This window comes from Schistocerca piceifrons, chromosome 5, assembly GCF_021461385.2.
Source record: "Schistocerca piceifrons isolate TAMUIC-IGC-003096 chromosome 5, iqSchPice1.1, whole genome shotgun sequence".
Taxonomy (NCBI): domain Eukaryota; kingdom Metazoa; phylum Arthropoda; class Insecta; order Orthoptera; family Acrididae; genus Schistocerca; species Schistocerca piceifrons.
In genome coordinates this window covers 174,657,503-174,729,591 of record NC_060142.1, presented here as the reverse complement: position 1 = coordinate 174,729,591, position 72,089 = coordinate 174,657,503, and the positions used below count along the sequence as shown (strand labels likewise).

Genomic DNA, 72,089 nt, shown 5'->3' with positions numbered 1-72,089 from the left:
CTCTGCATACTAGTTTCCCTTAGCAAGTATGATCTTACAAATATCACTGCACATATTGTGGAATGTAGCCAAATTTAGCCAATTTAATAATAATAACAATAATAATAATAATAATAATAATAATAATAATAATAATAATAATAGCTTTATTCGACATTGAATGGTACACTGCACATGTACAAAGAAACAGTAATGATCAAAGTTATTTGTACAATACACAAGACACATTCTTCTCAATACATCTTTAATTTACAACAAAATTACAATAAGATGTTTACTGATTTCTATTCACATAATTTCACAAAGCATTTGTTGTTCTTCATATAAGTATGGTACTCTTCTAATGTGTAGAAACGGTGTTTTACTAAAAATTTCTTAAGCTGATGTTTCAGTTTAATTGTAGGAAGAGCCATGACTGCACTAGGCAGTGCATTAGTTAATTTTATACCTGTGTACTGAGGCCCCTTTTCGTAAAGTGCTGTTCTGTGGCTGCCAATGTAAAATCTTTCTTTATTTCTAGTATTGTACTGGTGGAAATCTGAATAAGGGTTTGGGTGCAGTCTTTTCACAAGCAATATGGCTTTTAGAATGTATGTGTTTATAACAGTTAACACCCCTGTTTTTGGAAACAAGTTGTGACAAATCCCTACATTTTGCTCCACAGATTATTCTCACACCGCTTTTTTGGAAGAATGGGTAGCTTATCTATATTAGCTTTGGTTGTTGCCCCCCAAATTTCAATACTGTAGTTCAAGTGAGAGGAGAAAAGAGCATGGTATGCAGTCTTTATGACTACAGTGTCTTTACAGAACTTGCTAATAGCACTGATTGCAAATATATTTTTTGACAACTTAGTTGCTAGGGAGTCAATATGTGTGTCCAACTTGAGGTTGGTTTGGATTGTTACGCCAAGGAATTTTACCAATTCGTTGCCGACGTATAATTTAATTTCAGTATTGAGACTACTTTTGTTAAACTTCATCAAACATGTTTTACTGGTGCTTACATTTAAGTGGTTTTCATTAAAAAACTGAACAATTTCTTTTGTCACATTAATACACTCAGCCTCTAGTTCATTACATGATTCCTTTTGACACACAATGGACGTGTCATCGGCATACAGAACAATTTTGGAATTTATAATACAGTATTTAATATCATTTACATAGATCAAGAACAGAAGGGGGCCCAACACCGAGCCCTGGGGCACGTCATATTTTATGCAAGTGATCTCTGATTTGTAGACACCACTTTCCATTTTAAGCAGAACAAACTGTTTTCTATTGCTCATATAACACTTTGTTAGGTCATAAGCAGCACCTCTAATGCCCATCTTCCATAGGTTATCTAATAGGATGTCAACATTCACACAATCGAAGGCTTTTTTCCATATCTAGGTATACACCTGCCACATGTTCCTTGCTTCCGATACCCCCTAACACCTCTTCAATTAGATCAGCAGCAGCAGTGATAGTTGATTTATCTTTAAGGAATCTATTTTGATTTTCAAACATCAGGTTGCATTTGTTAAGAAAGTTTATAATCCTGTTGTATATAACTTTCTCAACTATTTTGGAAAAGACAGGAAGGATTGAGACTGGTCTGTAGTTTTCTATTTTTTTGTTGTCACCTTTTTTAAAAATGGATGTTACCTGTGCTATTTTTAGTTTGTCTGGAAAGGTGCCTAATTCTATTATATTGTTGATACTACAGATAGAGGTAGAGGGACATTTTGCTACAGGCTTTTAAAACATTAATATTTAGCCCATCATGCCCAACTGAATTAGAGGGTTTTAGAGAGCTAATGATGTCCATTATTTCTGCACAGTTTGTGGGGGATAGATATATACTCTGGTCACATGTATTACCTTTAAAACTGTAGTGCATGTTTTTATGTTTGTCATTTATGGCTTCCCCTATGGATAAAAATATTCATTAAAATATTTACAATTTCCAGCTGGTCTTTTATGAGCATGCCATTGTGATTAATAGTAAAGTCCATACAGTATTTCTCATTACAGGTTCTAAAACTGTTTAGACTGCCCAGATGCCAGCAGTTACATTGTGTGAGTTTTGAAGTTTATTTGCAACATAGTTGCTCCTCATCTGTGTGAGTAAATCCTTATATAGTGCTTGATATATTTTGAAGGCTTCCTTTAGCTCAGGAATCTCTCTATTATTCAGCACTGCACTGTGGAGTATAATTAGTTTCAGTGACATTACTATTTACCCAAATATTTTTGTTTCTATTTTTTGTTTGTTTCATTTTTGTGATTACAACGGAGCATATGGTATCAAAGCAGCAATAGAAGTCAGCAGCAAAGCTATCATATGAAAAGCTATTATTTTCAAACCATTTTTATGTGCTAGCATGCAGTTTAGTCTATTTGTGTTGTCATTATACATTATTCTTTTAGTTACAAACTGTTGCTTTGTGGTGACAGTGGGGACTTCATGGAGCTCCAATTAAAGATGTACTACATGATGATCTGAGATGGCTAGTTTTAAAACAGATGCACCTCATCTTGCCATAAACATTTATCACTAATAAATTCATTCAAATCCAAGAAAATTGCACCAAGTCTAATGCACTGCTCTCTGACACAATTGTTTGTCCTGTCTACATATTTATCACTTACCACATTGGGTTATGAATTTTTCTGTCCATGAAGACCTGTACTGAACAAGACCATATTAATAATGTATGATGTCCAAAAAGATACAAGTTTTTGTTTGTAATAAAACTACAGGTATAAACAAAAATTAGGAAAGGCAACCACTATACTTAAGCTGCATAATGCATAGGCATATAAAATGAAATAGCACAGAGTAATTATTAGATCATGAGTTACCAGATTTTTTTCTAGTGTATGTATGCATTCTCACACATGCAACTACATAGACACCCAAAGACATCATCTCACAAGAATGGTCACAGTAATGTTGACTGTTTTTTAATTGTTACAGAAGTTGCCAGAAACCGGAAGTGTTTGTGTGTGAGTGTGGAAGGGGGTGGAAGGGGGTGGGGCAGGTGGAAGGTGTGTGGCAATGCTGAAGGAGTGTGATGTACGGGTCAAAGAGGAAGAAGTGATATAATGAGATACATGGAGAGGAGAGGGATGGTGACTCGTACTGGAAGCTACATAATCATTCATAAAAAAGTGAGGTGATAGGAAAATGTGGGATAAAATTTAATGTTAGGTTTGAAGAGGAATGGAGGGTGTGAAAATCACAGGAGAGGAAAACTGAGGTCAAGTGCAAAGAAATTTGAAGGGCACCAACAGAGGTTTAGGCCAGAAGATGGAGAGACAGTTCTCAGCTCTATGATTGTAATAAGGTACTGCTGTGGGTAGGAAAGGGAGATAGAGCCAAATGGTATTGAAATTGTTGGTGTTGTGGTTTGCTGCATGTTCAGCCACTGGATGGTTCAGTTTGTGGTTAGATCTAATTAGGGGCTGGTTAGTTATCTTGTCACTTAGGTCACATTCAGTAATTGCAGTACAACTGGTGTATAATCTGTTGTCCTCATATGTACCCCTGTTTTTATAGGTCGGAAATCCTTGTGATTAGCTGCAATAGGTGCTTGAAGGGTGGTATATATGTGTTATTTGCATTTGGGGCATCCACAGGGGAATGACCTATGTGGTGCAGGGCAGGAAGCATTGTTGACATTGGGATGGACTAAGATATGGCATGGGATGTACTGTTGATGGAATATTACTTTATGTGATGAGGGTGAGATTTTTGACAGAATATCTCTCATTTCAGGACATATGTGGAAGTAGTCAGGCTATGGCAAAGGGTGTGATTGAGGTTTCTGATGCTTAGGTAGTATTGGGTGATGATGGGACTGTCAGTCAGTGATGAGTTCACAGTGACAAGAAATTTGTCACAGGAAGAGATAGTGTGTAAGGTCTGTTCCTGTACTATCTGGACAGGATATTTCTCTCTATAAATGCTCTGGTAAGGTTAGCAGTATATTTGTCTAACTCCCGCTTTTGACTGCAGATACAGCCACCATGGGTGCCTTAACTGTAGGAGTGTGTCTTGTTAATGTCAGGTGAATTGCAGCTATAAAAATGAAGTTGTTGGTAGCATATGGAATATTTGATATGAACAGAAGTTTTTACGGCTCTGTCTAAGAGATGGTGAGCAGCATCTGTGGAGGTAACTCGATGAGGTGAGAAGAATTGTCTGACTTTGTGCAGTGCAACAGTCAGTCCATAAACAGCAGTTCGTGCGTGTGTTTTTGTGAAGGAATATATTGTTATTGTCATTACTGTTATCTGTTTCTGTTTTCATGTTTTCATTCATTTTAGGTCCTAATTTTAGTGTTGCAACTTCCTTTTGACTAACTGTATGGTTCTCCATTATGGGGACTATGCTTGCTGGATATGGACATAAGGGAAACAGCCAGAAGCTGCATTGGCAATAGGTGGCAAGCTTCAAGTTATTGTTCTGGACTAACGGTGCATTGGGGCACCTATAGCAAAAACTGTGACAGCTGTGATACCTGGAACCACCTCGTGATGCACATTACTTGACCAGTTTGTTGCCACCTGAAGGTGAATCGTAAACTGACGTCACTTTGTGAATCTCTGGACAGAAGACAAATATGGCTGTTCCTTTAAGCCAGTTAACAGGTTCATCAAACAATTGACAGAGTCCCTTGTCTGTTGGGTCTGTGGCTAATTTTGTTACCAAATACAGATAAGCACATCAAATGGAGGTTTTGGCTACTAGAAGCTCATATATTGAACAGGTTATCAGGCCCCTCAGAGTAATAGCTAACAGGTTGGGAAAGAAGATATGTTTGCCGAGAGGTCTCATATGAGTTACAGCAGAGGCTCTGCAGCATGCTAGTGAGCACTGGCTGCAGCTGAATGTTAGTTTGTTAGATAGTTAGTTACAAGTTCCATATAGCTTTGGACAATTCTTTTATCAAAATTATGTGGAACAAGCCAGCTTGCAGAATATCCATACACGATTAGCTTTACCATAATTATCTTTCAGTCATACTCATCCAACTTAATCTAAAAGTTAGTTTTTTTTTTATTTTTGATTAAAAAAAAAAATTGGCTCATGGAGTAGAAGGAATGGCCCAATAGAAAAGATTTTAGGTTATATTTGAGACTTGCTTTGCTACTAGCCAGAAATTTATGATATGAGACAAATGATAGAACGTTTTTGTTGCTACATATTGAACTCTTTCCCTTGTGAATATATATATAGTGGGGGTGCAGTTAAAATGTCTAACTCCTTGAAGAGAAAGGGTAAGATGCTCTATTTTCAGATGGTGGCCTATTTCTGTGTAGGTGGATATTTGCTCCCTGGACAGTGCTAACAATGTGGAAACTAGCTGAAAACTTTGTGCTTCCACCATTTTAATGTTCTACTACCTGATAAGCACATCAGACACATTCTGTGCTAGTAGTTGATTTTTTCTCAATATCTTACATTTGAATGCAATAGTTTGTATACACAGCATAAGCATCACAGCTCCACGGTAAGTAGTTTGATATTTTAGTCTTATTTATTTGTGATATATCATATTTAATGAAACTTGTGACTAGCTTCTAAATGCAATAACCCATTATATGTTTTGGCAGTTCAGCCTCATTTGGCAAGTGGTACAGCTGTGTCATTTCGAATGTTGCTATGGTGCCTAATTATGATCATATGACAAATGCACCCCTCTATGGATTTTGCTTTTTACTTCTTTTCAGGAAGCAGCTCAGAAGAAAACAAAGTGTTGGGCAGAGGAAAATGTGAGGAAGGCAATGGAAGCCATTAGAAATAAAGTAATGGGATTCTTAAAGGTGTCCAAAGTGTTTCAAGTGCCAAAATCTACATTTTTAGATTGCAGGAAACTTGGAAGAGAACTGGCCTCTGGGCTAAGCAGAAAATGTTCTTTAGGTAGAGCCTTCAGATCAAAACAAGCTAAAATGCAAGAGAGCAATTTTAGAACTGAGAGAATCTTCCAAAAGGGAAAAACATGAAGCACCATAAAGGCCAGCCATAAATGCATAAAGGTGGCTAAAATGACAAAGAAAATTGACATGTCAGTTATCATCTGCTGAGGATTCCAAAATTTCTGTTTTCTTTGTCTCAACAGATAATGAAAACAGTGCAGATGAGGAATGTATCTATTGTTCTGTCCCATAATTTGGAGAAGACTATATAAGATGGTTACGATGTGTGCATTGGTTACATGAACTGTGTGGTGGGACTGAGAAATATGGCTGGAAGACATACAAGTGTGAAAACTGCAAATGGTAGCCACAATGTAGTTGTAAGGGTATCATTATTGTAATCAAACTGGAATGTCTCACCATTACTTTATAATTTTAGTAACAGAATAAAATTCCTATAGGTATATAATCTTGAATTTTCCTTACAAAAGAAGCCTATCTGAAATTAAGAACCACACTGTCTCAAATTGTGCATCCTTTTTGTACACGCTCCAAAATACCAGTACACAAGTTTCTGTGACTTGAATTAGGATGTAATAGGGCACCTTACCTTACCTATAAGGTGACTGCAGGTGAAAACCACATACTATTCATACTGCTCACTTTTTTGTAATCAACAATTTTCTTGTAAGTGGTGTATCAATCCAGATAATTATTTCATAAGACATTATTGTCTAGCAATTATACAAAGAATGATAGGTTCTGAAATTAATTGCTTAAGCAGACAACAACAAACTTCTTCCAGTTCAAGTTTTCATCAGTTTGTACACCTGAAAATTTGGAGCTCTATACCCTGCTTACTGACCCCTGCTGCATGTATTGTTGGTCTGATTCTGCTTGTTGTAGAGAACTGAATATAGTATGTTAGCTCAAAATTTAGGCCGAGTCCACTTTCTGAGAACCACTTATTGATTCTTTGAAAAAATATCATTAAAAACATCTTCTGCTGCTTTCTCTCTCGTGGGATTTATTATGATGCTAATATTATCTACAAAAGGTACCAATTTTGCCTGATGAATGTTAAGTGGAGCTAATTCTCATATATGTGGTGTTAGGGGTGTAGGTAAAGATATTGTGATCATTGATACCTTAATATGTGTCAGCTTCAGTTGCAAGGTGTTTCTGTTCTGCACCTAACAGTCTTCCCACAAACATATCACTTCATTTACTACCTGATGTTTTCTGCACTGTCATAACTGCACCATGAAGTGTACTATAACTGTCAGTATAGACTTTCCTTTTGCCTCCACACATCCACACTTCATTACTTGACATGCTGCACAGGAGAGAATAAACTTTAATTGCTTACTTGTGCCATGCATCCTAATGAACCTAAAAATGTACTACTCATAATAGCTGTAGTGAACAGTCTGAAAAAGAAGTAAATACCGATGTTACATTGTTCAGTATGCTGTCCTCAGTCTTTGCTAGAGATATTGGCACTTATATCCCTAACACCATGCAGTGAGAAAAACTCCCTTGCTCAGTACGCCGAGGGTTTCACTGAGGCCTTCACAGCCAGGCACTATACTCCATATCTAATCTGAAAACAGATCTCCATTGTCATTTCCCCTCACACCTCCAATCCTTGCACCACCCCCGAGAACCAACCACATCAGCAGTACCACCCTGGACTCCCTAGACTGTAACAACTGATTCACATCTTTTGCCAAAGCTCTGATTACCTACCATCACATCCTGAAATGAAGGACACCCTACTCAAGATACTTCTCACTCTTCTTAATGAGGTTTTCTGTTACCCTCCCAAATTCTACAATGTTGTGGTCCATCACTGTGCCACTTTCAATCTCAACCCCTTACCACAAGGATCATATTCCTGTGGAAGACCCAGGTGCAAAACCTGCCCAGTCCACCCACCCAGAAATTCCTATTCCACTCCCCACATGTTTATCCTACCCATCAGGGTCTTGGCCACCTATGAAAGCAGCCATGTCATTTACCAACTCTGCTGTAATCATTGCACAGATTTTTATAGTAATATGACTACCAAACAACTGTCCACTGGGATGAACAGCCATCACCAAACTGTGACCAAGAGCAAAGTAGACCCCCTATGGCACAACATGAAGCTGAACATAGCAGACTTGATTTCAGAAGGTGCTTAACTATCCAAGCCATCTGGATCCTTCCCTCCACCACCAGCTTTTCTGAACTGCACTGATGGCAGTTGGCATTCTCCACTCCTGTAATTATCCTACCCTAACCTATGGCAACATACTGTCTCCACACCCTCCAGCCAAAAGTTTTCATCCACTCTGTCATATCACCTCCTCCCCATTCATCTCTCACCCTGTTTATTTGTGGTCCCCTGTCAACACATCCACCAATCTTTCCCTGCTCCTCTCCATTTTTGTTTCTTTTTATCCCCGACTCCCTGCCCCACAACCTCCTGACACTGGACCTGCTGTCACTCCAGTGCCTGCACACACCACAAGACAATGTTCATCTCTCTCCCCACCCACACACAACTACCCCTTCCCTTTGCCTGGCCCTCAAGATTTCTGCTTGCATCCCATGTTATTGTTCCATTCCAACTCAAGTTGCTGCAGTTGGCAGTCATGTGTGCATAAGGTGTGTTTGCTTGTGTGTATGAACAGTGTGTGTCTCTCTTTTACTGATGAAGGCTATGGCAAAAAGCTTTATGTAAGTGTATTTTAATTTTGCCTGTTTGCAACCTGACATGTCTTCTTTATGGTAAGATGAATCTGTCTTTTCCTACGTTGTTGATATTCCTACCTGGAGTTTACATTGTTTGATCTTAATCTGCTTCTAATATTTTAGCTGCAAACGATGCATCAGTCTTTGGAATTGGACACAAAGATTAATGGTAAAACACTTCTGTGAACATAACACAAACATAGAAAAAAAAAAAACAGAAAACTGGAATAGAGGTCAACACAAACATCATTTCTGCCCTTTTTATTGGTCATGAAAACCACACATTGCATGTTGTACCACCATACAGTGAGACCTTCAGATGTGATGGACCAGATTGCTGTGCACACCAATACCTCTTCTACCCAGTAGCATGTCCTCTTGCATTGATGCATGCCTGTATTCATTGTGGCATACTATCCACACATTCGTCAAGGCACTGTTGGTCCAGATTGTCCCACTCCTCAATGGCGATTCAGCGTAGATCCCTCAGAGTGTTTGGTGGGTCACATCATCCATAAACAGCCCTTTTCAATCTATCTCAGGCATGTTCAATAGGGTTCATGTCTGGAGAACATGCTGGCCACTCTATTTGATCAAAGTCATTATCCTGAAGGAAGTCATTCATAAGATGTGCATGTTGAGGCGCAAATTGTTGTCCATGAAGACGAACGTCTTGCCAATATGCTACCGATATGGTTGCACTATTGGTTGGAGGATGGCATTCACGTATCGTACAGCTGTTACGGCACCTTCCATGACCACCAGCAGCATACATCAGTCCCACATAATGTCACCCCAAAACAGCAGGGACCATCCACCTTGCTGCACTCACTGGACAGTGTGTCTAAGGCATTCAGCCTGACCGGGTTGCCTCCAAACATGTCTCTGATGATTGTCTTGTTGAAGGCATATGCAACACTCATTAGTGAAGAGAACATGATGCCAATCCTGAGCAGTCCATTCAGCATGTTGTTGGGCCCATCTGTACCACGCTGCATGTTGTTGTGGTTGGGAAGATGGACCTCGCCATGCAGCTTATTGTGCACAGTTTGAGTTGTAACATGATATCCTGTGGATGCACATAAAAGTGTTATTCAACATGGTGGCATTGCTGTCTGGGTTCCTCCGAGCCATAATCCATAGGTAGTGGTCATCCACTGCAGTAGTTACCCTACAGCAGCCTGAGCGAGGGATGTCATTGACTGATCCTGTCTCTCTCTGTATCTCCTCTATGTCTGAATAACATGGCTTTGGTTCACTCCGAGATGGCTGGACACGTCCCTTGTTGAGAGCCCTTCCTGGCACAAAGCAACAATGCGAATGCAATCAAACCACGGTATTGACCGTCGAAGCGTGGCTGACAACGCAAGCCTTCTACCTCATGCCTGGTGGGAAGACTGGAACTGATCAGCTGTCAGACACCCTCTGTCTAATAGGTACTGCTCAGGCATGATTGTTTACATCTTTGACCAGCTTTAGTGACATCTCTGAAAAGTCAAAGGGACTATTTGATACAATATCCACAGTCAAGGTCTATCTTCAGGAGTTCTGGGAACCAGGTTGATGCAAAACATTTTGATGTGTGTTTGTGCTGTCAAACTGAAATCTGAGACACATTTTTACTTAAGCATGTCTAACAGTCCCTGTTAAGACATTCATCTGTAGAGTAAAATAAGTTGCCTACCAAAATGTCTTTCAAACTCTGTTTAAACTGTGCTTTATCTGAAACCATGTTTTTAATGGTTGCTAGCAATTTATTGAAAATTTGTGTTCCTGAGTACTGGACCCCCCTTTTTGGACCAAGGCAAGTGATTATAGGTCTTTATGTAGATTGTTCCTGTTCCTAGTATTGACCTATGTATTGACCTGTTGGTTGGAAATAGAGATATATTACTTGGAAGAAATTTCATTAAGGAATAGATATACTGAGAAGCAGTGATTAGAATACACAGTTCCTTGAACAGTTTTCTATGTGATGTTCTTGAATTTATACCACAATTGAGTCTTATTACACAATTCTGTGATCTAAAAACTTTTGCTTGGTTTGAGGAGTTACCCCAAAATATGATCCCAAATGACATAATAGAATGACAGTAAGCAAAATATCCAAGTTTTTTATATTTGTATCTCCTACATTTGACATCATTTGCATTGCAAATACTGAATTGTTTCAGCACTTCAGTGATTCTGTGCTATGCCCTTCCCAACTGTATTTATTATTGACAGTTGATGAATGACAAGATTCAATGTGGATAAAATAAAAAAATATATTTAACACTGTCAACTTCTTCTGTCTGCAAGTCTTTGTTTGTTAGACACATGCTTAAAGGAAATCTCCTACAGGTTCTGAACTGAATATAATGGGTCTTTCCAAAATGTAATGAAGTTTATTAGCTTCATGCCACTTATTAATATCAGTGCAAATTTGATTAGCAACCATTTCTAAACCTGTACTTAACTTACTATTTACTGCAATGTTTGTCTCACCTGCAAACAAAACAAACATAGTATCTGGAAATGTAACAGTCGAGAGGTCATTAACATAATGGTACACAAGAAAAAGCAAAGAAACCAAGATAGAACCATGAGGAACACCACATGTAATTAATTCCCAGTCAAATGTGGACTAACTGTTTACTCCACAGGTTAGTTAGACAAGACTTGAAGCATTTTGCAGCACTGCCAGAGACACCATAACATTTTAATTTACTTAAGGGAATCTACATTTACGTCTACATCTACGCTGTACGAACTACCATGAGGTACATGGTAGAGGTTATGCTCCATTACACCAGTAATTAGGGTTGCTTTCCTTTTCATTTGTGTATGGAGTGCAGACTATAATTCATACAGACAAAGGCTGTTGACAGATCACAGAAAATGTCAGTAACTTATAATTCGTTATCTAATGAATTAAATACATGCTCACTGTATATGTAAATAGTCTTCTTTATATCTGAAACCTTAAGGAACCCAACCTGTGACTTGGACAATATATTATTTCCAATCAGATGCTTAAGAAGACTCTTGAACACAATCTTTTCAAATATTTTTGAAAAATCTGGCAAATGTGAAATTGGTTGATATCTGAATGGTATCTCTTTATCTACCTTCTTGTAAAGAGATTTAACTTCACCATATTTTAGCCAGTCTCAAAATGTTTCCACTGATAATGGATTGATTACACAAATAACTTAAGATCAAACACAGTTCATATGTAGATCATTAAAAAGTCTTCTGCAAAATGTACTGTTATCTGCTTTACATAATATTATTACTGCTCAATTCTGCTGAACAAACACTTTACTTACTTTTGATACATTGCCCCAGAAGGTAATGTTTTAAGACAAAAACAAGCAAAAACATGCAAAATAAGTCAACACTCTTGTCTTTTGGCTAATACAATGAGAGATGGTTCTAAGGGCATAATGTGCTTCATTCAGTGATAAGATATTAGTGTCTACTTTTTGTGCTTGTTTGAAATTACACAACATGAGCCTCTGTGAGATTAAGGTGTAAACTGCCAGTTGTGAGCCATTTATAGGCCTGTTCTACTACAATCTGAGTAGTGTCTGCTAGATTGACTAGTATATTTTGTCATCAGCAAACATTCCAGTTTTTGAATTTCCCTTTAAAGTCGGTGGAAGCTCAGCTAAATAAAAATGTCATGTGACTGGGGCCTCCCATCGGGTAGACCCTGCTCCGGGTGCAAGTCTTTCGATTTGACGCGACTTCAGCGACTTCTGCGTCAATGGGGATGAAATGATGATGATTAGGACAACACAACACCCAGTCCCTGAGTGGAGAAAATCTCCGAGCCAGTAGGGAATCAAAGCCAGGCCCTTAGGATTGACATTCTGTCGTGCTGACAACTCATCTACCAGGGGCGGACAAGGAAGATCAGTTACTGAGCTTAGAAATGAGAATGAGCCCAGTGCTGATCCCTGTGGCAATCCATATCTTATATTCCTCCATTCTGAAGATATTTTCATGCCAGTAACTCTCTGGTTACTGATGAGATTCTATATACTTCTTTCTTCCTGCCACAAGATATTTTAATTCCAGGATGTATCCACTCCTTATCCTTGCTTCTGCACAATCTTGCTCATACCTTTTTGGGGGGAAACCAAGAGGCATTGCTGCAGGAATATATAGATAAAACAATTATATTTTTCTTCAATCTGTCTGTTGTACAAATTTCTCCACAGCAATCTTCCTGTACTTTCTTTCTAAGCTTTCTGGTCAAGTCATTGTTTGTGACTCTGTTATACAATACTTTTCTTCTGTGTCTATAGCTAACTGGTCAGTCTCTGGTTGCAGAGCAGTTTGATCTCCAATGATGTATTAGTTTTAAATTTGGCATGAATTTCCTTCATTGTTGAAATGAATAGTTAATACATTACAGATTTCTTCGTTGGATTAAAAGACCTCTTTGATGTCACAGTTCCTTCACTTTGAGAACACAATAAATAAGAAGAGCAGGCATATGGTTTCACTTTGCTCACACAGAGATTCCTGCATGGGAACTACAGAATTTGTTAATATTAGCTGCAGGTTGATGCGTGGAGAAACAAATTTATTTTCTTGAGGTTGTGGGCAACATTGCATGTATCATATTTAACCTAGTATATATATGACTCTGAATATAAGACAAACCCCTTTTTTAAGGTGCTCCTTGAGAAAAAAATTTGTTAACATATTATGTCTAATCAAAACTACTAACTTATATTGACAGGAGGTGTCTGCTTAAAAAGTAACACCTATTTAAAATTTAGGCAATTATTCATTGTCTACATTCTGACAATGCAAACAGTGATAAAATAGACAAAAGGAAATTGTTTACATTCATTTTTAACTTTAATGTCTTTTTTGTTTATTTTGCCTATTGTCTGTGGTATCGCTATTTTTAATCATCATCATTCTCCTAACAGGACAACTGTGAAACTTAAATCTTCATTGTTATAAATATTTGGGTTATTTTTCTGGGTATGTTATGATTTCTGAGGTTGTGGGTATGGTGAGACCTAAAAAAACCTAGAGTGGATTTCACATCCACAGTGATGTGAGAATGTTAGAATGCCTCTTGCTTCCAAAGATATCATATGCCCACTGCTCTCTCATAGGCTGTGTAGAACCAGCAGCTGACACACCCACTGTCATTCCCATCATACCTCAAGGTGAGCATTGCCAACATTGCTGCATTAAATACATAAATACTCCACTGACCAATTTATCATGCCCTACAGAATTATATGCTGTTGTTGAGTATTTGTCCAATTTTAAAGTCAATTTGAGTCTGTGTACAAATGGATTCAGGCAAACTACAGTTTAAACAAGATAAATGTTTGTAAAAAACAAAAGTGTACAGTATAAATGCCCATGGTCAGCAACACAATAAAATTTGCTGCCTGTTCACCACTCCCCAACTGCAGTCAATTTAATACAATATATTTCTTTTGTTAGACATTAATTCTGGATTAATTTTCTTTCTTGTCTCATCTTAATGTCACCTTATTGTTCTAAAGGACTGTATCCTTTGCTAGTGTACAGTTCAATACTGAAGAATGGTATCATGTTCTGGGAAAACATATGAGGAGTGTTTGAAAAGTCCATGCAAAAATAAAAACTACTTACGTGTTTGGGGTAACCCTTTTTTATTTTTCGACACAGTCTCCTTTTAGACTTATACACTTCATCCAACACTGTTCTAATTTGTTGATCCCTTCCGAATAACAGGAATTGTCCAAGTCCGCAAAATAGCTATCAGTTGCTGCAATCACCTCCTCGTTCGAATAAAATCTTTGTCCTGCCAGCCATTTCTCCAAATTGGGGAACAAATAGTAGTCCGAGGGAGCCAAGTCTGGAGAACAGGGGGTATGTGAAACTAGTTGGAATCCTATTTCCATTAATTGTGCGACCACAACTGCAGAGGTGTGTGCTGCTGCATTGTCTTGATGAAAAAGGCCTTTTTGTGGTCCAATTGCCATCATTTTTCTTGCAGTTTGGTTTTCAAATTATCTAATAATGATGAATAATATTCACTTGTAATAGTTTTACCCTTTTCCAGATAGTCGATGAGGATTATCCCTTGCAAATCTCAAAAGACAGTCACCATAACCTTGCCGGCCAAAGGAATGGTCTTCGCATTTTTTGGTGCAGATTCTCCCTTGGTAACACATTGTTTAGATTGTTGTTTGGTCTCAGGAGTACAGTAGTGTATCCATGTTTCATCCACAGTGACGAAACGATGCTTAAAGTCCTGCGGATTCTTCCTGAACAGCTGCAAATCATCCTTGCAACACTTCACACGATTTCTTTTTTGGTCAAGTGTGAGAAATCGCAGAATCCATCTTGTGGATAGCTTTCTCATGTCCAAATGCTTATGCAAAATATTATGTACCCATTCATTCGAGATGCCCACAGCACTAGCAATCTCACGCACCGTAACTCTTCTGTCATCTATCACCATATCATGGATTTTATCAATGATTTCTGGAGTTGTAACCTCCACAGGTCATCCAGAACGTTCAGCATCACTTGTGCCCATATGGTCACTCCAAAAATTTTTAAACCACTTATAAACTGTTATAATCAAAGGTGCAGAGTCACCGTAATGTTTATCAAGCTTCTCTTTAGTCTCCTGAGGCATTTTACCTTTCATAAATTAATGTTTAATCACCACACAAAATTCTTTTTTGTCCATTTTTTGACAATCGCTCGACTTCCTTGATTCACACGAATGCCAAACACAAAGAAATAGACCAATATGGCTGAAACTTGGTGTGTGTTCTTTCCAAAGATGCTACTAACTAAACATGACCTTGATACATGCCAGTGATACCATCTTTCGGACTCTGCATGGACTTTTCAAATGCCCCTCATACACCAGGCCATAACAGTTTTCAGGAAACAAAAGCCAATTATATAAGAATAATGAAATAGGTGAGCAGCAGAAAATCCTGAAAACCTTTCTCTAAAGATCTAATGATCTTACCACTTCCCTGCATTTATATACTGGAAGTAGTCATGCATGTCAAAAAAAGTATACTTAGAGAAGAAAACCTTTTTCCTCAAAAGAAAATTGTCCATGATTACAGTACCAGGTCAGACAGTGACACACATCTTAATCATTGTAGCACCACATTGTCCCAAAAAGGTGTATATCATACAGGAACAAAACTATACAACAGTTTACCAAGACATATAAAATCTCTTCCTGAAGTACAGAACCTAAAACATTCTGCTACTATTCAGTCTCACAGTATCTTATGTAAGGAAAAATGTAATTCATATCTTTAATTGTAGAAAGAAGTTATAAATATACAGTATTTAATCAAATTTGTAATTATTAACTGTGTGGATCCAATATGTTACAAAAATTTAAATGGCGTATGTTTGATGTTTGTAAAACCAACAGCAAAAAAGATTTTCTGTCCAATATCTTGTGTACAATATAGCTACTGAAAAAGAGATTTACATGGACAGACAAATAAATAAATAAGTGTGTATAAAGTATCCATATGTGTACAAGAACTTTTATTATGAACATGTTCAAATACAATAAAAGTTCGTGAGTCGATAGAATTTAATGCTACTTCCTCTCTAGCCTATTCAAATGAAAACACTGTTTGCAGAACCTTACCATTCAAAATTTTCAAAATATGTTTGTACAAAGCCTCAATAGCCAAAGCTCCATCTGTAAATGTAAGGAAGCCCCTATATTAATTTCTTAAACTATGTAAAAACATTGATCTGAGCAGCAATTAGTTTAATCTATGAATATAAGATGACCCCATATTTTTCGAATTCAAAATCTGAGAAATAACCTTGTCTTACAGTCAGATAAATATGATGGATTTATGACAACGGATTGATAAGCCCAGGAACTTGCTGTGAAATACCAATAAAATTTGGCAAAAGGTATTGATGTTGAGAATTCTTATTGTTTTGTTCAATTTTAATACATGTGCAACACACATTTCTTTGCTCACAGTAACCTTTGAGACTTGACACACTCATTTCTTGGAAATGGATAATGCAGGTATTTTGCAGTCATACAACATTCTGATTAGAATTATTTGAATATTTCTAAGAGACAAACTGAGGTAAAGGGTTTCTGCAGTAGTAGTTAAGGCTGTTTAAGGTGAACCACCTATTGCTTTGCAACCAGTTCTCATGTTCCAGTTTAGAGAGCTAGTACTGGTCACACACATTATCTTGGCCCCTTTGTGACTGGTGGAAGTTGGCTGACTTCAAGCAACTTGGGTATGTTCATGCTCTTTACCAATATTAGCTATGTAACAGTATTGTGTGTCGTAGCGAATGTGAATCTACACACATCAAAAAAAGTTATGCATCACCCTAGTTACCAGAAAACCTGAAGATAGATGTTGACTGTGGATATTGTATCACAGACACAGTCTTTTTGACTGCTCAGAGATGTTATTAAACCCACCAAAAGATATAAACAACTAAGCATGAGCAGTGCTTATTACACGGAGGGGCCCAACAGAAGATCAGTTCCAGTCATTCCATGGCTCGTGTTGCCTGTAGTTGAACCACACCTACAACGTTCAATACCGGGGTTGGACCGCATCTGCATTGTTACTTTGTGCCAGGAAGGACTCTTAAAAAGGGAAGTTCATATCATATCAGACTGGTATGAAATACAGCTAAATCTGAACCATATAACAACAAAATAAAAATTTTTGCAGTCAAATGGCTGTAACATCATTAAAGAAAATATTTATGTGTGTGTTTGTGTAAGGTGACAAACACTGGCAGCACACATGAAAAAATATTCCAGCAATGAACACTTCGGTCAGCTCAATGTTGTCCCTTCAGGGATGCTGCAATGAATGACGTGGCATTGTTAGGATCTGAAGGAGTCGAGTGTTGCTGCGAGCTGAAGGATGGGATGGGAAGGTATGTCACCTCCCCTCCCCCACCACTGGCTCACTGCCCATCAGTGTCTAATACTGGCAACTGCACTTCCAGCTGTCAGAGCTCTTCTCTCGACAGATGGAGTATAGGCAGCAAAATAACCAATGATGGATGAAACAAGGAGTACATCAAAAGCAGACCAGCACTGGCAAAAAAGGCATTCCTGGCCAAGAGAAGTCTACTAGTATCAAACAGAGGCCTTAATATGAGGAAAAAGTTTCTGAGAATGTATGTCTGAGGTACAGTGTTGTAGCAGTGAAACATAAGACTGTGGGAAAACTGGGAAAGAAGAGAATCAAAGAATTTGAGATTTGGTGCTACAGACAAATGTTGAAAATTAGGTGGCCTGATGAAGTAAGAAATAAGTATATTCTGAGTAGAATTGGAGAGGAAAGGAATATGTGGAAAACACTGATAAGGAGAAGGGACAGAATGATAGGGCTTCTGTTAAGAATGAGGGAATGACTTCCGTGGTGCTAGAGGGAGCTGTAGTGGCAAAAAGTGTAGAGTAAGACACAGATTGGAACACATCCAACAAATAATTGAGGATGTATGTAACACATCCAACAAATAATTGAGGATGTATGTTGCAAGTGCTACTCTGAGATGAAGAGGTTGGCACAGGAGAGGAATTCATGGTGGGTAGCATCAAACCAGTCAGAAGATTGATGACACAAAAAAAGAAAAGAAAAAAAAAGTATGTGTAGTGATAAACATCAGGAAATGCCAACTCAAACAGAAGATGCATTCCATGACCAGTCCATCAGTCAAACTGGGGTTTGAGTAACAACAGAACAGACTGAAGTAATATGATTGTTCCTAACCAACCAACTAACGGCAACTATAGAAGTTTCCTGGTGCAACAAATTTCTATAGAAAACATTTGCCTCAGGCTTTGGTGGTACATGTCATATTTACAGATACAATCACAGGTAAAGCAACCACAGCAAGCAATCTTCCATGAAAACGAAAGAAATGCAATATGTATTTCACAACATCAAATTCTGCCTGCAACAGACCAAGACCTGGCTCACCCTGTCGCAAACACCTCACTGACAATCACAACTGATGCCGGTGACATGGCAGTAGGGGCAGATCTCCAGTAGCTTGTCAATGGGGAACAGCAATCACTGCAATTCTTTTCACAAAAGTTTACTCATTCACAACACAAACAGTTCACCTCCAACCACAAGCTTCTAGCTGCAGCATTGCAAAGCAGATATACACTTAAGCACCAAAGAAACTGATATAGGCATGTGTATTCAAATACAGAGATATGTAAGCAGGCAGAATACAACACTGTGGTCAGCTACACCTATACAAGGAAACAAGTGTCTGGCACAGACAGGTTATCAAGATTTAAGAGAGTTTGCATGTGGCGTTATAGTCAGCACAAGAGTAATGGGTCACAGTATCTCCGAGGTAGCTATGAACCCCGTATGACCATTTCACTAGTGTACCATGAATATCAGGAATCTGGTAAAATATTAGATCTCTGACATCACTGCACCTGGAGAAAGATCCTGCAAGAACAGGATGAATGACAACTCAAGATAATCATTCAGTGTGACAGAAGTGCAACCCTTCTGCAGATTGTTGCAGATTTCAACAGTGGACGATCAACCAGTGTCAGTATGTGAATGATTCAATGAAACATCATCAATATGGACTCAAAGAGCTGAAGACCCATTTGTGTATGCTTGATGATTGCATGACCAAAGCTGTACACCTCACCTGGACCTGTCAACACTGGCATGGGACTGTTAATGACTGGAAACATGTTGCCTGGTCTGACGAGACTTGTTTCAAATTGTATCAGGCAGATTGACATGTACGGGTACTGAGACAACCTCATGAATGCAGGGGACTGTTTAAACTGGTGGAGGTTCTGTAATGGCGTGGGGCATGTACAGTGGGAGTGATATGGGACCCCTGATATGTCTCTGACAGGTGACACGTGCACAAGTATCTTGTCTGATCACCTGCTTCCACTCATGTTCATTGCACATTCCGATGGACTTGGGTAATTCCAGCAGGAAAATATGACACCCCATGCATCCAGAACTGCAACAGAGTGGCTCCAGGAACACTCTTCTGAGATTAAACATTTCTGCTGACCATCAAACTCCTCAGACATGAACATTATCAACCACATCTGGGATGCCTTGCAACATGCTGTTCAGAAGAGATCTCTATCCCCTCATACTCTTGAGCATTTATGGACAACCCTGCAGCATTCATGGTGTCAGTTCCCTCCAGCACTACGTCAGACATTAGTCATTTCCATGCCATATCATGTTGTGGCACTTATGTGTGCTCACGGGGGCTCTACATGACATTAGGCAGGTGCTCCAGTTTTTTGGTTCTTCACTGTAGAAGGCAGCTCATTCACAATTTATACTGATAATAAAACACTCACAGAAGCTATACATGCCGCAGGTAAAGACTGCCCTCCGAGTCATTTCCACCACCTTGACTATTTCAGCCAGTTCGCCACCAATATCAAACACATTAGGGTACCAATAACATAGTGGCAGACTATCTATTGACATTAACTATGAAGATCTTTCCTTGGCCCAAAACAAGATCACAAATCCACAAGCTTCTGTAGGACAAATCGACTAGCCTGAAATTTGAATTGCTCTTCCTTCCCAGTTCTGACAAAAGAATCAGGTACAGTATGTCACAAGGTAGAAGCTGTCCATTAGTTCCACGTCTGATGTGGGAACACATCTTTGACAGCCTCCACTGCTTGTTGCAGGTGGGGATATGACCTTCTACCAAGCTTGTCTCTGATTGTTTTGTCTGGCCAGATGTGAAAAGAAATGCCAGACAGTTGCAGGCTTGTGAGATATGCCAGAGCTGCATATGGGCTGCGATGCCAACCCCACACTCAGACAATATAATATTCCCACAGGTAAGCTGCAACATGTACATCTTGAACTAGTCAATCCGTTATCATAGTCTAGTGGCAACTGATAAGTAATTTCCACAATTAACAATGTTATGTGGTGCTACAAAGCAGTACTCCTACCAGATATTATAGCAGAGACCACAGTGAGTACATTTGTACAACTATGGTTTTTGCACTTTGATGTCAGCACACCACCACCACAGACCATGGCTGCCAGTTTGAATCACCCCTATTCTTGGAGCTTTGCAATCTTTGTGGAGTTAAATGTAAATGCTTGACGTCCTACCACTTTCTGAGCAATGGGCTGATAGAGTGGCATCAGCACACCTTAAAAGCAGTACGCATGTTCCATGAAGGTCAGTGGACAGAATAACAATGCTGGGAGCTACTGGTCGTATGTTTGGCTTTTAAGAAGGATCTTTAGGCATCATCAGCTGAGATATTGTTTGGTGAGTTGCTGAACTTCCAGCTGAGTTCATTGAACATTTACTGCGAATGGGCTCAACGGAGTTGACAGACCTTGTCAGGTGAGTGGAACAGCATATCTAGTGCATTAGAATACCACCACCTCCACAGCATCACATGACACAGTGGGGTGATCCCTCTAGTCACTATACTCCTGCCCTAGGAGGTCCTGTAGAGAGAAGATACTAATTTCAACATACTTCTCCACAAAAAACCCACAACATTCTCACTGTGCAGACTCAAACTTAACTGAGTCCTATATAACACACAGAATGTCTAAACTGCGTGATCAACTGCCAAAGCGCAGCAGAAAATGAACATGCTGTGCTGACAGAGTTACTGAGAGCAACAACTCTGGTCCATTCTCCCCACAGCTGTGCTCCACAATCCTATTATGGCTGCATCAACTGACCGTTACCTTGCCACAACTACATCCTTGACTATGAGAAAAAGATATGTCTCCTTCCCCAGTGCTCTGTACATTGTTGGCCACAGAGGAGGCTGTGTGGGGACTTTACCCAGTGGAGATGTAGAATATGTGATAAGCTACATTTTTTGACAGTAGCAACACGTTATTCTTGAGCAAAGTGTGAGGGCAGTTATTTGTGTGTATTGTGTATTGAACTGGGGACCTAGAAATTACAGAGAGGCTTTGTCCCACCATAGCCCTCAGTGGTTCACAACCCCACAACAGGCCACACCTCCACTGCCACACACTGAACCCAGGGTTATTGTGCAGTTCAGGCCCCAGTGGACCCCTCCAGTAACATCTAATACCAGATGAGTGTAACGTCAAATATGTGCATGGTAAAGTAATTATGGTGTACGCATATGTGAAGACAGTGTTTGCCAGCAATGGCCGACATAGTGTAACTGAGGCAGAATAAGGGGAACCAGCCCACATTCACCGAGGTAGATGGAAAACTGCCTTAAAAACCATCCACAGGCTGCCCGGCACACCATACCTTGACACTAATCCGCTGGGTAGATTTGTGCTGGAGAACGGCATGCCTTCCCGCTCAGGAAGCAGCATGTTGGACCATGTGGCTAGTTGGGTGGAAGGGGGCAGTTATACTCCCTCTTGATTTATTTAGTCTGTTGTTCACTTCCATGTTCTGCGAATGTGTCTCCATAATACTCATAGTATTAATAAAGCACATATAACGTTTTTAGTCTGATGTTCAGTTCCATGTTCTGCGAATGTGTCTCCATAGTACTCATGGTATTAATAAGGCATATATAATTGTATCCTGTGGTTTCAGAGTTTCATTCAGTACACTCCCCACATGTAAGACCTACAGTGCTGTTAATTTTAACTAGAAAACAAACTAGGGCTGCAAGAAAGTGGGAAAAGATCTCCAAATGTAGAAAAGCAGGGCAGACCATTTCAGCAATGTTACAGCCCACAAATGCATCATAGATGCTGCTCTGTGTCAGAAATGATGAAAAATGTCATCACAGACAAGGACATAGTCAAGATGAAGTCAGAGAGGAAGAGGGGTGGGGGTCCAATTAGTTAAAAACGGCCTTAAAAAAAAGGCTCATGTTTTTCATTTATTTTGAAAACACATTTATTTACTTTTTAATTTTACGTATGTAATTGGATTTTGGGAGGTGGCGGCAGGAAGGGCATCTGGCCACCCTCTTCAACTAACACTGTCAAATCTGTAATAACATTGTGACTCCTTGTTGGAGTGGTACAAAGGCCCAAAGAAAGAAAGAAATTAGATTTTGGGAGGCCTTAACAGAAATAGTAGTTGGTCTATAAAATTAAGCACAAAAGCTTTCCATAAAAAATATAACATATATTCTCAACAGTGTCTGTTATTGCCACACTAATTGCAGTTCTAATATAATGTATTCCATTTCTGCTAACAAAACAAGCTCAGTCTTCTGATATAAGGTTCTCTATCACAGAGCACAAGAATCTTGGAACAATAAAATTGTCCACACTGTGATTTTGCCACACAAAGTGTGTTCATTTTCAAGGATCTTAACATTGGGTTGAATAACTTGTAAAGTCAAAGGACCCTCAAACTTCTTTTGACAATAGCTACCTTTCCTTACTATAATTTTGTATTTAAATACAGTTTTAGCTTCTTAACATTGATTCATACATTGATTTCAGCTACACTTCTAATGTGTGTGACTTCACAAATGAATTAGTATTTATGCATGATAATATGGTTATACTGTCTTTGATGCTAATAAACTCCTCTATGATGTACAAAACATGTTGTTGTTTATATAACATTTATTTACAAATATGAGGGCTATTCAGAAAGTAGGGAACATTTTGACATTAAAAAAATACTAAGCACAAGAAATAGATTTTATTATATACATCTGAAAGAGCGACTGACATACTACTTTTCCACAGCCACCAGACACACTAAGGCACTTATCATAGTGGTGGACAAGGTTTGAAATACCTTTGTCATAAAATTCTGCCACCTCAGACTTCAGCTAGTGAGTCACACCCACCTGGAGTTCCGTGTTGTCATCAAAGCTCTGTGTTGCAAGCCGGTTCTTCATCTTGGGAAACAAGTGAAAGTCACTTGGTGCAAGATCGGTGCTTTAGTGTAGATGAGGGAAAAGTTCCTATTAGAATGAATTAAGGAGTTCGTTAGCGCAGTTTGCTGGGTAAGGTCGGGCACTGTCGTGCAAAAACAAAATTTTGGATGTCAGCTTTCCTCAATGTTTATTTTGAACTGGTCTTCTAAAGCTGTGCAAAGTTTGACAGTACTGAGCAGAATTTATGGTTGCTCCACGTTCAAGAAAATAAATAAGAAGCACATCTTGCCTATCCCAAAACACTGTCACCATCAACTTTCTTGCTGACAACGTTTGTAAACATTTTCTTGGTTTTTGGGGGGGACCTTGTGTGTCCACTCCATTGACTGTAATTTTGTCTCACAATTGATGTGTTTCACCCAAGTCTCATCACCGGTTATGATTTGATACAGTAATGAATCACCATGTTTGTGGTAGTCCTCCAGAAATGTCAACATTGCCCCCATTCACTGTTCTGTAAGCATTTTGGGCACCCATTGTGCACTAAATTTCTAGTAGTCTAGATTTTGAGTGACAATTTCAGGCATCAAAAGCCTTGAAACTTGTGGAAAAGAAAGCAAAAGCTCTATTATTGTGAAGTGACGGTTTTCTCGAATTGTTTCATTAACTTTAGCTACAAGATCGTCAGTCACAATGCTTGGGCATCCACTCTTCTCTTCATCATGAACATTGGTTTGGCCATTTTTAAACCAAATGTACCATTTCCGGATGGAACATTCACTCATTACATTGTTTCCATACACTTTGCACAGTTCACAATAAGTTTCTATAGGTTTTAGGTTTTTTGCCAACAAAAATCATATCACAGACCGCACCTCAATTGCAGCATACATTTTAAATTCAAATATCAAAAAAACCAGACAAGCAGAGACGTTCCTGCTGTCACGGATGGATGCCAACTGAGCTGACGAACACGCACATACCAAAATATAGGCGATCGGCACGCACCTATCGGCGTCAGGCGGAAACATTCCCCACTTTCTGAATAGCCCTCATATGCTAGAGTTGTGACAGTTGGACTCACTGTACCAGGGATATTACAAATAAGACATATGACAGTAGAATGCCATCCTTGTAGTAAAACTTGAAGACATATACAGGGTGTTTCAAAAATGACCGGTATATTTGAAACGGCAATAAAAACTAAACGAGCAGCGATAGAAATACACCGTTTGTTGCAATATGCTTCGGACAACGGTACATTTTCAGGCAGACAAACTTTCGAAATTACAGTAGTTACAATTTTCAACAACAGATGGCGCTGCGGTCTGGGAAACTCTATAGTACGATATTTTCCACATATCCACCATGCGTAGCAATAATATGGCGTAGTCTCTGACTGAAATTACCCGAAACCTTTGACAACGTGTCTGGCGGAATGGCTTCACATGCAGATGAGATGTACTGCTTCAGCTGTTCAATTGTTTCTGGATTCTGGCGGTACACCTGGTCTTTCAAGTGTCCCCACAGAAAGAAGTCACAGGGGTTCATGTCTGGTGAATAGGGAGGCCAATCCACACCACCTCCTGTATGTTTCGGATAGCCCAAAGCAATCACATGATCATCGAAATATTCATTCAGGAAATTAAAGACGTCGGCCGTGCGATGTGGCCGGGCACCATCTTGCATAAACCACGAGGTGTTCGCAGTGTCGTCTAAGGCAGTTTGTACCACCACAAATTCATGAAGAATGTCCAGATAGCATGATGCAGTAATCGTTTCGGATCTGAAAAATGGGCCAATGATTCCTTTGGAAGAAATGGCGGCCCAGACCAGTACTTTTTGAGGATGCAGGGATGATGGGACTGCAACATGGGGCTTTTCGGTTCCCCATATGCGCCAGTTCTGTTTATTGACGAAGCCGTCCAGGTAAAAATAAGCTTCGTCAGTAAACCAAATGCTGCCCACATGCATATCGCCATCATCAATCCTGTGCACTATATCGTTAGTGAATGTCTCTCGTGCAGCAATGGTAGTGGCACTGAGGGGTTGCCGCGTTTGAATTTTGTATGGACAGAGGTGTAAACTCTGGCGCATGAGACGATACGTGGACGTTGGCGTCATTTGGACCACAGCTGCAACACGGTGACCGGAAACTCAAGGCCGCTGTTGGATCACCTGCTGCACTAGCTGCGCGTTGCCCTCTGTGGTTGCCGTACGCGGTCGCCCTACCTTTCCAGCACGTTCATCCGTCACGTTCCCAGTCCATTGAAATTTTTCAAACAGATCCATTATTGTATCGCTTTTCGGTCCTTTGGTTACATTAAACCTCCGTTGAAAACTTCGTCTTGTTGCAACAACACTGTGTTCTAGGTGGTGGAATTCCAACACCAGAAAAATCCTCTGTTCTAAGGAATAAACCATGTTTCCTACAGCACACTTGCACGTTGTGAACAGCACACGCTTACAGCAGAAAGACGACGTACAGAATGGCGCACCCACAGACTGCGTTGTCTTCTATATCTTTCACATCACTTGCAGCGCCATCTGTTGTTGAAAATTGTAACTACTGTAATTTCGAAAGTCTGTCCGCCTGAAAATGTACTGTTGTCCCAAGCATATTGCAACAAACGGTGTATTTCTATCACTGCTCGTTTAGTTTTTATTGCCGTTTCAAATATACCTGTCATTTTTGAAACACCCTGTATCACTGTTCCACAAATGAGCAATCTTTATTCGGAGACACGTAGTACAAAATGATGATCACCTGCTGCTTTCCTATGTAAATGTCACTGAACCATGCATATTGTCAAAATCATATTCAAAGCAATGTTAAAATTAGATACTGTCTGCCTGAGAAATAAATAACTATTCCCCAACTTAGGATAAGTACTGTTGCAAAAATAACAAGAAAGTCATTATTTATATCACTCTTTCTACAACTCAAAAACATTTTAATTTGAAGATAATTGTACAATTTCTGAAAAAGCTTCAGTTAATATGGTGTCATGGTGCAGTCAGCTCACACAAATTCAAACAGCCTGCTGAAAAACCTTTTAGAAACAAGTTAACTGTAGAGCATGCTGTCATCACATCTAATTCTGTTCTCCACAAACCCTTCCTCATAGTTTCATATTGGAACTGGTGTTTATAAAGCTGTTTTGCTACTTGTGCTACAAATGATAGAATTTTGGGCAAAAATTTTAAAGAAATACAACCATTGCAATTTGGGCAATATTTTTGTTGGTCAATACGATTTTTGGGTGATACAGGTAAATCCAAGTGTATTTTTATGCACTGATTTTAATTTAATGTTACTTGTAATGATGTTTACTGCTCTGCTGCCTTGTGAAATACTGAAACATTGCAACCTCAAAGCCCTACCAATCCCCAAATAATTACTCAAGTACTAACATTAAACTGCTAATTAGTCTCTTGTAGTAATGAATAATTGTTTTTGCTTTACCATACCCTACTGAATGAATCGAAAACAGTTTTCATCTTCTTTCTTGTTACAAAATTATCCATAATTAGAAACTATCACAACAGCACACAGCACAAAATCAGTAAACAGCAGCACTTACATTAAATTCAACTGCAAGTAAGAATGGATTTGGTTAACAAAACAACAACTGAGTTCAAGTAAGGCTAAGAATGTACAGTACAGTATTTAGTGTTGGCTAGTTTAAATCTATTTATGGCCTTGTTGACTACCAATAGTGCACAAGCCTTTTTTGTCATCTGATTGAAAATCAAAATATATTTCAGTTTTACTATGTGGCAATTAAGTCATGCACAATTTCATTCAGGTAAGAGGGGGGAGGGCTCTGGACCCCCCAAAGCTCCCCCCTCCCCATCTTTCTAAGTCATTGTTGGAGAACACAGAGAGAAGGTGTTCAACAGTGGAAGTGGGTAGTCAAACAATGCAAGTGGACTACAACACAATGAAAAGATACAATGAAACAAAACTTGATCACCAGGTACTGAAAACATACACTTTTAATGAAAACAAAGAACAAAAATCTTATGTAGGCTATTGGTTCCAAAAGCCAGGAAGTGTGTCACTTTTATTTGAGTCTATTGATGGTACTACAAATTTCGCCTCCAGAAGTTAAGTTCACCAATCCTGTCTCATAATGTATTTCAAACATTGATGTGCGTGTTGTAATTACTTGAAGAAATAGAGAAGAAAAGTCTTATAAAGCTGCAGACCCACCAGCCTCCTCTCATTGTCCACACCCAGGAGGATTCCCTCTGTTATGGGTCTATGGAATGAATAATTAATCTAATCTAATCTGGATTGAATAAGTTATTCACCAACCATAGAGAAAACAATTAAGTGAATGAATATAAAAATAAATTATATAACTGTTTAGTGGATGTGAAGACTAAATAGTTATTGCTATCATTGTATAATAATAATGACGAGCTGTTTGAAGACAGTTACATCAATCAATCATGGCTATGACATTCTTTGTATATCTACTCAGAGTCTGTAAAAGGACAAGTGAGCTTTAGAAATGGATATGTTACAATGGCCTATTTGCCAGTTTTGAACGAGACTGCACAATATCTTATCAAAAGTATCTGGACATCTGGACTCCTATTAGCAGATGGAGTGTGTTCATGATTCATCTTAATGATGACTGTAATTCTTCTGCGAACACTTTCAATGAGGTATCTGAATGTCTGTGGAGAAATGGCAGCCTATTCTTCCTCAAAAACTGAAACCAGAGACGGTTGGGCTCTGGGATCAGGAGCAAAATCGACATTATAACAAATTCTGAAAGTTGGGATGCTGTCTGAATTGTCAGAACTTCTTAAGTTGGATGGTTCCAAAATGAAACATCGAAAATTTCAACGGGTAGCAGACACAAACTATCAACAGCCTCTTGGGCATACTATATGATGGCAGTTCCAATAAGACTACAACAACTAGGTTGTTTGAAGGCCTGGCCTTATTACTTCAGGCATAATCACATCTCCATCATGTGGCTTTTGTAGTCATCGGTTACTGATATAAGCAGTCATCATCTCCCAACTGTGCCTCTTCTTATGAGCAATACACAATGCTGTAAAATGTGTTCGTATTGTTCTCTACTTAGTGTTTTCCTAACCATGCTAAGGGAACATACCTTAACCACAAAAAACACCCCTATACCATAACACCATCTCCTCCATACTTCATTATTAGCACTTCACATGGTGGGAGGAAAAATTCACCAGGCATTTGCCAAACAAAACCAGTTCCTTTGGATTGCCACAAGATAGAGCATGATTCATCACTTCAAATCTACTGTCCAGTTGTCTAGTGTCCAATTGAGTCATTTTTGTACCACCTTAAGTGTTGGTTAGCACTGACTGTAGAAATGTCTAGCTTATGAGGAGCTGCTCAACCATTGTGCCTATGTACAATCATTGTGCTAGCTGGACTTCTGACAGCAGTTTGGAACTCATGACTGCTTCCTTCTGTTGATTTATGGGATTTTTTACAAGCATCATCCGTTTTACTCAATGGACGTTGTCTGTCAGTACATGAGATATGCCTGACCTTACTTAGCTGTTGTTGTTTCTTCGCAGTTCCACGTCACAGTCACGTCACTTTTGCAGCTTTAGAAGGATTGAAATATCCCTGACGAATTTGTGTCTCGGGTGACATCTGATGACTAGTCCACAGTCCAAGTAAGTGACCTCTCCTGACAGATACACGCTACTGTTACTGCTTCTCTACTAACAACTCGATACATCCAGCATCCTTTTACACTGGCAGGTTTGACTTTCATGACATCTAGTGGGCTATTCTGAATTACATAGGAATGTCCAGATATTTATGATCAGATAATTTAAATTTAAGCCGTTTTGTCTAGGATCCATAAATTTTAAGAAAAATTTTAACTAGGTTTCAACAAATTTTGTATGTCCAAAGAGAATAGGTCTACCTGGATATAGGAACAAAATACATACTGTAATATTACGCATGTAATAGAAATTGAGATGAGCAGGAAATGTAGTCAAGGGAATCGGTATTAGGTCGACTGAGGAAGTTCTTTGCATCTTCGGCAGAACTCAAAAGAGTTGCGCCCTTCAAGGATTGTTGACTACAATCATTGAAGTGTTAGGATTTGTTGCAGGTGCAGCAGCCTGTGCCAAGTCCAGTTTCGAGCTCTGGTAGTGCCAGCATCCCAGCCAGTTCCAGGCATGCCAGCTGGTTTCCAGCGGCGCCAGCCGGTTCCAGCCATACCAGCAGCCCTCGCCAGTTCCAGCGGCCCTTGCTGGTTCCAGCAGCCCTCGCTGGTTCCAGCGGCCCTCGCATCTACTGAAAAGAACGAATCACCTATTTTTAAGTCGCCTGGTAAGTGCCGAAATCGAAAGAAATTCGTAAGTGAGCTCGACGATTTCAGCAAGAATGTGTTACGGCGCAAAATATTCGACATGTATAGCCAAGGTGAATATCCTACGGCACCATGCTCAGAACATTAAGGGAGATGGGATTTAAATGCAGAAAGAGCAATGACGGAAGAAAACTGTTCTTAGAGAGAAGTGACATTGTAACAGCAAGAACGGTGTTCTTGAGAGAAATGCACGAGATAAACAAGCCGGAAAATCACGTATTTATCATCTCGATGAAACACACGTTCACCAGAACCATTCAAGACCAATGTGCTGGAAGACAAGTGACGAAGCTGATAGCCTGAAGGTTCCTGTGGGAAAAGGGAGACGCCTTATTGTGCTTCACGCTGGTTCTGCAGAGACAGGCATCATACTAGAGAGTAAATTAATATTTAAAGCATCGAAGACGAAGGAATCAGATGACTATCACTCTGAAATGACCTATGCTGTCTTCAAGCGGTGGTTTGTGCAACAGCTATTTCCGTACATGGCAGAGAATTCTGTTATTGTCATGGACAACTCAAACGTGCATTCTCTACAAGTGAATAAGGCTCCTACATCAAATACCAGGAAGGTTGAAATTATTTCATGGTTGTCGTCTAATGGAATTCCTCGTACAGCGTCACAGACCAGAGGTAGTTACTCATGCTTGTAAATGCATTCAAGCCTAAATACCGCACTTAATGAGATAGATTAACTGGCAAGACAGCATGGTCACCGAGTAATCAGGTTACCACCATATCACTGCCGCTACAATACTATTGAGCTGGTATGGGCGCAAGTTAAAGGCCATATCTCAGAGAGAAACAGCACCTACCGAATTGCTGACGTGGAAAGACACACATGAAGCAGTGGACAACGTAAGCATATCTGCACTGGCAAACTGCGTCAGTCATTCGGAAACACTCCAAGAAGAAGATCGTAAAAAGGAAATCGACAGAGGCTCAGTGATGGAGCCTTTCATAATTAATCTTCACGATTCGGATTCGTCTTTATCAGACAGCGAGGATGAAGACAATGTTTTGGGATACCTGTGACAGTAGTGCAATGCTGTGGTAAGCATTTAAACATATATCGTAAATCGTAAGCCTATATTATGTAACTTGAGTCTAGGTTTGCCTGGCTGATAAAGTAATTATAAAAAGATTTTGGTTTCTTACACAATTTCGTTGTGGACTTTGTTTAAAGCTTGTCTTCAGTGATTACAATCGTCGATTTTCTTATTCAATTATACGTCCAAATATGTAAAATTTCGTTTGAATTTGTGCTAGTCGGACTGCTGTCTTCATTTTTGAAAAAGTAATTGCTCTTGCTTTCCCGGACCAAAGTCTCAACAAACAGCACGTGGAAACTTGTTTTATATTATATATGACAATAACTGTGCAATAGACACAATATCAACAGCTATAAATTATCTGCTGTAAGTGAGTTGTCTAGAAATAGAAAGTGCCTTTGGTCCTTTTAATAACGATTTTTAATGTATGACAGGCTCTTTTTGTATTTCTGAAATATGATTCTTTCAGCTATGTGCCGAAAAGATGCTCTACATGTAGACTGCTCAGACGTTTGCCTAGGTCACTTAAAAAACTGGCAAGTAAAAATTTCACATTTGCGAATATTTCCCCTGAAATCCAAATAAATAATTTTGACTACAGATGGCAAGCCATCACAGGGTGAACGTATTCTCTGGGTTCGAAAGGGAGACAGAAATACTCCCGTATGTACCGCAATTTTTCCCAGTACTCACACGTATTGTAAAACATTTTATGTGTATTATAAAAATCTTTTGAATAGCAGTAGGTATACATTTTTTCGCGAGGTTTTTTCTGCTTTCCAAATTTTATTTTTCTAGACAGCACAAGAACACTGTATTTTCTGATAACTCAGAAAATACACTCTTCTTGTGCTGTCTGATAACTCAGAAAATACAGTCTTCTTGTGCTGTCTAGAAAAATAAAATTTGGAAAGCAGAAGAAACCTCGCGAAAAAATAGGAAAGATTAATAAATGCGCAGCAGTTTTCTCAGTTACTCAACACGGTATTCTTGTGTTGATCGACAGACACAATAAACAATGCAAGTCTGTCTATTATTTTGCCAATGTTCACAGCTTTTTTTACTTTTACACATTTTATACAACTCCATGTTTTAAAGGCAGACGATTCGATGACAACACCTTTCTCACAAGGACGTATAGGTATTACAGCAGCTGGCAGCTGGCTCCCCCCACCACTAAATGCTAGCTGCACAGAACTCCCCAACCACCCGTCAAGATACTTGCCTGCCACATCTCATAGGCAATAAAAATTGTACAAATGGCTCGCCTTTTAACGAGTTGCTGAAGTAGTCAGGACTCAGTTATTCATTGAATGGTATGAGGCGGCTGCAATGCCATGTCTTAGGAACTGCTTCATTTCCTCTGGTTTAACATTGCCACTAAACTGCACTCGATTCGCCAGCCATCCTCTAGATGATTTCCTAAATTACCGTCTTCAAATATACACTTATGTGTTGCACCTGCACATTTCTTGATATCTTCCATCCACTAGATCGCTGCATCTTGGATCCAGAAATGCAGCAAAGAACTTTCTTTTTCCTTTATTGTCATTTCATGCCTCAGCTGAGGCGGGCCGGCAGTGGCCTACATACGTTGCTCTTTGGCAAAGAGAGACAACATATAGACATAGAAGACAGAGAAACATAAAAATCATGGGAAATAAATGATGAACATTGCGCAGTATATTAGTAGTCGTTCGACAGAAGGCACTGTACATTAAGGAAGTCACCAGTTGAACAGACGAAGACATCCAGGTGGAGATGCGAAGTTAGGAGAACACTTATGAAAACACTGTAGCACACAATGGAGAAACACTGATGCATGAAAACACTGGTGACGATCATCAGCGAAGCACTCGCAAACACACTGATGAGGGGGGAGGGGCTGCCTCCAGGTGGAAGGGAGAGGTAGGAGGGCAGGAAGGAGGGGGGTGGAGCCAGTGTGAGGAAGAAGGGAGAGTGGGGGAAGGAGAGAGGGGAGGAGTTGGAAGCCCATGTAGGGGGGGGTGGAAGGAGGAGACGTGGGAGAGAGGAGGAGGGGAAAAGGAAGGTGAGGAGGGAGAGAGGGAGTCCTGAGAGAGAAGGGGAGGGGGAGTAGGAGGGAAGAGTCAGAGCTGGTAAGAGGGGTGGATGGATGGTACAAGGACATAATCAGGGATGGGAAGTTGGCGGCAGCCACCTTGGACAAGGGTATGGAGGGTGTGAAGATGGGGAGCAGGTGGGATGCAAGAATACAGGCACGGTAGTGGGCTGGGGTGGGTGAGGATGGGAGAGGAAAGTGGGTGTAAGGTATTAAGCTTGCGGGAGGTGTAAAGGATCCATATCCGTTTGAGGAAAAGGAGAAGGTGCAGGAAGGGAATCAAGTCACCGAGTGGGGATGGGAGATGGATGCGATAGGTGAGGCGAAGTGCGTGGCATTCAAGGATTTGGAGGGACTTATAATAGGTGGGGGAGGGGGCGGAAATCCAGGCAGGATGGGCATAGCAGAAGATGGGGCAGATGAGGGATTTATAAGTGTGGAGAACGGTGAAGGGGTCCAGACCCAATGTGTGGCCAGAGAGGAGTTTGAGGAGGCAGAGTCGGTAGTGTGCCTTGGCTTGGATCGTCTGGAGATGGGTTAGGGGGGGTCCAGGAAAGGTGATGGTCAAGGGTGACACCAAGGTAATTGAGGGTGGGGGTGAGGTGAGTACAACGGTCATAGATGGTGACATCAAAATCAAGGAGGCAGAAGGAAGGGGTGTTTTTGCCTACAATGATTGCCTGAGTTTTGGAAGGATTGACCTTGAGCAGCCACTGGTTACACCAAGTGGTGAACCGGTCAAGATAGGATTGGAGAAGGTGCTGGGAGCATTGCAGAGTGGGGGCGAGGGCAAGGAAGGCAGTGTCATTGGCATACTGGAGAAAGTGGATGGATGGTGAAGGTGGCAGCATGTCTGCTGTATATAGAAGGTAGAGAAGAGGGGAGAGGACAGAACCTTGGGGCACACCAGCAGAGGGGTGGAAGGTGTAGGAATCAATGTTATGGATGGTGACATAGGAAGCACAGTGAGAAAGGAAGAAGGCAATCAGAGGGATGTAGTTAATAGGAAGGGCGTAGGTTTGGAGCTCGAAGAGAAGACCGGAATGCCAACACATGGTCATAGGCATGCTCTAGGTCGAGAGACAGGAAGATGGTGGAGCGATGGGAATAGAGTTGTTATGAGAGGTGGTGAGTGAGGTGAATGAGAAGGTCATCGGCATAGAAGGAAGGTCAAAAGCCACATTGGGTAGAGGGAAGGAGGTGCTGCTGGTGGAGGTGTTGGTGGATGCATTGGGTGAGGACTGATTCCATGACCTAGTTGAAGACCGAGGTAAGACTGATGGCAGTTTGTCGGGTTTGAGGAACAACAGGATCCAGGAGGTTTTCCACAGGTTGTGGTAGAAGCCGGTGGACCTGACCACAATATATAGTCTGGCCAACAAACTCCCCAGACATGAACATTATTGAGCATATCTGGGATGCCTTACAACGTGCTATTGAGATCTCCACCCCCGTCGTACTCTTAATGATTTATGGGCAGCCCTACAGGATTCATGGTGTCAATTCCCTCCAGCACTACTTCAGATGTTAGTAGAGTCGATGTCATGTTGTGTATGGTACTCCCGCATTCTCACGGAGGCCCTTCACGATATTAGGCAGGTGTACAGTTTCTTTGGTTCTTCAGTGTACAATGCAGTGAACGAAAGAAAAATGACATTCAAAATATTTAGTAAACATGCTTGATCTGTTTCATACTACATAATGCCTTTATATGTAAGTACAATTACGGTTATTAATCAATTAATCATCCACTCACATGGACAACAGGATATCACTTCGTCAGTGCAACAGCCGTGTGGTCATTGATGGTGTAGGCAATCTGAAACAGAAAACAGTCGACTTGGAGTGTTCTGAGTGATGCTGACTGTTAACGATCAGTACTTTGGGGCCAACTGCCGACTTAGCACGCTGTTACCATAGCTTGTCCAATGGGGTCTAATAACATACTAAATCATTAAAAAAAAAAAAGACATGAACTGCATCCTCAGCCCCTGACGAACCCATCGGTAGCGACCGAGCGGCGTGACACCCTCCGAATATGGCGTCATAGGATGCGGTAATGGAAGAGCGTGGGGTCAGTACACCGCTCTCCCAGCCGTTATCAGTTTTCGTGACCGAAGCCGCCATTTTTCAGTCAGGTAGCTCCTCAAATGTCATCGCAAGGGCTTAATGCACCCTGACTGCCAACAGCGCTCGGCAGACCCAGGCGGTAGCCCATCCATGTGCTAGCCAGTCACAACATCAGTGATCTGGCGGGAACTGGTGTTATAGTACTGCGGAAAGTCTGTTAGCTAATTTCCATAGGTTGTAAATTAATAATAAGATCGGCACATATGCAGCCCGAAGTGCTGCCCCACAAAGTCAGTATTGGCTCTTGAGCAGGAAAGTTTCACGACAACTGCTCTACTTCACCAAAGGACCACGTCACTTTTATTTTACCTCCTCGAGTGACCTTCTGCAGCACTGTGGGGAGGGGCTTCAAATGCATACGAGAACTGCTGATATGTACTTGCTAGCAAACAAAAAGTTATTGTCAACTTTGTGATTTGAAGGTGATGGTTAAAAACCTTATCGTAATACATTATTTCTGCAAGAAATTTATGATCAGATGGAACAATGGTTAACAATCTCTGGTATCTTGAATCAACCCTTAGGTTAACAGGCTCTTGTATTTTGAATCGCCTCAATTCTTGGTTGAATTGCTGAGGGCTGGATGGCAACTGTTAACAGCCTCTAAAGCCAAGCGGATCTTTGTACAGTTTCCCTTCAGTTCTAGGTTGAACGCACATAATGAGTAAAAACGATCATTCGAAGATATGGCTGGGAATGCGTTTCACGGGAAGTACATCCACTTAATGGTGGAGCTAAAATATCTTTGACAGTGAAGGTTTCAATGATTGAAAACGTACATGAGGACACACTAGGCAGATGGGAATGTTCTGTTTGTGCTAGGGTTTTAGTGGTACCATCAGCACTGACTGAGACCGAGTGTGTGGTAAGTGGCGATGTTGTCGAGATGCGTCTGCACATACACTAAAGAGCCAAAGAAACTGGTGCACCAGCCTGATATCGTATGGACTCCGTCTGAAGCAGTGGTGGAGGGAACTGACACCATGAATCCTGCAGAGCATTTCATAAATCCGTAAGAGTACGAGGGGGTGGAGATCTCTTCTGAACAGCATGTTCCAAGGCATCCCAGATATGCTCAATGATGTTCATGTCTGGGGACTTGGTCGCCAGCGGAAATGTTCCTGGAGCCACTCTGTAGAAATTCTGTGGGGTGTCGCAATGTCCTGTGGAATTGCCCAAGTACGTCGGAATGCATAATGGGCAAGACTGGAGGCAGGTGATCAGATAGGATGCTTATGTACGTGTCAGCTGTCAGAGTCGTATCTAGACGTATCTGGGGCCCCATATCACTCCAACTGCACACGCCCCACACCATTTCATTTAATTTTCATTGGTTTCGTACTCATCGACCCATTAATTTCAGTGCATTTGTTTCATTTTAGGTCACATAGGATTTTATCAGTACACTGTACGCCACAGTATTTCACATCTGGGCCAAACTATCAGTTTGTATCATCCAGCCAGCATTTGACTCAGTTATGACGTGAAATATTTCCATATCTGCAAGACATTGTGCAAAAACGTGAACTTCACAAAAGGCAAAACTGTAGTATCATATGACTACAACAATGATGAATCACAATAGGAATCGACAAATACAACTGCTGGATGTAATACTTTGAAGATATGAAACTGAATTGCCACAGTTGTAGGTACAGTAGGTGTTAGGCTCGGGTTTATTAGTGGGATATTGGGAAAATACAAGCAGTTTGTAAGGTGGATTGCTTACAAAACACTTTTGCTCAAAGGCATGTGATTCGTGGCGAGAATTACTAAGAGGGTATATTGATTGTATACAAAGAAGGAAGTATGAATGAATGAAGGTTTGCTTCACTCATGAGAAAGCATAATGGAAATGCTAAAAACCTTAACTAGCACTCATTTGGAAATGGATATTAATTAAACTGCAAAGGCCTCCTCACAGATTCGAGAGTCAATCTTATCTGAGGAATCTAGAAATACCCCAGAGCCCGTAAGTGTCGCTGTCGTAGAGTCCGTGAAAACAAGTTAGACTAATTACAGCTCTCACAGAGTGCTTCAAGAAGCTATTTTTCATGCGCTTCTTTGCAAATAGAATGGTAGTAAAAATATGTGGTACAGTGGAAAGTGCCCTCTTCTGCGCACTTCACCGTGGCTTTTAGAGTATGGACGCGGATGAAGGTGTAGATGCAGATGTAAATTATCTGACAGAGACGAAAGGATAATAACCAACGCGATTGCATCTATAAATAATGAAAATATTTATTTGTTTAATAAAATAAATAATGTTTTTGTAATAAATACTGTACAAATTCATGGAATATTTTAAAATTAACAATAAATCAGTCTTGGAGAAATCAACATTTGGCATGACAGTTCAGTGCTAGTTGAGCTTCGTGTGTATTCATTAAAGACAGGAAAAAAATACCGAATTCTTCCGAGTCCATGACATGCTACCTCTTATGAACATCAGAGCACAATATGTACGTTTCTTGTGTTTTATAGCATTGTTGACGTGGAACGCATGAAAAAATTCGTTGTGTGGCAACAGTGTCGCTATGGGAGCCTTCACCGGGGCTCAAACTGGGCCCAGAAGGCAGGCGGCGTCTCGATGGCCCCCGGGTTGTTGCAGTGGAGAGGCGGCAGGCCGTCTGCCCGGACTGAGAAGTTCTGCAGAAGCGTCGCCAGCATGAGGAACATGTTCTGCCGGGCGAACGTCTCCCCAGGGCATACCCGCTTGCATGGGAACACATATAAACACTTGCCGGCTGATGTATATCGCATAGCAAGAGTCAAATAATAGAGGTAAAATTAAAACACACGTTTTATTAAATTAATGGTGGCACACACAACTAACTACTGAATAATTCTGTCAGGGAATTTTTTTTCCCAACTACGGAGATATCGGAAAGGGAGTTGCACAAGGTTTAGTTCTGGGTCAGTCTCATTTATTATGTGTGTGAACGACATTCAATTTAACGTCCATCAAGTAGACGTAATAATTTTTGCAGGTGACTCGAATGTTATAATTAATCTGATTAGAAGACAGGAATAGAAGAAATTACTGATAAAGTTTTGTAGGATTTAATATATGGAAATCTAAAATTGACTTCTCATTAATGCCAAATACAGAAAAAGACATAATATTCTGTACTCTACTGGAAAGAAACAACAACGTGAACAACTTCGTGCCCTTCTCAGTAAAACCCTTACTGGTGTGACTACGTCATATATAGAATAATTATCATTGTTTCGTCTGTTATTGCAGGCATCCATGTCACACGTGGAGTCGGATACCGAAAAGGAGGTTATTAAAATGGATTTCAGCTGTAGAAACCTACATTATTACACTGATTTTCTTTTGTTCTAAGAGAGCCACACATTTGCTTCTCAACTTCTATAACACCGGCATAAGAAGAGACATAAGCCAACCAACTTTCCAATCGGTAGACGTTGAAATATAGTGACAAAAGCGGGATATTTAATACGCTTACACACTCGGAATGTAAATTACTAGGACATGGTAACACATACCAATGCTAAAGGATAGCGTGAGGTCCTTGGTGCACAGAGTGCCGTCGCTGTTGAGGAATCTCTCTGGTCTGAAGTTCTCAGGGTCTCCCCACACACTCTTGTCCATGTGCATGCTCCATAAGTTGGCTACCACCACAGTTCCCTGCAACACAATATATTAATCAGCACATACAAATTTTTAACTCTGTGACGCTTAGAGGAATCATATATACAAAGTAGACATTATAACACCGTATGACACTCAAAATTCGATTGACAAAGCAGAAACATTGTGTTTGGATATTAAATGATTATAATTAATATGAAATTGTAGTCACCACTGCACGAAATCTTTTTAAATACTTTGTCCTCCTGGGCCAACAGCAGAAGCTAAAGACTCACAGTTGACTTTTGATACTGAGTATCCCAATAGGATCTGGAGGTTCGCAACTGACCTGTATGGAGAATTCCAACAGGAGGTAGTAGTTCCTAACTGACCTTTGCATTAACTTCGGTACAGTGAAAACTAACAGGGATAGAGATTCCTCTGACCGTTTACATGAAGAATCCCAGTAGGAGGCAGAGATTTCGAACTTACCTTTGGTATGGAGTATCCCTGTAGGGTTGTGTTCTCTGTAGCTGCATGGGGGATCCCGATTGGCAACAGCGTCTGCATCCTCATCGTCTCTCGCAGGATGGCCTCTGTGTACGGTAAGCTGCAGACAGCAGGTTGCTGTTAATATCTTAAACATAACATTATCATAAACATAACATGCACATTAACATAACATTCTCGTCAACATAATTTTCTGTGATTCAAATGACTCTTTGCTGAATGACGGGGAGATTTGAGTACGTAAGTGAGTTTGGTTGTAAAATGAATTATCTGAAGAGTGCAAGGTATTTTTCTGTGTACAGAGAAATAACGTCTTCCAAGTAGCATAAAATGTAAATATTGGTAAAATGTTATACCTTGAAGTGCCGACCATGACAATAATTGAGCTATGTGGTACGCTATACGCTAAAATTAATATAATCGGTAAGTCTAAATTCGTATGGCCTTAGGAGAAGAAGGATATGAGTGGTTACAAATTCCTGAGAGAATATGTTTCCAAGGAAAGTCAGATCATTTTATTCCATATTCATCTCACCACGCTTGTCCTGCAGCATTAAAGTACAGAATATTCAGGTATTAAGTCGATAATAATGAACCTTCTCCATTACCACGGTAGCTCAATTGAAGCGGTAACCACATCATGGATAAGTGTACGACAAAGCAGGTTGTTGAGAAATTTTCACTTCTAGAATTTGTTTGGGGAGTAAAGGAAGGACTAACATCGTATCAGCAGTGTGGTGATTAGTGATGGGCATTAGTTCAGATAGCTCCTTTCTCAAAGTACCCATCCTGGAATTTGTCTTAATCAAATTCTGGGAACCATTTAAAACCTAAATCGAAATGGCTGCATGGGTTCTTGAGCAGCATTTCCTGAAAAATGGGTCCAGCTATTTCCGAGTACAAGACCAGCGTGCCCAAAGTCTCATGTCTGTGAGAAGTGAATAGCTGGTGCCCTACAGTTCTTGATCATCAGACTATCTGCAGTGTCTGGGATTAATGTGCAAAACAGTCCAGAGTGTGTGCTGATAATCCATCAACTGGGGATGTTAACTAGTGCCGGCCGCTGTGGTCGAGCAGCTCTAGGCGCTTCAGTCCGGTACCGCGCTGCTGCTACGGTCGCAGGTTTGAATCCTGCCTCGGGCATGGATGTGTGTGATGTCCTTAGGTTAGTTTGGTTTGAGTAGTTCTCAGTCTAGGGGACTGATGACCACAGATGTTAAGTCCCATAGTGCTCGGAGCCATTTGAACCATTTGTTAATCGGGAGATGCCCTTGGTGTTGCTGATGATGGTGAGAAGACTAGGCTACACATCACAAACATATTTCAGTATCTTCTGCTATCGTCCAATCAAGGAAAACATGAGCGTGACTGTATATAATACTTGCGCTCTGCATAGAACCCTACACTGATGAGCTGCAGTAAAGATGTGTTACATGTGATGAAGGAGATTTGGAAACTATTCTGGTGAGATAGTTATTGCAACTGGACTCCCTGACACCACCTGTAGGTGGTGGATTGTATCGGCTAGCCAACTTGCATGAGCCAGTGGCTAAATGTCTAGTGCATACTCACTGGAGACGGTCGTTAAGGTTTGGAAGCCTGGAGTTTCCCACGACTGAGTCCAGCTCTAGTTGTGCTCGCCTTTGTGCCTCTGGGTGTCGGGCCACGTACAGCAGGGCCCAGGAGAGCACTGTTGACTGCACCATGGAAGCTGGCAAGAAGGTGTCGAACAGAATGACCCCCAGCTGGTCAGCTGTGGACAAAAACACCTGCTGTTGACACATGATGTAGCAAACGTTATAGGGCATCTATCTTACATGTTATCTTGGATGGTGGTGCTGACGTTTTGTAGTACTAAGATGGAGCACCAGTTCAACAGTGATTTGTATATTTGTATACTTTTTCCAAAGAGATTAACCGAAACAGGAGCAAGTTAGTAAGACACAACTTCCATTTAGCACTAACTGGAATATACTGTATCAGTTCCCGTCTTCTTTTTCTCCTTTATATCTCTCAGATATCTGTCAATGAAGTCCCTCATGTGATCATCAGAGTATGTCTTCTCGTGTTCCTTGATCACTTGCTGCAAAGAGACAGACTTAGTCATTTATGTGACATTTCTGTCATAGTAGAAAAAAATTTCTTGACTTTATTCTACTTTATCAGCCTCAAGTCTATTACGGTTATAGATGCAGAACACGACGCATATGGAGACCTCAAAATGTAGTACTCAAGGTGTAAAAATTGGATTATGAAGATAATGTCACAGATACAATGTCAATGGATCTTTCGTCTCTTTAAGTTCAAAAATGGTTCAAATAGCTCTGAGCACTATGGGACTTAACATTGGAGGTCATCAGTCCCCTAGAACTTAGAACTACTTAAACCTAACTAACCTAAGGACATCACACACATCCATGCCCAAGGCAGGATTCGAACCTGCGACCGTAGCGGTCGCGCGGTTCCGGACTGAAGCGCCTAGAACCGCTCGGTCACGGAGGCCGCCGGCTCTATTTGTCTTTGAGACGGTAGACTTCTAGTATAAATAATGTCCTGGCATTCGCCAATGGCTCTGTAATGACAAGCAAAAAAAAAAGTATTTCCAATGGATACATACACTTCTAGTCAGGCGTTTAGAAACGTTTCTGTTTAGAAGTAAAAGATTTACCAACATAGATCTTATCTTTATTTCGTTATGGGCGATTATCAGCCGGAAACTTCAGCTTGAAAAAATTTTAGGCAGTCATAGAAGCCAAGCAGAAAGTTTGAACATGGAAAGACATTTAAGCATTACTGTTTTACGCGCGACGACATTAAGGGAAAGTAATGCCTACTTGTAAAATATTCATATTAATTGGTTGTAAACTGGCACGTAAAGTCTTCATATTAATGGGCTGTAAACTGGCACCTTTGACAACTCGTAATTGCTCATACAGGACATTTCAATCAACAATTTATTCCATTCTTGGAACTTCGCGTGTTTTAGAGAAATTTCAGTGTTAGAAAATGATAAGCAACCGTTAAAATTCAGTACTAATTTTACTTAAGACGTAAAATAAGGAGAAGAAAATCTATTGACATATGAGATAGTAATTGCCAGTAAGTTGTAAGGCTTGAGTCAATAACAGTAAAATATGGAAACTGCCAAAAAGTGCTGAAAATTGGTAAAAATACAATGTCACAAAGAAAGATTTAAAGACAGACAACCCTCTCAGAAATCAATTGAAGATCGTATTGCATATCTAACTCATGGTTACATTTCTCACTAGATAATACTTTATCTTCTAAGTTTATAAAATGCTTCTTAAATTGCTAGGGAATTTTGAGTGTTTAAACATCCACGATTTAAAAAAAATTTTGAAAACAGAAGCTGTGATCTAGGATGTTTAGCGATCTTGCCACGAATCATAATAACGGTCTCTGACGGGTATGGTGTTTCAAGAATACTCAGGAAAGAAGTACATAATAATGTAATTTACTGAAACAGCGTGAACACATTACTAACGTGAAAATAGTTGAAAATCTTGTCAGCTAGCTTGACATTCTCTTGGTATGTGAAGTGAGAATGGTATGCTATTGAGAACCTGATTAATGTCAAATCAGTCACGAACATAATCTGCTGATAAATGCTTCTCAATTCTTTATTAGCAGTTCCTCCAGCAAAAGCTGCTTCAACTTTCAGGGTAATGCTTTTCTTCAGGTATTTAGTAGACAAGAGAGAATCTGAGGAGGCAGTTCTAGCCAGAAAATCCTATTACTTCACGTTGAAAATTCTGCATCTACATCTCCAGTCCGCTAGTGGCTTTATGGTGTGGCACACTGTATTCCTCCCATCAACATCTATTCTCTCTTCCCTAATTCCTTCATGATAGGCACGTGAGAAGAATGACTGTCGATAAATCTACAAATCATGCCTAACTCGTTTGATTTTCTCATTGTGATCATTTCGTACGAGAGGAGGTAATATGTTGTCCGACTCGTCCCGAAACCAGAGGTTGTGCAGACTCAAGAAAAAGACCATGTAAATTATGTTCGTCCCTCTTCCTCTGGTTTTCTGCTGCACAGAACTCTAGCCAGAAAGGATTGACAGAGGGCGTCAAAAAATTTCAAAGAAGGGCATTTTGTTATATACGCTACTGGCCATTAAAACTGCTGCACCAAGAAGAAATGCAGATGATAAACAGGTATTCATTGGACAAATATATTATAATAGAACTGACATGTGATTACATTTTCACGCAATTTGGATGCATAGATCTTGAGAAATCAGTACCCAGAACAACCACCTCTGGCCGTAATAACAACCTTGATACGCCTGGGCATTAAGTCGACGAGAGCTTGGATGGCGTGTACAAGTACAGCTGTCCATGCAGCTTCAACACGATACCACAGTTCATCAAGAGTACTGACTGACGTATTTTGACGAACCAGTTGCTCGGCCACCATTGACCAGACGTTTTGAATTAGTGAGAGATCTGGAGAATGTGCTGGCCAGGGCAGCAGTCGAACATTTTCTGTATTCAGAAAGGCCAGTACATGACCTTCAACATACGGCCGTGCATTATCCTGCTGAAACGTAGGGTTTTGCAGGGGTCGAATGAAGGGTAGAGCCACGGGTCGTAGCACATCTGAAATGTAACGTCCACTGTACAAAGTGCCGTTAATGCGAACAAGAGGTGACCGAGACGTGTAATCAATGGCACCCCATACCCTCCGCCGGGTGATACGCCAGTATGGCGATGACGAATACACGCTTCCAATGTGCGTTCACCGCGATGTCGCCAAACATGGATGTGACCATTCTGATGCTGTAAACAGAACCTGGATTCACCCGAAAAAAATGACTTTTTGCCATTCGTGCACCCAGGTTCGTCATTGAGCTCACCATCGCATGCTCTCCTGTCTGTTATGCAACGTCAGGGGTAACCGCAGTCATGGTGTCCGAGCTGATAGTCCATGCTGCTGCAAACGTCGTCGAACTGTTCGTGCAGATGGTTGTTGTCTTGCAAACGTCCCTATCTGTTGACTCAGGGATCGAGACATGGCTGCACGATCCGTTACAGCCATGCAGACAAGATGTCTCTCATCTCGACTGCTAGTGATACGAGGATCTTGGGATCCAGCACGACGTTCCGTATTACCCTCCTGAACCCACCGATTCCATATTCTGCTAACAGTCATTGGATCTCGACCAACTCGAGCAGCAATGTCGCGATGCGATAAACCGCAATCGCGATAGGCTACAATCCAATCTTTATCAAAGTCGGAAACGTGATGGTACGCATTTCTCCTCCTTACACTAGGCAACACAACAGCGTTTCACCAGGCAACGCCGGTCAAATGAAGTTTGTGTATGAGAAATCGGTTGGAAACTTTCCTCATGTCAGCACGTTGTAGGTGTCGCCGCCGGCGCCAATCTTGTGTGAGTGCTCTGAAGGGATAATCATTTGCATATCACAGCATCTTGTTCCTGTCGGATAAATTTCGCGTCTGTAGCAAGTCTTCCTCGTGGTGTAGCAATTTTAATGGCCTGTAGTGTATTACCTCGAAATAGGGGCGAGAGTGTCAATGACACAATAAGGAAGATGAGGCGCCAAATCTTCTTGACATTTTATTGACTCTTGCGTACATACATAAAAATGACCAGAGTGACAAAATACAATATATCCGATAACATACAGGAGTATTTTGGTGTTAATTTTTGCTTGTACGAGAGTAAAACAATACGGGAATAGTCTGAAAATTTTTCAACGCACCCTAATCCGAACATATAAGTCTGAAATGGAGTAATCACGCTGCTGTATAAGTAGATTTATTCGCTCAAGGTCATTGCTAGTTCCTGCACCAGTTATCTCTTTTATATTTGTTAGAATCTTCTAGTGTTGCTGTTCTCTCTCCTCTACGTAACAGTTAAAGGCAGCTACAGGCAGCCAGACATTTTCGATCTACTCTACAATCTTGCTTCCGCCACCGAGAGGAATAGTGGATACCTCGGTACTCACATGGAAGTAGGTCAGGATCTTCTCGGCGGACTCGACCGTGTCGTGGTAGCCGGACATCTTGGGGGCGATGGAGCCCAGTGCGGAGTGCAGCGTGAGGAAACCGCCTGTGGCGTCTCCAGCCCTGGCCGTCTGCAGGCCTGCGTGCCCCAGGTAGCGGCACACCCCGTCTGCTGTCCGCGGCAGCCGGCTGCCCGCCACCACCGGCATGAAGCCGTTGATGAAGCCAGGGAAAAGGACATCCGGTAGCAGCACGCGCCGGCTGCAGTCTCCTCCTGATGATGGCTGCACCACAACCTGCCGAAACGTCGCCAATCACTTACAGAGAAGCCAGTTCTGTACTATTTACTATAGTTAGGTATAGAGTTTGGAAACTCTTAAATTGGAAAGGGCGTTACTGTGATGGACTATTATCTTAATCAGAATATAGACGTTTAGTAAACTGTGATCTAATGAGAACTGCGAGTGACTACTGCGTAACAAAAAAAAAAAAAAAAAACAGCCACTCTGTCTTCAGGCCACGAGTGGCCTACCGGGACCATCCGACCGCCTCCTCAGTGGAGGATGCGGATAGGAGGGGCGTGGGGTCAGCACTCCGCTCTCCCAGTAGTTATGATGGTATTCTCGACCAAAGCAGCTACTATTCGGTCGAGTAGCTCCTCAATTGGCATCATGAGGCTAAGTGCACCCAGGAAAATGGCAACAGCGCTTGGCGGCCTGGATGGTCACCCATCCAAGTGCCGACCACCCCCGACAGCACTTAACTTTGGTGATCTCACAGGAACCGGTGTATCCACTGCGGCAAGGCTGTTGCCTATGACTACTGTGTAAAGGTGAGTGTTTTTTATTAGTGTTCCTGACGTAGAAGGAATTCAAATATCAGGTGTAGTATTTGAAGTTATGTGACTGAACTTTACTTTACTTTACTCCTTGGCGTTACAGTGCTTGTAGGGCCTTGGCCTCTCTGACAATCTCCGCCTACTCTTCTCTGTTGGCTGCCTTGGCTCTCCATCTTCTAACTCCCATCCTTCTCAAGTCCACATTGTCTAGCCATCTGGTTCTTGGTCTGTCCCTTATACGACGTCCCCCAGGTTTTCCTTTATAAACTTTCTTGTCTCTGCTGTTCTCCACCATTCTTTCTACATGTCCCAACCAACGTAGTCTATTACTCTTTATTTCTGTCACGATATCTGGTGTGTTGTATAACTCTCTCTCCTTATTATTTCTGAGTCTCCAAAAAACCCCATCGTTAACTGGCACATAGATTTTCCTAATTATCTTCCTTTCCCGTCTCAGCAATAACTCCTCATCATTTTGTGTCATTGTCCAGGTTTCCGAACGATATATCACCACAGGTGTAACTACTGTACAATACACAGTCAGCTTCAGATTCCTACTAAGACTCCTTGCTTTAAACACTTTAACCAGTGCAAAGTAGCTCCTGTTACCAACAGCAATCCTTGCATGTATTTCTTCTCTCATACCATTATTTTCAGTTACCAGTGATCCCAGATATTTAAAGCTCTCACAGCATTCATACTCTTTACTGTTCAAAGTCAAGCTTCTTTCTTCTTCACTATATCTTTTCCTAAATGTTAACATATACTTGGTCTTTGACTGATTAATGGTCAGCCCCATCTCTGCACCATATCTTTCTATTTTTTCAATCTTTTCTTCCAGGTCGGGTTTTCTCCTGGATAACAAATCAATATTATCCACATATGCAAGCCCCTGAGTCACTCAATTAAACAGTGTTCCCCCAGGGTCGTTGGTCTGTGTCTTTCGCATTACACTCTCCAAGGCGACATTAAACAGAACAGTGGAGAGCACACCACCCTGTCGCAGTCCATGGTTAACTTCAAATGCCTTTGGTAAAGTGCCGTCGACTTTACTTTGCATACTGTTGTTCTGAAAGTCATTTGAACCAATCTTGTCAGTTTGTTAGGGACTGCTGCCTCTTGCATTGCCCTCCAAAGTTGAGCCCTTTTGATACTATCATAAGCTTGTTTGAAAAACAATGAACAGCTGGTAGACATCGATGTTATAACATTTTTCAAGTATCTGTCTGATAGTGAAAATCTGATCTGTAGTGGATCTGTTAGTCCTGAAACCACACTGGTAGTTTCCTAACTACTCTTCTACATATGTTCCTAACCGCCCAGCCATGATTTTTCCTAATACTTTGTATACTATGCGGAGCAGTGCATCCCTCTATAATCCCCACAGGCAGCTTTGTCATGTTTCTTATGTATAGGGCACAGTATTGCTGTACTCTACTGTTTCGGCATATTTTCTTTCCGCCATATTTCCACTATAATCTCATTCCAAACCCTTAATAGTTTCCCTCCACCATATTTTACCATTTCTACTGTAATATTGTCTTCTTCCGGAGCTTTATTGGTTTTAAGAGTCTTGATACTAACTTTAACTTCTTCGAGTGTGGGTTCTGCTACTGCTCCCTGGTGCTCTTCATCTCTGTTTACTTCCTGCTCCACCTCTTCTGCCATACCAGTGTCAACCCCACATTCGTTTTCCGATTCTGCATTCAGTAGTTCACTAAAATACTCCACCCATTTGTCTAAAATCTTATCTTTTCCTCCAATCAGATTTCCCTACTTACCTTTACAGAAAACTGCTCTGAATAGACATCTGCCGGATCTATAGCTTACCAGCACAGATTCTGTCTCGTACAGACCCACAGTGAGGTGCTCAGCTGCGTTGTGTGGTCATTGTATGGCTGAACTGCACCGTTACAACTTTCCTGGTCGCATATTTATAGGAGCCACCTTTCTGAGTGGTGTAGCTCAGCAGTTAGTCATTTTACATCTATGCTCTGGAAGCCTCATTACGGCCTGTGACATGGGTACCTTGTGTACAATTGACACATTCCCCCTTTCCACTTCCTGTCGCCGATGGTGTGTGGAAAGAAATATTTTTTATAAATCTTCGTATAAGCTCGAATCTGTCTGATTTTACCTTCATTGTCTTTTCGCCAAATGCACAAGGACACGCATATTAATTGACTGACGTTTAAGAAGAATGCGCTCTCCAAATTTTAGCGGTAAAGCACTAAACGAAGTTTTGAGATGAAATGCAGTGCTTTCTTAGAATCTCTCACTTTACACCACTAATCCTATCTAGTTAAGAGTTCGGTCTACAAACAGTCATCTGGACCCATCGACGTTACCCAAAAGCTCATTTATATATGTACTAGCTGACAAATCCGCCAATTCCTTGGTTTTATTTTTACCAGTTTTCTATTAGAAACGAAAACAAAAAATTAACTGTGTTCGTAAAGAAGTATCAAAAAAATTAATCTCCAGGTATTCGTGAAAACAGTCGTACAAAGAAATATCCGTAATGTACAAATGTATACTAACAGCATCCAAATTAAGAAAAATGATTACGGACAGTTTCTGTAAGATGGACGTGTCTACAAAGCGATTTTGTAAACGTCACTTTGAAAACGCCTCTTCATAGCTCTACAGGATGTTACAAAAAGGTACGGCGAAACTTTCAGGAAACATTCCTCAATTCCTCACACACAAATAAAGAAAAGATGTTACGTGGACATGTGTCCGGAAACGCTTAATTTCCATGCTAGAGCTCATTTTAGTTTCGTCAGTATGTACTGTACTTCCTCGGTTAACCGCCAGTTGGCCCAATTGAAGGAAGGTAATGTTGACTTCGGTGCTTGTGTAGACATGCGACTCATTGCTCTACAGTACTAGCATCAAGCACAGCAGTACGTAGCATCAACAGGTTAGTGTTCATCACGAACGTGGTTTTGCAGTCAGTGCAATGTTTACAAATGCGGAGTTGGCAGATGCCCATTTGATGTATGGATTAGCACGGGGCAATAGCCGTGGCGCGGTAAGTTTGTATCGAGACAGATTTCCAGAACGAAGGTGTCCCGACAGGAAGACGTTCGAAGCAATTGAGCGGCGTCTTAGGGAGCACGGAACATTCCAGCCTATGACTCACGACTGGGGAATACCTAGAACGACGAGGACACCTGCAATGGACGAGGCAATTCTTCGTGCAGTTGTCGATAACCCTAATGTCAGCGTCAGAGAAGTTGCTGCTGTACAAGGTAACATTGACCACGTCACTGTATGGAGAGTGCTACGGGAGAACCAGTTGTTTCAGTACCATGTACAGCGTGTGCAGGTACTATCAGCAGAAGATTGGCCTCCACGGGTACACTTCTGCGAATGGTTCATCCAACAATGTGTCAATTCTCATTTCAGTGCAAATGTTCTCTTTACGGGTGAGGCTTCATTCCAACGTGATCAAATTGTAAATTTTCACAATCAACATGTGAGGGCTGACGAGAATCCGCACGCAATTGTGCAATCACGTCATCAACACAGATTTTCTGTGAACGTTTGGGCAGGCATTGTTGGTGATGTCTTGATTGGGCCCCATGTTCTTCCACCTTCGCTCAATGGAGCACGTTATCATGATTTCATACGGGATACTCTACCTGTGCTGCTAGAACATGCGCCTTTACAAGTACGACACAACATGTGGTTCATGCACGATGGAGCTCCTGCACATTTCAGTCGAAGTGTTCGTACGCTTCTCAACAACAGATTCGGTGACCGATAGATTGGTAGAGGCGGACCGATTCCATGGCCTCCACGCTCTCCTGACCTCAACCCTCTTGACTTTCATTTATGGGGGCATTTGAAAGCTCTTGTCTACACAACCCCGGTACGAAATGTAGAGACTCTTTGTGCTCGTATTGTGGACGGCTGTGATACAATACGCCATTCTCCAGGGCTGCATCAGCGCATCAGGGATTCCATGGGACAGAGGGTGGATGCATGTATCCTCGCTAACGGAGGACATTATGAACATTTCCTGTAACAAAGTGTTTGAAGTCACGCTGGTACGTTATATTGCTGTGTGTTTCCATTCCATGATTTAAAAAAAAATGGTTCAAATGGCTCTGAGCACTATGGGACTCAACTGCTGAGGTCATTAGTCCCCTAGAACTTAGATCTACTTAAACCTAACTAATTCGAACCTGCGACCGTAGCGGTCACGCGGTTCCAGACTGAAGCGCCTAGAACCGCACGGCATTCCATGATTAATGTGATTTGAAGAGAAGTAATAAAATGAGCTCTAACATGGAAAGTAAGCGTTTCCGGACACATGTCCACATAACATATTTTCTTTCTTTGTGTGTGAGGAATGTTTCCTGAAAGTTTGGCCTTACCTTTTTGTAACACCCTGTATACATGCTTATCGTTTTCTCCTACATCTGTTTGCGCTTCGCAGTTCAAAGCTGCCAAAAGCACTGCCAGGTGTCAGGGATTTCCTCGACTGGACTGTAGGAGTGTCTTAAAAGTAAAGAATAGACGTATTAAAACTTCATGCATGATACGGCAGTTTTTCACGCATCTCTGTGTTTACGATGTCATATCTCCTATATGACGATAGGTACGTGGTTCTTACCCCCTAAGCGATTGTTGCCTAATGTTAAAGGCTATGTGAACCAATTTTGATTGAATTTGGGCCAGTGGTTTAGGAGGTGATTTGGAACATAGTCCCACACATAGCACATACATATTTCCATTTTTATAATATGTACGGATTGTGAACATTAATAGTCCTAAATACTGAAAGAGCCAATACCTTGTTTAATGTACACGGACTACAGCGCAGAACTATCGTAAAGCTTGCAATAATTACAGATGACCACCCATACAACAGATATCCAGAACATCACGAATGAGACCAACACTATTCGTCTACGTTGCGTGCAGCTAGCAAGAAGGAAGGCTGTTCCTGGGACTCACCTCATCCTGCCGTTCTCCCCGGATGAGCTCCACCAACTCTGCCATCTCAGCCTCGGTCTCGGACTCCAGGTGGTAGGAACGACGTCCGAAGCCAAAGTCCCGCAGGTACCTCAGCGTGAAGCGACGCTGCTCCATCAGCTCTGGGCCCACTCTGAAGTTTATGCCTATACATCGTGGAAGGTAGCCTTATCAGTATTCATATGGCATTGAAGAATCTTATGCATTTCATTCATGAACTTACACTGAGAGATTGCACGGAATTGAACGTGCCACGGAACTGTGGGCGAGGGTGTGGCTGGCAAGGTGTGAAGAAAACCATTTGGCGATGGTGTCCCCTATATCGGTCACTCCAGTGAGATGATGTAACCCTGCCACACTTCCAAATGGAACACTAGCCCCTAACACACAGCTTAATGCCCCAGTCTGTAAACCTGTGGCATGCAGATCACTGCACTCCACGTTTTATTCAAGTCCATTATGCGTTTTGACGAGAGGATATATAGGTGAAAGGATGGAAACATAGCTAAGAGGTGCTCTGCTCTAGCTAATGGCGAGACAGATGCAGTAAAAATTTGAAAAACTGTGTGATGTCTGAACTCCAGCCTAGGCTTTTAGGTTCAAATGGCTCTGAGCACTATGGGACTTAATTTCTGAGGTCATCAGTCCCCTAGAACTTAGAACTACTTAAACCTAACTAACCTAAGGACATCACACACATCCATGCCCGAGGCAGGATTCGAACATGCGACCGCAGCGGTTGCGCGGTTCCAGACTGCAGCGCCTAGAACCGCTCGGCCATTCCGGCCGGCAGGCTTTTAGGCTGTCAAGCTTTGCACAGTGGCTGTATCATATGGTTTTAGTACAGTGATCAGCCACTCACATTCATATGTTGTCCTATTTTATGATTCTGGTATTTCTGGTTGTTTGTGTGTGTATGTGTGTGTGTGTGTGTGGGGGGGGGGGGATTTGTACACTCTCATTGTTTAGCATTGTTTTATCAATATTAATAACACTCATCTCATTAAAGACTTCACCGAAGACCTGGCTATCATATGCCCAAACCAATATATCATCGTCATCCCTATGCTTCAAGATTCACGAGACGTAGTATTTATGCCCAGAAACGGAGTGGAACAAGAGTTTTGGCAAATAGGAAGTGGGGCAACAACGCCTGCTAGGCTGACGATGCAGTCCTAGTTGCTAATAACGTGTGTGACCTGCTGCAACTGGTCATGGTAACAGGTGAACACAATAAATCAATTGGCCAAAATACGGAGAATAAAAGACATAATTCATGTTATTGTCCATTAGCTTGAACTTAGTTTAAAACTTGGAAACCTGATGACAGTAGAAAATGGCGCATTAAAGAAGCCTGACAGGAGGACTTACTATTTAGAAAGAAAGTGCTCACACGTTCTGATTTTCATTTGGACATAAGACCAAGATTTCTGAAATGTTCTGTTTGGTGTAACGTAATGGAGCCAAATATAGTCCATTATCCAAATGTGGTCACCCTGTCTTAACTCTCCAGGAAGTAGTGAACTCTTAGGGTTTTAACATGAACGTCTTCAGAGGGCCCTGATAAGTTAAGCAGAGTGCTTTAAAAAAGGAAGAATTCGCTGTGATAGTCCTGAATATTGTTTTTTTCTTTCCAGAGAAAAGGTGAGTTTATGGTACATTTTAGTTACAGAATGTGTTTCACTGTGAAATATAAATATTAGAAAACCAGTTTTTTTCAATCACAGGTCATCCATCACTGCTTCATTTTGGATTTGTTGAATGTACCTTTGGCAATCAAACACTAACTGCAATGCAGGCTGTTCTCCTACTATGTCCCCTAAAGTAGATATTGTTGATGGAAGTGACCTGCGAGAAGATGCAAAATGTCCATTGTGCAATAAACTGTATTCCCAGGACAGCAAAGGACCAAATTGGATTAGGTGTATACAGTATTTTTGTGGAGCCACAATAAATGCAGTGGCCGAAACTAAATTTATTTGCACTGTTTGTTTGAAAAGTAGAACATTTTCTAGCATTAACTGATTTTTCCAAATTCTTTGATATTTAGCGATTTTATTGCCATCTCTTGAAGTTTTGTGTACCTTTAATACATGGGAGTCGTATTTGGATCACCTTTGTCATAATTAAATGATGGCTACTCTTTTGTATCATCATTACTTTTCGCAGTCTTCATATAGGTGATACAAAATTTGACTTTCGCACAAGGGGTAAACAAACTTTTCATCCTAATAACCCATGTGCTCTTCTGTGATGTAGCAGTCTGATGGATTTACAAGTGATAAAAAAAAGGCAGCCATATTTTGCGACTCTACCTCACACGTTTTTTACGGTTAAAGTGGAAAGTAAATACCATGTGTGGAATGTTTCCATATTGCTCCAGCACTAAACAGGAAACTAAACAGGGAAAACTATTAAACTAATGATAAACTTCCTGCTGCAGGTAGCAGATAGTGCTTACCGAGGTCCTCATGCGGCATCCTCTGCTTGATGGCGATGTTGGATATGCGGCCCTGCAGACTGGGGTTGTTGAAGGCCTCCTTGGCAGCCTCGTAATCGTTGATGACCACCACAGGTAGCGGTCCAAAGTAGAGGCCCACCAGTTTGGAGTTGTAGCGGCGCGTGAAGGCGTCCATCACTTTGTATTGGAACTTTTAGTTCTCCAGCAGCAACTGAATGTAGCTTCCCCATATTGGTAGTCTAGGGGGGCCTGTAACATACAACACTGGGAGTGTTTTCTGCCACACAGATAACAGCGGCAACAGGGTTGGAGGCAGACTTGCCAGAAACTCCATTCTGACAAGTTATTTAAGTCAGATGACGCACACGTTCAAAACCCTTGTGTCTGAAAACAGTGTATGCTTACGGAATATTATATACTGTTACAGGACCATAAAGCTCTTTATTTGCTTAGATAGAAGGTAGACGAGGACACTCAGTTTACGTGGAAAACATCTGGGTAGAGAAGTGCAGCATCATACGTTTCAATTACGTTTTTGTGGAACAGAAGATCATCAGGAACAAAGTAAATGCTATCAGTATATAGAATTTCTAAGGCCTACCGATACACTGTAGGGCAGAGAGGTGTAGAGATCGATTTTAGGCTTGAAGAACACTCCAACGTTACTGAAACGTGCGAAGAATAGACCAGAAGAAAACATTAACTATACTATGTCAGCAACATTTCAAGCATATGTTACCGATAAGGAAAACTGTCAGATGCACATCCTCACATTTAATGGTAAGATGGCCGAGTGGATAGCCCGTCAAAAGCTGAACATAGATCAAGCATGAAAACAGGAAGAAGGTGTATTGAACAGTGAAAAAAGAAGCAAAATTGAAACAGTGAACGGGCCAAGATCAAGATATGCAACACGGAGCAAATTTTAACGACTCTGGCGTCGTGGTTATGTGGTCGCGCTGCTGGACTGGGAACAGGGAAATCTGGGTTCAGTTCTCCGTAGTGTCCCATGTCCCTTTTTTTTCACTAAATTATTGTTCAAATGGTTCAAATGACTCTGAGCACTATGGGACTTAACTGCTGTGGTCATCAGTCCCCTAGAACTTAGAACTACTTAAACCTAACTAACCTAATGACATCACACACAGCCATGCCCGATGCAGGTTTCGAACCTGCGGCCGTAGCGGTCGCGCGGTTCCAGACTGTAGCGCCTAGAGCCGCTCGGCCACTTCGGCAGGCTACTAAATTATGAACTGCCCGTCCGGTGATTGATGTATCAATTCACTGTATTCAAATTTCTATGTGTGTCGTGGCATAATGTCCGTTTGCAACAGCGAGATATAACGAAGGGCTTTCAGACATACGTACCTCCTATTTGTTCCACACAAGTACCACTTGTTATGATACTTGCGTGTAGTTTGGAAGTTTCGACTCTTTATTTCCTTTGTTGTAACATAGTTCACACCCTTTCATCTGTTGTTTTCATTTTCGTGAAAGATCTGTGCGGCATTTCGCTTGCTCTCGCTATTCATCACATTTACTTGCGACTTTAATATATTCTTGCCACATTACTCATGTACCACAACTAATGCATAGTGTTACAGTTGCCGAGACTGCAGAAGGAAAGCAGACACGTCAATGATCAGACGGACTGTTCATATATTTGTGGAAAAAAATGGGCACTAGGGAGATTCGAACATGGATCTCTCGCTTTGCGCCGTAACACCGGACCATGCAACTGCGACGCCCTGCGTCTGGCAGTTTGCTCGATGTTGCACTCCTTAAGCTTGGACCGTTCACTGTTTCTATTTTGCTTCTTTTTTCAAACTTCAGTGCACATTCTTCTTGTTTTCCTGCTTGATCTGTGTTCAGTTTTTGAAGCGCTATCCACTAAATCTGAGGTGGGTACGACTGGGAGTTTGTCTCGTAAGCAGCTGCAGGAAAATCAAAAGTCAACATTTTACAGTGTTGACTTCTGATGGTGTGTGCTAGCAGCATTGTTTTCATTGCAATTTTAAGTTGCAGACAAATATTTTGCGCCTACTGTTTATGGTGTACCAGCTTTTCAATACGTAAGTACATCTACAGATACAGCTACATTCAAATTCTGCGCACCATTGTGAAATGCGTGGCAGAATGTACTTGCAGTTGTACCAGTTATCAGGGATTCTTCTCGGCCTATTCATGTACGGAGTGCGGGAAGAATGTCTAAGCGCCTCTGCGGCCGCTGTAGTGAGTCTAATTTTGTCTTCGTGATCCCAACAGGAGCGATGCACAGAGGATTGCAGTTATTCCAATATTTAGAATTTAAAGTTGGGTTTTGTAGTTTATAAATGGCCCTAACTGGGGTGTTGTGTGTCAGTCTTCTGCCTTTTTATTTTCTTAAGAATCTCCATGCCACACACCCATGTGTTAAACATACCTTTGACCATTTACCCTGCTTTTTCTGGGTACATTCAACAACCCCTGTCAGTTCTATTTGGCGTGGGTACCAACACACTTTGGCAATATTCTAGAATGGGTTGCACAAGTGATTTGTAAACATTTTACTTTTTAGACTTATTGTATTCCCTCAGTAGTCTTCCAATGAACCTACGTCCGCCACTTCTTTAACAACAACATATTCATAAAAATATTTCGTCGATGTGCGTATATGAGGTGACCAATTCCAGTTATGACCGACTGATATCGTAGTCCAGGATACTACGTTTCTTCCTTTGGTGAAGTGCTTTATTCTACATTCCTGAAAATTTAAAGCAACTTCCCACTCTTTCCACGATTTCGAAATCTTGTCGAGATCAGACTGAATACTTGCACAGCTTACATCACACACTTCTTCATCATAATCAACTGTATCATCCGGAAGAAACTGAAGGTCCAGTTATCTAATATTGTTCGTAAGGTCGTTAATATACAACACGAAGAGTATTGGTCGCATCACATTTCCCAGAGGACACATGAATTTACATCTGCATGTCGAAAATCTCTACAACCATCCATACTAAGGCCTGTAATAAGTGAAAAAATTTTGTGTGCCATCAGGTGCCATGAAAGACACCTTGTTGCTGTGTTATTTCTGTGTATAGCGAATTAAACAGTTTGTTATAATAATCGTGAACGAACACAACACTACCTCTCGTATTTGTATTACTGTCTAAATAGGTTTGCAAGTGTTAACTGTTATACTGCACGTCAAAAAACGATAGAAATACTTGATCAGATAAAATCAACAGGAGTATTTTGATGTGGGAGGAGAAAAACAGAATGCTTGCTGGGATTCCTTAGAGAGACTGAGAAATGAAGTCCGTGTAGAAGTATTGTAGGGTGTCTGAGTACGATTTAATACACTGACTTGCAGCTTCGCAAGGATAGCGTTAAGTATCTACGGCCACACGACTTCTGTCGCGTAGTCAGTATACCTTTTAGTGTAAAGCATTTCAAAATCCCTACAGCAATTCCTGAGACTAGTTATAAGACACAGACAGAAAATCGCGGTGGAGGCCTTTAATTCATAATATGGATAGATTGTTAGAAATTCGGAGCGAGATATTCTCAGAATGGGGACACAGTGTTAGCAAGAAGTATCCGCTATCTGTTTGAAAGGAACAAGCTTCCTGCTCCGCCTGTTATTTCCTTCCACTTTGATTTTATTTTGGGTACTATGTCGTTTCGGTTGCGTTAGCCTTCCTGAAGTAAGATGTTTAAGCCGTTAACTACATACGTTTTGGGCTACATTCATTTCCATGGACGCTCCGTGGGTGTCCAAGCATAAAAACTATAGCCATGATATTTTGTGCAATACAAACAGTAGCACACAAGTTCGCCATTTACTGATCCCAAGTAACACTAAATTGTGTGCAGCAACACCTCGTCACAAACGAGTATAGCCGCAGAGAGAGAACTACATATTTGCAAAGAGAGTCCGTATGATCTATCTTGTTTAGTTCAAATGGCTCTGAGAACTGTGAGACTTAACATCTATGGTCATCAGTCTATCTTGTTTAGTAATGACTGCATGTCACCTTGCGAAGGCAGGTAAAAGAACATTCCGTCAATAATATGGTGAAACAATGGAAATCACTCTTGGCCACACATGGCGTATGTAGGCTCCCTAAGTAACTGGTCATTGGTGGATAGCCGGCTATTTCCACGTAGTATCTGTAACTGGAAGCAGACCAAAGAAAAGCTGCGATTCAGTAATCAGCTAGTATAGACAGACAGCAGGAAGTACGTTCCTGGAGGGAAGTTGTCGGGCCTGGAGTACGCGGTCCTCACTAGCAGAATCAGCAGCAGCACGACGATCACCCCAAACAGCAGGAGGGCGAGAGGTGACATTCTGGTAGGTCTCTGTCCTCAGTCACTGTCGAATCTTCACCGGAGGTCCTCGTGTTCCCTGACCACGCTAGATGCACAGGCAGACAACTAGTGATGTTGCTTTCTTTCTGCCTTCTGACCACATGGACCCCCTCAGCTGCTTTTTAAGCAGCGCGACGCCCGCTTCCCTCACCACGAGACCACTCTGAGATAGCGATGCCCTGCCTCTCGGAGGCCACGCCCACACCGCCACGTGTCGTGACTCAGCGCCTCTATCGCTGAAGAGCTACTCCCACAAAATTTATGGTCATCACACTACAACAACAATTTACAAAGACGGAAACTTGTCATGATTTGACGTATATACATGTACTCTGCTATAGTTTCAGGAAATCTTTCGTGTCATATGAAATGGCGGAATTCAGATGAGGGATAAATGACATCCACTTCAGAGTTAACACGCTGAGGAGAGATCTCGTTACATTTTACTGTATCATCAGCAGACTGGTAATGCCTCTGCCTCATCCTCTGCTAATCTCTTCTTTCCAGATTGAATTATCCATTTTCAATCGATTGTGGGCTGATTTTCTACTTCCTGGAAATGTAAAACAATGAGCACAACTGTGACTCGAACCAGAACTTTCATCTTTCTTGGGATAAAGCTCTATCGACTGAGCTAGACAGGCACGACCCATGCAAGCCCTCGCACCTTCACTACCAGCAGCTCTTGGAAATAATCCTAGAGGCTGTGTCTAAACCATCTCTTTGCCATAACTTTTGTTCCATGAATTGCTGTCGCGTAGAGACTAACTTCCAACATTAATTTCAAAAGTGATATAGACACTGGCGTGTTGTATTCACTCCCTAGGAGACAACATAAGACCCAGGTAAGAAGTAATAATTTTAATTGAAATAAGGGCTACTATGAATGATTCAGTCATTTTCAAAGTTCTGTATTTGCCAAAGTATTACATGTAGCCTTATGACTGATGCACAAATAGAACCATAAACTAACAGATTTTGCCTTATGCCCACCAGTTGCCATTACGAATGCAGTGCCTTCATAACATGACAACGAAGCGAGAAAAGAGTTATTGTACGTTGGAATATACGAGATGTTTATCTGTTACAACAGTGTAGCATGCATTCAGAATGAATAGAAAGAACCACCATGTCAACAGGGCACTGTTCGTCTGTACAATCAAGTTAGGGACGCTGGTTGTCTCTGTAAACAGAAAAGTACTAGTCGACTAAGTCTGCCACATGCAACTCGGGAGAGCGTGAGAGAATGTTTCGTGCACAGTCCAAAAAAATCGAGGATCTGACCAATCCACGAACGTGGAATACCACAGTAAACTAAGTGGAAGATTTTGCAACGGCGGTTACATTTCAGACCATACCGTGTGCAGTTCACGAAACAATTAAAACCGGAAGATATGGCTGGCGCCCTTAATTTTGCATCACAATGCAGGAAGCACTTGAAGATGAACATTTCACCTCCAACCAGATACCAAGCAATCTTCCATTTATCAGGAAAAGTTAATCACCACAGTGTGAGAGTGAGAGACACCGAACATCCACACTAAATTGTGGCACGTGACTGGGGTACGTCGAAGGTTATGATTCTTTGCGATGTCATGGATGAAGTTGTATGGGTCGTTTATCTTCTGTCAGAAGACTGTAAAGGTACCTTTTACCGTGATATGTAGCTGTTGTGATTTTTTTTCACTTCCTGTTGGTCATTCCGAGAATCTCATCTTCCAAAAATATGGGGCACCCCGTCATTGGAGCATCGATGTTCGTCGCTTCCTAAGCTTCTGGATGAGTATAGTGGTGAAGATGGTGTGACTATGTTCCCTTAGACCCCCCACCCCGCCATTCTGGCCGCTTGCCGCTTGACTTAGACCTAACGCCAGGGCAACTTTTTCCTTTGGGGACACTTTACGGGTAGTGTTTACGTGCCCCCACTGCCAAGGACAATAGAACAGCTTAGAGAACACATTAGTATTGCTGTGATGATCATTAATACGATATTGCTACTTAAGGTATGTAAATAATCTGACTGCCAACCTGGTGAGTTTATGGTTCTGTCCTCGTATCATTCATATATTATATGTAATAATTTGGAAAATATAAGCCGGCCGCAGTGGCCGAGCGGTTCTAGGGCTTCAGTCTGGAACTGCGCGACCACTACGGTCGCAGGTTCGAATCCTGCCCCGGGCATGGAGGTGTGTGATGTCCTTACTTTAATTAAGTTTAAGTAGTTCTAAGTTCTAGGGGACTGATGACCTCAGATGTTAACTCCCATAGTGCTCAGAGCCATGTGAACCATTCTTTTAATGAAAATACACACCTTCAAAAATGTATGAGTCATTTATAGTAGGCCTGTATTGTGGGAACTTTTTGACACCACCTTGTATGATTCTTCAAGTCAGTGTTACATTCAAAGACTGGACTCGAAGAAGAATCTTCAGTGCTGTAAATAAACTGTTGGTTGCCTGTAAATTACCTTTACAGCCTCCAGCTTAAAACTATACTGGACAATAACTAGTTTTTAACATGTGAGGCTCGCATTCGGGAGGACGACGGTTCAATCCCGCGTCCGGCAATCCTGGTTTGGGTTTTCCGTGATTTCCCTAAATCGCTCCAGGCAAATGCCGGGATGGTTCCTTTCAAAGGGCTCGGCCGACTTCCTTCCCCGTCCTCCCCTAACCCGACGAGACCGATGACCATGCTCTATGGTCTCCTCCCTCGAAACAACCAACCATAACATGTGACAAGATAACTCATCAAGTTCCGATTCCTCATTCATACACCTCAATATTCACTTCTCAGTGGCATGGAGAAAGTCCAGACTGTATTTAATTTCTCTCCATGTAGGGGAAAGTGTTATACCTTATAACAGTTTCCAGACTTTCGTCTCTGCATTAGATATTTAATAAGTTTTCTTACTAAATTTTTAATGATGACCATCAGTTTTTGTGTACTACAATCATTGCCTGAAATTGGAAAAGTTATTCTGGAAAACAAAAGTTTTTCCAAATGTGAAAAAGTATTCGAAGCTACTTCATGGTCATGTACCTGGGAACAGACATTCTATTGAAATTTAAAAGTGTTGCGATCGGGAAAATCTTGTTGATTATGTACTTCATAGTCTTAAGATTTTCATATCATCCACTGTTGACCCCTGACGAATTGTCCTTATGAAGTTGTCCATGACTATATTGAAGAGTAATGGTATCATTGTCGAACCCCTCTGTCTTTTCTAAACCATCTGATTTTTTCCGTCTATTACAACGCAGTTCAGACGTTTGTTATACATGTTTCTAATTCTCAGTTGTACTCCTTTCCGCAATTCCAGTCTATTCAGACCTTGTCATATCGCTTCCCTCCTATCAATGTCTTAAGCCTTTTTTATACCTATGAAAGCAACTACGATATCCTTCCCAAATTACCATTTCTTCTCTACTTCCTGTCTAGTTGTCTATTTGGCACTCACAGTCGGCCTTCCAGCTCGGTCCTTGTTGATCTCTTAATTGTGGTTACATCTTTTTCCTTATTTTCCGTAAAATTATCTTTTCAAACATTTTCATGCGGTGTCACAGTAATGCTATACATCTGTTGTTCTCAGAGCGCCTTGTTATCCTTCTTAAAAGTAGGTACAATAATTGCCTGTGTCCATTCGTTAGGAATCTTTCTGTATTCTCCTACTATCCTCATTAGCAGCTTTCTCTGCATCCAACGGCTTCAGATCTTCTCTTTCTATTTCCTCTGTGTTAGTGCCATTTCTTTCGTCTCCCTCTCGTTCATCAGGTCTGTTTGTTTCATCCCCCCCTTCATATAAATATTGGGAATATTCTTTCCTTATTTACATAACTTCTTCTTCCCACATGAGTTTTCCTTCTTTGTTGATGACTATTGAAATATTTTTTTCTTCCTTTTGTTATCTAATATGCGATATAATATACTACTATCATCCTTAAAATTGTGAATTTTTCCCAAAACATCTTCTTAGCCAACGTCATGTTTTTTCTTGCTGCTCTGCTTATTCGTTCCCATTTGTGTCTATTATATTCCATTTTGATTTTGAATTGTTCTCTCCTATTGAGCGCTTTCGCAGTTCTCTCATTCCAACATGGAGTTTCTTTACGTCTGACTTTTGTTGATGTTAATGCTGTATGATCTCTACGCTCTTCTGATGTTCCTATCACGATTATTTTGTGTGACATGTAATGGTAGAAGATATACCCTCGTAATATGAACAGTCAACCTATCTGTATACCAAATTTCTTTTTTGTATCTACAATACGAGTGTGATGGGCATCTCTATGACATTTTTTTATTTTACATGCCTAGCTCCGTAGGACCAAATCGAGGAGCTCATCTTCATGGTCATGGATCGTGTCACTACATGAAATTACAACAGAACAGTAATAATAGATAAAATAACATGTTTATGAATCCAAAAAAGACGTCAAGCTATAAATTTATATAAACCGATCGAGAATATAACACAGGAGCCAGCTTAATTTCTCAACGAACGACTCTACAGAATATTCAGTTTGGATTTGAAAGCGCGTGGACTACTGGCAAGATTTTTGAATTTTTGTGGTAGCTTATTCAAAATGGATGCGGCAGAATACTTCACGCTTTTCTCCACGAGAATCAAGGAAGTGCGATCCAAATGCATATTCGATTTCTGAGTGAAAGCTGTTAATTCTTGGGAATAACCTGATACTGTTAACAAGAAACGACAGTAAAGAATATATGTATTGAGACACCAATGTCAGAATAACCAGACTAATGAACAGGGATTGACAAGAGGTTCGCGGACTTACACTACTTATAGCCTGAACCACACATTTCTGAGCCGAAAATAGCCTTTGAGAATGGGTGGAGTTATCCTAATATATAATAACGTACGTCACCAGCGAATGAAATAAGCAAAATAGGCTATTTTCCCCGTCGAACTTTCACGTTCTTCAGGTACTGTTGTAATGGTAAAAATGGCAGCATTAAGTCTTTGAACAAGATATTGAACAAGGGCTTTCCACGATAGTTTACTATCTATCAGAACACCTACAAATTTGAACTGCGTAATTAAAACGTAGGGTTTGTAGAAATGTGTGTTAGAAACTGCGAAAACTGAGTCTTAGTGTAATTTAGCGTTGTTTATTTTCTACAAGCGATGAACTTACGTCTTGAATTGCATGATATGAAACAGTGCCAACGTTGCACACAACGTCCTTTACTACCAAAGTAGTATCATCAGCAAACACAAATATTTTAGAATCACCTGTAATACCAGAAGGTGTATCATTTATATAAGTAAGGAACGGGAGTGACCCCAACATTGATACCTCGGGCACCCCCCATTTAACTATGCCCCACTGGGACCCCACATCATAGCCATTTTCAGTGCATTTTGCTGTTTAGATTAGATTAGATTTACTTTCATTCCAATTGATCCGTAGTGAGGAGGTCCTCCAGGATGTAGAACATCTCAGAAAAACAACAATACATCATTTTTAATGAACACTATATGAAAGAATTATTTTACAAATACTAATGCACTGAATTTAAAATAAAAAAAGTTTTTTGTTTATTTATAAGGTAATAAACGTGTAATACAACTACTATAATACTTATTTACAATGAACATGTCTGTTATTAAGGTAAGAGATGAACCAATTGTGAACTGCTCACCGTATTCCATAATTCTTCTTCTTGAGCAATATTTTCTGATCAACACAATGAGATTCCTAGTTAAATAAAAAAGATGCCTAGTTTTCGTACATTTGGCTTATCCATCCAGTAAGTCACAGAAAAAAGAGAATAAAAAATTCTCAGTTGTTAAACCGCTTCTGAAACCTAACTGTAGATTTCACAGCAAATTATGTGAAATGAAATGATCATTTGTCCTTACATACATAGCCTTCTCAGTAACTTTAGCAAACACTGACGGCATAGAAGTAGGTCTAAAATTGCCTACATTACCTCTTTCTCCCTTTTTGTAAAACAGCTTTGCTGCTGAGTACTTTAATCGTTAAGGTAACTAACCATTCCTAAAGGAAGCAGTACAAATATAGCTAAGTACAGGGCTAACATGTGCAGCAACAGTACTGAAGTATTCTGCTAGATATTCCATCATATACATGAGAGTTTTCAGTCTTCAGTGATTTAATTATGGACTCGATCTCCCCCATGTCTGTATCACAGAGGAGTATTTAAGATATCAATCTCGAAAAGGTATTTCCCAAGAGAGTTATACACTGAAGCGCCAATGAAACTGGTATAGGCAAGCGTATTCGAATACAGAGATATATAAACAGGCAGAATGCGGCACTGCGGTCGGCAACGCTCATATAAGACAAGTTGTTAGAATGATTACTGCTGCTACAAAAATAAGTTATCAAGATTTAAGTGAGTTTGATCGTGATATTGTAGTAGGAGCAAAAGTGATGGGACACAGCATCTCCGAGGTAGCGATGAGGTGGGGATTTGCTCGTACGACCATTTCGCGAGTGTGCTGCGAATAGCAGGAATTCGGTAAAACATCAAACCTCGGACATCGTTGAGGCCGCAGAAAGATCCTGCAAGAACGGGACCAACGCCGACAAGAGAATTGTTCAACGTGACAGAACTGCACCCCTTCTGCGAATTGCTAGCGATTTCAATGCTGGGCCATCAGCAAGCCTCGGCATGCGAACCATTCAACAAAACATCATCGATATGGGCTTTCGGAGTCGAAGGCCCACACGTGTACCCTTGATGACTGCACGACACAAAGTTTTACGCCTCATCTCGCCGCGTCAACACCGACACTGGACTGTTGTTACTGGAAACATGTTGTCTGGTCGGACGAGTCTCGTTTCAAATTATATCGAGCGTATGGACGTGTACGGATATGGACACAAGCTTATGAATCCATGGACCCTTCATGTAAGCAGGGGAATGTTCATGCTGGTGAAGGCACTGTAATGGTGTGCAGTTGGAGTGATATGAGACCCCTGATACGTCTAGATACGACTATGACAGCTGACACGTGCGTAAGCATTCTGTCCGATCACCTGCTCCCATTCATGTCCACTGTGCATTCCAACGCACTTGGGCAATTCAAGCAGCACAATGCGACACCCCACATGTCCAGAATAGCTACATATTGGCTCCAGGAACACTCTACCGAATTTTAACACTTCCGCTGGCCACCATTGTCCCGAGACACGAACAGCTTGAGCGTATCTGGGATGGCTTGCAACGTGTTGTTCAGAAGAGATCTCCACCTCCTCGTACTCTTATGGATTTATAGACAGCCCTGCAGGATTCATGGTGTCAGTTCCCTCCAGTACTACTTCAGACATTAATCAAGTCCATGCCACAAGTTGCGGCACTTGAGCGTTATCGCGGGGGCTCTATGCGATATTAGGCAGGTGTATCAGTTTCTGCGGGTCTTCAGTGTATGATTCCCTGTAGAAACGTAAGTTTTTATTTAATTCACCAGCTATGTCCAGAACGTGACTGTTAAATACTGTATGTATATCTGACTTATCAGTAACAGAAACATTCTTGCTACCTACTGATTTTATGTCCTCGATCTTGTGCTGACAGACATGTCCTTCACGACTGACCATTTGATTTTAACTTTCTCCTGTGAATTAGCTGTTCTGTTTGCGTACCACATACACTTTGCCTTTCTAATAACATTTTTAGTCACCTTACAGTGCTGTTCGTAATGGGCTACTGTTGCCCAATTGGGATTTTTTCCAACATTTTGATATAATTCTCACTTTCTTCAGTATGATATCCTTACCACAGTAGTCAGCTACCCAGGCTGCTTTTACTGCTAGTACCCTATTTAGAACGTTCTAATGGAAATGAAAATTTCAAAAAGCATGAGAAATATGTTACGCAGTCATTATATTTGTTATCTATGTTATCAGCACTACAAACATCCTGCCATTCTTGTTCCCTAACGAGGTTTAAGGAACTCTGTAATGCCGTTGGACTATCTTCTCTACATAGAGTGTAGCTATAGGTAACATTTGTTGGAGTACAAAACATTTTAGTGGTAAAACTTGTGCACTGTGGCCTGAAAGGCCATTCACTCTTTTACTAACGGAATGCCCATCTAGTAATGAAGATTGAATAAAGATACTGTCTGTGGCTGTGCCACTGTCCCCAACAATCCGGATGGAAAAAATATAGGTTGTATCAGATCATATGAGTTTAGGAGACCTTTCAACATCCTTTTTCTTGTACAATCGCATACAAAATTAATACTGAAGTCACCACATACAACTAATTTTTGGTACTTCCTATAAAATGAACCAAGAACACTCTCTAGCTTGAGCAAAAATATTCTGAAGTCAGAGTTATGGGACCTGTAAACAACAGCAATTAGAAGTTTCACTAAATTCAACTGCCCCTGCATAACATTCAAATACCTGTTCACTGCAATGCTTTGATACACCTACAGACCCAAACAGAATACTGTTCTTTATGTACACGGTCACTCCCCAACTCTCCAAAAAACTTCCTGAAAAACAGCCAGCTAATCTCTATCCTGGCAAAGGAAGCCTCTGAACTGTCACATTATTTAAGTGGTGCTCTGATATACAAATAACGTCACAGTCAACATCTATAAGCAGTTCAGTAACTTTATCTCTAATAACTTTCATATTTCGATGAAATATGCTAATTACTTCACTACTTGAATATCTGACTTCTGAAGGTGGCACCTTTGTTACAGAGATTTCATTTAAGCACGGATCCCTATCAGCTGACATCAGTCTAAAAATGGTGCAGCTGTAGCACAAACTATTACACGAATTTTCCCATTAGTGATCCCACCACCGCCCAATACTGTTACCTATAAGCTTTGCCATCCTCCCCGTCCCATACCTATTTATGCGCACGCCACGCCTAGTAAAACTTGATCTATTGATAGACTCAGCTGGCACCATTGCAATGTGAGCCATGCCCTCCGGCATGAGTGCCTTCTCAAGCACCATGTTAACGCGCCTAACAACGGCATTAAGATGAGGTCGATCAAGACGCTGAAACAGTTACACAAAGTGCACACTGTTGCCACCAGTTTGAGTAGCTACCTTTTTCAGGTCACCACTTACATCGTACTCCCCGTCTCTATCAAGACTATTCCCATCTCCACCCACAATCTCTACCTGGTAATCTTTCGTAAAATTCCTACATAGCTCACCTAAATTAACAACCGTCTGAGCCACCCTGCACTAGGCTTCACAATACTGGTGACCCGGTAGTCACTCCTAACATTTCACTCCCCGCTACTGCTGGCCTACACTTCTGCCATGTGACTACCTAATAGCAGAAACTTCTTCTTTCTATTTGAATGTGCAACTGTCTCAGGGTCCTTAACTACTGAGGTCTGCTGCATGTTTCCTACACCTACAGCTACAAGAGGCTCCTCTCCACTAACCTCTGACAGCTGGTCAAATCTGTTAGTGATACGCATAGTACAACTTTCAGAATATCTCCTCCTCCTAGCTGCCTTCTCACCAACTGCCAGCTCCCATTTTCTAGCGTCCTTCTCCGTCCTCATCCTATTTAGTTCCTCCTTTGCAACTGCAACTGCACCTGAATGGCACAGATCATACGCTCCTGCTCCTCTATTAACTTACTTCCCATACAAATTCTTCATTTAGAGGAGAGGATCTCGCTAGAATTCCCAATGGCTTCCCCACCGCATACCCCCCCCCCCCCCAACGAAAATATTTTGAACAAATTTCACACCGTCAACCACAACTCATAAACGTACGGCAAAGCCTGCACTTCTCACTTATAGTAAAATGTTAACTATTACTGAAAAACTAAATGTCTACGTTTCCTAAGTTAAATTATACAACATAACGATTTGAAGAACTAACGATAGTGATCTTAAATCTCTTTATTAAGAAAGAAACTACTTCTGTTAATACTACTAGCCAACAATTAATACCAATGCCACACACCTTCAAACAATTTCTTATCTAAAACCAAATCTTCAGGCGCCCATTGGAACACTCAACGAAATTAAACAGTGAGAGAAAGATTTTACTGAAATGTTTCACTAGAAACAGTGAGAAATGCCGGCTGAAAACCACAGCAATAAATTTAATAAATAACTACAACGCACAAGCAACTTAAAACACAGTGATTGAAAGTTTCCGAAAGTTTATTAAACCATTATTTCAACTGAAACAGCACGAGACACCGCTGAGAACTACTAAATTTAATAACCGAATAACACTGCACAAACGACTTTCTCGGTACCTAATTTAAGAATCGCTACAGCTCCAACTGCACGCCACGACATGTAAACACACTGCTAATATTTGAATGAACGATTGAAAACTGCTAAACTTAATAACCGAATGCAGTGAGAAAAACAACTTTGTCAGTACTTTGCTTTAGAACCGCTAGAGTTGCAGCTGCACGCCGCGACATGTAAACACACTGCTGAGACTTCGATGAATGAAACTCCCTCGAGTTTCGAATATGACCTAGACCTCTCCAACAGGCAACAGTGCCCAGTAGTCGGAAGAATGTGCAAGTTACGCTCGTCTAAAAGAAGGCAGAAGAAGTGATCCACAATATTTTACACATTCGTCTGCTGTAGAGTTTTAGAACATATTCCGAGCTCCATGCCTAACTGGAATGAAATGAGCATATGACATCGTTAGCCGGGAGGCCCCATTCGGGGAAGTTCGGTAGCTAAACGCGAGTCTTATTTCATTCGACGACACATTGGGTGACTTGCGAGCAGGCGATGAGGATGAAAAGATGATGACAACACAACACCCAGTCCATGAGCGGAAAAAATCTCCAACCCGGTTGGTAACCGAACCCGGACCCACTTGCACGAGAGGCAAGCAAGTTACCACCCAGCTAAGCAGGTGAACCTAAGTTTAACTATGTATTTTGAACAGAACGACGTACTCCATGCCAGCCAGCATAGATTTCGAAATCATCCCTTCGAAACCAATTTCACTCTTTTTTTCTCATGACATACAGAAAACTATAGATCAAGGCAGTCAGATGTATGCAGTATTTATTGACTTCCAGTAAGCATTAAACTCACTGCCACCTCTACGCTTGTTTAGAAAGTCGATCGTGTGGGGTATCAAGTGAAATTTTGATTCAGCTTTTCAGGGTAGGAAAAGTCGCTAACAGGTATACGCGTAGCTACAGGCAAGCCCTAGGGAAGAGTACTGCTAATTCTTGATGATCATACTGCATACATTATAGAACTAGCGGACAATATTGATAGTAACCGCAGACTTTTCCCATATGATGCAGTTAACTACAATGGAGTGCTCTCTGAAAAAAATCTGGAGAGTTTTTAAGTCATATTTTGTTAAGATTTCAAAGTGACCAAGGTCTGACAGCTTGCTTCAAATGTTTAGAATTATAAAATTCTGTACTTCACAAGACGAGTAAACATAGCGCAAAAGTCAACCGATCAAACTGCGGTACTTCCTTTGTGAGACAAAATCTGTTAACGCGTTCCCCCTGATTTGTTTACAAGTAGTTGGTATCTCTGTTATCGCTGGCGTACGTGACTCGCGAGTCGGGCACCTGTTGCCTTCCTATCTCTCTCGCGTCTCGTACTCTCTCTCTCTCTGAGAGTCAGGCTGTTTTATCAGATAACACATCACAGACCGGTAGTCAGCTTGCTGATTAATATGACGTAAGGATTCCGAGCCATGAGTTGTCGAAGTTCTGACTCGCTATTTTGCGACGTGATACGGCGTCAGTTGGTCTGAGCTAGCCCTAGAGATGTCAGTTGGCTATCTGATCGTGAAAATGGGACGCATATCTCCCGAAAATCCTGTATGAAACACCATAAAGTCGTGAGCTGTTTCATAGATTTCGGAACATAGACTTTGTTCAAACTTTGTGAATTATCTTGAAGCAGACTTTCTATTGACCAATATGTAGCAAATATTCAGAAAATACCGTCCTTGTATAACACAACTAGCTCTTTATTATCATGAAATAACGACAGCTGTCGACAGGGGATCTCAAATTGACTCCATATTTTTAGATTTCCTGAAAACTTTTTATAACGGCCCTCGCAAGTGGCTTCTGATTAAAAGACCCGCCTCTATATTATCGTCCCAGTTGTGCTACTGGATTTGTGATTTCGTGTCAGAAAGGACAGTAACTGACGGAAAGTCATCGAGTAAAACGAAAGTGGTATTTGTCATTCCCAAAGGAAATGTTACAGGCTCTCTGGTGTTCCTAATGTACACGACTGGTGTCAGAGACAATCTGAGCAGCCATCGTAGATCGTTTTGCAGTTAAAGTCATCAGAAGATCGAAACCAATCGCACAATGATTCTGAGAAGATAGCCGCTTGGTGTGACAAGTGGCATATGACCATAAATAATGAAAACTGTGAGCTCGTTCACACGAGTTCTAAAAGGATTCCGTTAAATTTAGATTACACGATAAAACTCACAAAACTAAAAAATTCAACTAAATACCCACGAATAACAGCTAGCAACAACTTAAATTGGAACAATCACACGGGTAATGTTCTGGGGAAGTCGAACCAGAGACTGTGTTTTATTGACTAAACACTAACAAATAAAGTAAGAGATTGCCTACACTACGATTCTCCGTCTTCTTCTTGAGTATTGCTGTGCGGTATAGGACACTTACCACATAGGATTGACGAAAGTCATCAAAAAAGTTCAAAGAAGAGCAGCTCGTTTTGTATTATCATTAAATAGGGGAGAGAGTGTCACTGATATGATGCGCGAGTAGGGGTGGCAATCATTAAAATAAAAGCGCTTTTCGTCGCGGGAACATCTTTTCAGAAATTTCTGTCTCCAACTTTCTCTTCCAAACAGGAAAATATTTTATTAGACATCCCCACCTACCTAGGGAGACTCGATTATCGTAATAAAACAAGAGAAATAAGAACTCGCACGGATAGATTCTTTTTTCCCCGTGCGCCTTTCGAGACTGGAATGGTAGATAGATACAGTGAAATTGGTTAGACGGATCCTCGACCAGGGACTTAACTGTAAATTGCAGAGTATTCATGTAGAAGAAGATGAAAGCAGTTTAAAGAGCTGTAAAAAATCAAGGCCACAGGGTCACAAGCAGTCATTCTACACAGAATTCGCCAGTGACCCATCCTTGCTTTCAACAAAAGTTACTATAGATCCCTTCGGTTCACTGCAGGACACTGGGAAGATGTAGTCAGCCTCTTACGGAGATTGCTTACAAAACTTCCGTGCGACCCATCCTAGATTACTGCTTAGTTGTGTAGGACCTGTACCAAACAGGACTGACAAGGGTTACTGAACTTACACAGAGAAGGCAGCACGAATGGCAACAAGTTTCCTTATCGCTTACGAAACTCTCGTGCGACCCATCCTAGATTACTGCTTAGTTGTGTGGGACCTGCACCAAACAGGACTGTCAAGGGTTACTGAATTTACACAGAGAGGGGCAGCACAAAGGGCAACATAATTGCTTAACTCATTGTTCAGTGTCAAGCATATTCCGAAAAGACTTGAACTGGTGGACGCATGATGGTAGACGCCAAATATTTTGTGAAAACCTACTTACGAAGTTCCAGGAACCAGTAACCTGTGAGGATTGAACTCGCAAACCGTATATCGGACTCTTGCTACAAAAGTGACACAACGCAAAATGTCACATTTTCCATAAATCACGAAAACCGTTTTTGGCATTGATAAATGGTTATAGAAATAAACAAATTTGTCAGCACTAACAAGAATGGATATGACATCAGGATCAAATTGTGCTTCTATCATTTCTAACATTAACCCCAAAGACCTGCCCTTTGTTTTAGTAACGCAACTTTTGGTGTCTTGATCAGACATGTAGCTATTGATTTAGTATAGTTCTGACACTTTTCTGGGATAAAACATAAAACCAAGACAAACTCATATGTGTAAGTCAAATGACACTGTCATTCATATAATGAAAGTCTGACAGTTATCAGACACGAAATTGATTGAATCTTAATGAACAGTTCAAATATTCAACACATACTGAGAATATCACTATAATAAGAATTTCAATAACTTCTTGTTGTTTTCACGCAGAGGAAACTGATTAGAGTAACTTTAACTAATCTTCTTTTTGATCTACATGTAGCAGCAGTAGCAGCATGAGTATCACTTTTGATTACTTCATGACTGCTAGCAGTAACAATTGATACTATTTCATTGCAGGAACTCATTA

General features: G+C 41.0%; 1 protein-coding gene across 1 annotated transcript; it reads right to left on the bottom strand.

Moving 5' to 3' along the window:
• Positions 1-29,571: 29,571 nt before the first annotated feature.
• Positions 29,572-57,869, bottom strand: LOC124798848 (probable cytochrome P450 304a1). Its single transcript, XM_047262379.1, has 10 exons — positions 57,773-57,869; positions 53,741-53,786; positions 51,056-51,206; positions 45,252-45,545; positions 41,215-41,332; positions 40,822-41,002; positions 39,232-39,349; positions 38,655-38,796; positions 37,693-37,888; positions 29,572-29,803 (listed from the first exon to the last, which is right to left on the bottom strand). Exons 1-10 carry the CDS (start codon positions 57,867-57,869, stop codon positions 29,572-29,574), a joined length of 1,575 nt encoding a protein of 524 aa, XP_047118335.1.
• Between the last annotated feature and the right edge of the window lie 14,220 nt (positions 57,870-72,089).

Coding starts and splice junctions, on each gene's coding strand:
- LOC124798848 (XM_047262379.1), bottom strand. CDS start 57,869: ATGTCACCTCTCGCCCTCCTGCTGTTTGGGGTGATCGTCGTGCTGCTG. Junction 41,333..45,251: donor AGATCCTGACCTACTTCCAT/GTGAGTACCGAG, acceptor GTCTCTTTGCAG/CAAGTGATCAAGGAACACGA. Junction 29,804..37,692: donor TGGGCCCAGTTTGAGCCCCG/GTGAAGGCTCCC, acceptor CGTTCTTTTCAG/TAGATGCGAGGGCCGCTGGA.